We start from the raw sequence: 72,089 nt of genomic DNA, 5'->3' as shown, positions 1-72,089 counted from the left end.
TGTAACATATCTTCCGCATTTAACTTACTTTTTTACAACCAAGTGATTAATTAATTACATTTTATGCAAGTTCATGCGGCTAAATGAACATTTTATACAAGTTTAGGGGCTATCATAATACTTTGAAAATTTAGGGGGTCAATTAAGCTTTTTAGACAAGTTCAAATTGTTTAATGACATCTATACTTAACATTAACATGTGCATCATTTTTATCACTTATTAGGAATGTGTGACTTATTAATTCTATTACTAAATCATTAAGAAATTGGATAAATTACACCCATGTCCACTGAACTTTACCTATTTTCATATTATGACTACTGAACTTCATTTCTGCCTAGTATGGCCACTAAACTTCATTTCTTTTTAACACCGGTGACCACTCAATTTTAACTAACTTCTCAAAATGACCGTTAAAGATCGTTAACGACCTCAAAATGAAAATATTCAAGAATTAAAGTTGTTCAAAACGACATTTACCATGAAACCACATTTTTTATTTTTGAAAATCACATTTTGGAGCTTTCGCTCTCTAAAAATTCACTTTCTCTCTCCTAACCAAACAACACCTAAATGACCTCAAAATGAAAATTTTCAAGAATTAAACTTTCTTAGAAAATTATTGACGCTTTGGATTTTTTATTTTTAGCCGTCAACGGTCGTTTTGAGGCATTGAGTAGCCACCGATGTTAAAAAAGTGTAAAGTTCAGTGGCTATACCAAAAAGAAATGAAGTTCAGTGGCTATAATATGAAAATGGGTAAAGTTCAGTGGCTATGGGTGTAATAACGTGTTCCTGTTGAGTGATGGTCCGGAAAGGGGTCTCACCACAAAGGTGTATTGGGGGCGAGCCTTTTCCTGCCAATTTATTTGGCAAGAGGCTGCTCCTAAGACTTGAACCCGTGACCTCTTAATAACACGATAACAACGTTTACCATCAATGTTAAAGTAAAATTGCATTATTTTAGATATTAAGAATAAAATTGATCTTTACTATCATGTTGAGGGCATTTGTGTACTTTATTTAACATTTTAAATTGGAAAAATCTTTAAGATGATGTGATTTAAGGATAACATTTTCTTTCTATTCAATCACAGGCTTAGTTTCCTAAAAGACAACCAAATTTATTTATTTGAAATATTTGATTCAATGTACCTACCAAATTTCTGTTATGTCATCTCTTACTTATTTCATGAGTTCTTGTTTCTTTCTATATCCGGATACTCGTTCGGCCTGTCTGGAGTTGTGTTTAATGAATCGGATTTGGATAGAGCAAAATTATATTAGGTTCGATCTAGAATATATGACGAAATGATAGAAGACTTGAGAAATGAGCGACTTAAGGTATATCGACAGGGGTAGAAATGAACTATATCCACGTCAGAGATAAAGAGAGAGTGACTGAAACTTATTAGCAAGGCGTGAATTCAATACATGCAAACATGTTTTAAAGCTATAAGCTCAAGATATTGGATTTGGGGTAAAGCATACAATATCTACGTAATGTTGGACCAAGTTGTTATATAAACTCGTATGAGTTCATCTATTTCTGGACTAGACTCGGTACACAATAAAAATAAGCTCGAACTTGTTTTATCTGGTACAGTTTAACATTAAAAATATTGTACTCTATATACGTTTATATAATTTAAAAATAAAAATATGTTTTTTTTTTGTGAAGGTTAGAATTTTTGTTATTTATTTTTAAGTAGGGTTGTAAAAGGGTTAAGTGCTAGTCAAGTGGATAAAGCTATCGTTGGAATTAATTAACCAAATATGATAATGAGCCTCCATTGTAATGGTGATTCCATTACAATAAAAATGATATGATTAACCAAATATGATAATGAGCCTTCATTGTAATAGTCATTCCATTACAACGTACAAAACGAGGCCTTAAAGTTTACAGTTGGTGTTTCTTTCGTTAAAAGATTTGAATTAAATAACAAACTATTAAAATATGTACATTTAAGTGCAAATTTGAGCTCAATATCATTCTCAAACCCCATTTTTAAACTAAACCATTTTAGAGCCGAGCCCGTGTTTGGTTCTCTCAAGCTCGAGTTGAACCCAAATTTTCGAACTCGACAAACATAGACTTCACTCATTTTCAAGCCGAACTAAACATATCCAGCTCAGTTCGACTCGTTAACTCTTTTTTTTTTTTGTCTAACTATCTGGTATCCTAGACCGATAGCTCATGCTAATTCAGATTCAAGTCAGGTAGGTTTCTCTTAGGAGACAAAGCTCTCTCACTGAGTATTTTAATCACATCTATATTTCCATCTCCAGTATTCGATCCTTGATTTGATAGTTAAACTGATCCAGTACCTTAACCATCTGGACTGGTGGAACTCGTTAATACTTCTAATGGTGGGTAAATCCAGTAGTCTTTCCAGAGGATAAAGTTGACTTTTTCCCCTTTTATATGTATAAGAAAAGAATTGACTAAACAACAAAATGATGTTGGCTAGAAATTGGACGAAAAATCAATTGGACTAATTTTAGATGGATAAAAAAGTCAATGTTTATGATATGTAACATATTACAAATATATGTATACGCATGGAAAAAAAGGATATATTATGTTATGTATGAACTTGATAAAAAATTCAAATATTTTATCGAATTTAAAATAGAGTAAATACAAAAAAAAAAAAAAAACTCATGTGGTTTCATGTAGTTTCAAAAAAAACCCTTGTGGTTTGTTTTTACCAAAAAAAAATCATGTGGTTTACGCCGTTACCCGAAAAACGGAAAATGGCTTAACAGTGTTAAAAGTGCTGACGTGGTAAGGGGTAAAGTTGGAAAATCGAACTTTTTTTTTATTTTTGTTCCCTCTCTCTCTCTCTCTCTCCTCCTTCCTCTTCTTCTTCTTCCTCCTTCTTCTTCTTCTTCTTCTTCTCTCCTTCTTCTTCTTCTTCTTCCTTTTTTTTTCTTTTTTTTTTAAGTTTCGAAAATCTGAAAAATTTCCAGAAATATGGAAATTTCCAGATTTCTGGAAATTTTCTAGAAATTTCCAGATTTCGGAAATTTTCAGATTTTCGGAGTATGGAAATTATAAAAAATGAAGAAAAAAAAGAAGAAGAGGAGGAAGAAGAATGAGAGAAGAGAGGAAGAAGAAGGAGAAGGAGAGAAGAAGAAGGAGGAGGAGGGGGAGAGGGGAAAAAAATCTATTTTTTAATTTTACTCCTGTGCCACGTCAGCTTTTTAACACCGTTAAGTCATTTTCCGTTTTTCGGGTAACGGCGTAAACCACAGGGTTTTTTTTGGTAAAAACAAACAACAAGAGGTTTTTTGGAACTACATGGAACCACATGAGTTTTTTTTGGAATTTACCTTTTAAAATATTAATCTCAAATTCTATTATCTCTAAATTATATGTTAATTTCCTTTTTAAAGTTAGTGTTTCTTTCATTAAAAAGACTTGAATTAAATAATAAAAAATTGAAAAATGTATAATAAAATATTAAAAATGTACATTTAATTACAAATTTGAGCTTAAAATCACTCTCAAACTTTTTTTCTTTTTAGATTCTCAAGCCATTCTTAAACCAAATAATTCTTGAGCCGAGCCTATATTTAGTTCTTTGAAACTCGAGTTGAACCCAAATTTTCGAACTCGGCGAACTTAGACTTTACTCATTTTCGAGCCGAATTAAGCATATCTAGACTCGTTCTCAGTTCGGCTCGTTAACACTTCTAGTAGAGACTAAATCAGGTCTTCCAAAGGGATAAAGTTTTGGTTTTATATGTATAAGAGAAAGAATTGACTAAACAACCAAATGATTTGGCTAGAAATTGGAAGTAATAGGTAGAATAAAATTGGACGAAAAATCAATTGGACTAATTTTAGATGGATCAAAAGTCAAACTTGTGTGGCATTCCAATGAGCTAAATAATTTTTTTTTTTTTTTTCTGTTCAACCACACGCTTGGTTTTCTATAAAACAACCAAAAAAAACACTGACGATCAGGAGCAATTTTACTTTCAATATTTAAAATAATCAGATTGATAAGTTGAGTTAATTTTAAGAATAATTCATTAAATTGTCTTTTCAGTTATAATTCGTGTCATCAACACTTCATATGTACATGATTTTATCATTTATTAGGAACAGATTACAACTATAAGAATATATACTAGTTTAAAAAAAATAAAAATTATACTGTATTTTGTATGAGTTTGACAAAAAAAATCTAAATATTTTATCGAATTTAAAAATATTAATCTCTAATTCTATTACTACATCACAAAAAAAAAATGATTTTTTAGGACAAACTGATAAGTAACTGATACATAATAAGGAATAAAATATCTATGTTTTATAATGACATCTGAAATTGATCCAACTTGGGGTAAAATTGCTCTTGACTGCCAATATTAGGGATAAAATTGATTTTGACTGCCAATATTAGGGGTAAAATAATATTATTTTAGATATTACTCCCTCCATTCCTTTTTATAAGTCATTCTAGCAATTGAATTTTTTTCCAAAATATAAATCTTTCTAGTTTTTCAAGAACTTTTAGTTTAGTTTTCCGGTCCAAGAATTAATTTTTTAATCTTGGTCCATGTGTTTTTTAATATTCCAATACTTACCCCCAATAGTGACATGAGAGAGAAATTTTGTTTAGTTAAATAATGTAAAATCATTAATTTCACTCTATATTAATTATATTTCTTAATCTGTGTGAAACAACCTAGAATGACTTATAAAAAGAAATGGAGGGAGTAATAGATATATCCACAAGCCAGGGTACCCTTCCGGTTCGTCCAGGCCCGTGTCCTTTGGACTGGGGATGGATAATGAAAATTGATCTTAAGTCTAACCCAACCCATGTCCGCTAAAACCCACCTATTTTTTTGGGTGAGCTTGGGATTTATAAAAATAGCACTGGCCGACCCAATTCGGAACGCCTTATTAATTAGGAAATTTATATATTTATATTTAAATATTTATTTTTAAGTAGATCTCTTTATTATATAATTAAAAATTATATATATATTTTAGATTGGTTTATATGGGCTAGACTTGTAGTTTGATTTTTAAGTCCGACCCAACCCGATCCAAACCCGTCTAAATTAGGGCTAAATTGAACTTGGAATGAATATTTTTTACATAAAAGCCCGTCAGATCGAGGCTAACGTGACATATGAAAAGATCTAGATATTAAAGATAAAATTGAGTATATTTAAGTAACCTTATCCCTAAATTTAAATTGGAAAAATCTTAATATGATGTGATTTAAGGATAACAATTTAGGAAAAATCTTAAAATGATGTGATTTAAGGATAACATTTTTTTTTTCTGTTCCAATCAAAGGCTTAGTTCCTACCAAATTTCTGTTATGTCATCTTTTACTTATTTCATGATTTCTTGTTTCTTTGTACGTATTAGGCAAAATATCTTTTGGATCCGGGTACTCGTTCGGTCTGTCCTGTCTAAAGTTATTTTCAATGAATCGAGCACAATTATATTAGGTTCGATCTAGTTTAAATAATGATCTGATCCGAAAGAGTAGAAAAACTGAGCAAGAAGCAATCCTAAGACATGACAATGGAGCAGGAATAAATTGAATCTTACATTAAAAATGGAGAAAAAGTGATTAAGACTTATTAGTAAAGTGAGAATTTAATACATGCAAACGTGTTTTAAAACCATACAGAATAAGATATTAAACTAGATTCTGAATGAATAAAAATAGGAAAAATTACAAAATTAGATCAAATAAGAAACTCATTTATATATTTAGACTAATTACCTATCTAGACTAAATATTTATAACTTTTCCAAAATATCCTTTATATATAGGGTAATTAATTTATTAGTCTCTATATTTTGACAAAACACAATGTTTAGTCCCTGTATTTTCAAAAACACACGGTAAGATCCCTAACCTTTTTCTGAGTGAACTGTTTAGTCATTCCATGGATTTGTTAGATTTTTTACCGTTTATAAATTTAGAAATGACTAAATTACCCTTTACTATTTATCAGTCAAAAGTAATTCACACCTCTAGGTCTCTCTCTCAAAACTCACGCTCACAAAAAAAATGGAGAAAGGATTGAATCCCTAACCCATAATCAAATCACTCATGATCACTCTTCCGGTTTGAATTGAAGGTAGAAATCGAATCAAATCTCTCTCGCTTACTCTTCCTGTTAGAATTGAAGGTGGAAACCCTCTTACTCTCAATGGTGAGTTTAATTTCCTCCATATTCTCAACTCATGTTTACTGTCAGCTGTTTCAGTGATGACGAAAGATGTTTCTGCTAATCCAAATTGACTAACAGAATTTTCATAAGAGTCTAACGACAGGAACTAAACAGTTCACCGAGAAAAACATTAGGAACTAAACAGTTCATTGAGAAAAAGGTTAGAAACCTTACCATGTATTTTTTAAAATACAAGGACTAAACAGTGTGTTTTGTCAAAATATAGGGACAAATAAATTAATTACCCTTATATATATATATATATATATATATAACCACTTAGAAATTTCTTACTTTTTCTTCTTTCTCTCTTCGTTTCTCTCTTTGATTCTAGGCTTATTAAAACACATGGACCTTATCATTCTAGGTTTTAATGTGATGATTCAAAGCATTCTATGACTTAGATTTAATAAGTCAGATCTAACGGTCATTTGATCATTCAGATCATCTGAACACTACTGCATTAGAACATAAGCATAATGAAAATCACATAGATTATTGATACCAACTGAATTCAAAAATCTCTACAATATTGAAAAGCCATTAAACAGATACTATAAACACTAATTAAACAATGAAGAATTCTATTACATGGAAGAATAAAGATAACATGAGATATTGAATGATTTATTGCCTATTCTATTTTTGTCCATAAACTAGATTCAATTCAAGTTTGTAATACAACTTGTAACAATGGCAGAGTAATTTACTAGTTTACGGTATTTGGATGAACAAATTACATGTTTAGGGTGTTGGAGTAAACATTTTACTGGGTTCCGTCCGTCAAAGTAGCAGAAAAGATCGTTTGCTGATGACAAAAGCAGGTGAGAAAAAAGGGGAATGAGTGAAATTGAGTAGTGTTTTTAAAGATCGTCAGTTAATGACAAAAGCGGACGGGAAAGGGGAATAAGTGAAATTGAGTAGTGAAAGGTCGTCTGCTAATGACAAAAGCGGATGGGAAAGGGAATAAGTGAAATTGAGTAGTTAAAGATCGTCTGCTAATGACAGAAGAGCGGACGGGAAAGGGGAATAAGTGAAAGTGAGTTTGGAAGATTGTCCACTAATGAAAAAAGTGGACCGGAAGGGGAATAAGTGAAATTGAGTAGTGAAAGATCGTCCGCTAATGACAGAAGAGCGGACGGGAAAGGGGAATAAGTGAAATTGAGTAGTGTCTTTGAAAGATTGTCAGCTAATAACAAAAGCAGACGAGAAAGGGGAATAAGTGAAATTGAGTAGTGTCTTTGAAAGATAGTACGCTACTGACAAAAGCGGACGGGAAAGGGGAATAAGTGAAATTGAGTAGTGTCTTTGAAAGATAGTACGCTAATGACAAAAGCGGACGGGAAAGGGGAATAAGTGAAATTGAGTAGTGTCCTTGAAAGAACGTCCGCTAATGACAAAAGAGCGGGCGGAAAAGGGGAATAAGAGAAATTGAGTAGTGTTTTGAAAGATCGTCCGCTAATGACAAAAGAGCGGATGGGAAAGGGGAATAAGTGAAATTGAGTAGTGAAAGCTCGTCCGCTAATGACAAAAGCTGACGGGAAAGGGGAATAAGAGAAATTGAGTAGTGTCTGCTCTGACCGATCTCTTTCGGCTACTTTGACTCTCGGAAGCCAACTAAAACTACCTGAGACCTGTAAAATGTTTCTCACACCTCCTAAACATGTAATCATAGTTCATCCAATTACCGTAAACCGGTACTTTACTCAATAACGGCATGATATCTGTACAAACTAATTACATATTTAGGGTGTGTAGCAACCATTTTACAGTTTTGGGGTAGTCAAAGTAGCGGAAGAACGGATGGGAAAAGGGAATAAGTGAAATTGAGAAGTGTCCGCGGATTATATCCGCAGACAGCATTAACTAATCTATTTCCGCTACTTTGACTTGCGGGAGCCCGCTATGACTACCCGAAACCTGTAAAATGTTTACTACGCACCCTAAACATGTAATTAGTTCATACAAATACCATAAACTGATAATTTTACTCAACATGGCATAGGACAAAGGACAAGGACCCCGGACTTTTCGATCATTTCGGATGTCTGATCAATGAATAATTTCATTCCAGGCAGATCAATCTAAGCATACAAGGTCTTTACAACAACAATATCTGATCAATAAGTAAGAATGAAAGTAATTGATTATGTATACCTCCCAGTATTATCTACGATTTTCTCGGATAAGGCCCATGTCTAAAGCCGTCTTCTAGACATTAGAGATAGCTTCTGTTGCATCAAAGCAGCTTTGAACTCGAGCTCAGGCTCAGACCTCCAATTTAGCAGAGTGAAGAGTAAGTTCCTCTGCAAAAGGAAGTTCCATAAATATGTACAGGGGATAGCGATTTTCGAATGCAGTTTCATTCCGGGTTTAGCTAATGGTAAGAACCAGAGAGTCACACAACTGCAGAAGCTGTCCGACGAAGATCAGGTACCGAATTGTTCAATTTATCACTAGACGGCCTTACTTTGAAACTTCCATATCTTCCTGGCCTTGGTTGAAAGAGTGAAGCAAGCATTTGCTCCAATGTCTGCACAGAGTATTTCGCGTATTTACTTGAACTTCCATCCTGCTCAACCAAGGGTCCGTAATTCTGCATATAGCTTCGATAAATGGGCACGACTGTCTGCACTATCAACTGGCATGTCTTCTCCCTGAGATCTCTCTCCGGAACAACCCAGTTTGATTGCTTCGTGTGCATCTCATCAAACGCTTCGTTAAAAGTTTTCAGCCTTTTTTTGACAAGATCACGAGCAGTGGCACGCCCACCTGAGAAAAGAATGAGACCTTCCCGGCTTAAATGGCCTGGAAGCTTCCCCCAACTGTCCCTTAAGAAGAATGTGGCATAATAATCCTTGTATTGTTCATGTTCTCTTAACCAAGGATCGCCTAAGAGATCCCCGAGTTTCGTTCCTCTCAAGTGTTTGTAGAGATGATAATGATTGTTCATAGCAAAAACGTTAGATAAGATCGCATCTTCATAAGCCTTTGTCCATGTCTCCAAATTGAGCTCAATGGCTTTAACTACATTCAACACCTCTGTAATCAGGAGCCTCTCCTGAAACTTCTCGTGTTTCCAACTTCGATGAATGATTAGAACCTGAGTCAGAATCGGTTTATAATCATCCCCAACCAGTTTATTACAGTAGTCGGTGATGAAGCTCACTAGCCTCGGAACACCCCCATCTGGAGGAGGGGGAATTTGTCTCTGCAACTCCACCTGAACCAGAAGTTCCCAGAAAATCTCAGCCGCCCCATCGATCACCCTCTTGATGAGATCCCTAGTAAGGTTTTGAATTTCCATACAGGCAGTGCCACCGAAAAGGCGGTTAAAATCTAGCCTTAACTTGCTAAGAGATGCAAATATATCCAACAACTTCAAAAGCTTAATTGGGTCCTTTTTACTCTCTGTAACCGTCTTCCCAAACTGAAGGAATGCAAGAATACCCGCTTGAGCAGCTATTTTGGCAAAGCATCCCATCCACACATCCAACCCGATCCTCTCGAAAACATCATTGCAAAGCTTGTATTCCGCCTCGAACAAATGCTTTACCGCAAACTCCAAATGCTTGCCCCATTGAGCTATATACCCCTCAATGCTCTGCACATCATTGAATTCAGCTATTGATATTTCAAGGTAATCCAAATCAAGAGCCTGCAAACTAGCTCTAACATTAGAACCGCGAACTTCGACATAAATGGATATGCACTTTTCGAGTCTGTTATTCACAATCAACCTCCCAAGAATAGCCTGCAACTTCTGAATAACCGAAACAGGTAATGGCGATGGCGCAATTACTGCCTGTTGCCCCAATGCCGAAGGTGAAGACATAGGAAGAGGCACACTATGTTCTGTCAAGAGTCGCCGAAACTCACCTTCCAATTTATCTAAAGCAGCATCTAAAAGTCCACCATCAAGGTGAGCTTTCTTATCACCATTCTGCAATTCTCTAAGACCCTTTAACGACTTCTTCAAATTCGAAAGATATCGATCATCAGCTACCTTATTGTCCTCCAAATACTCAACTATATCCTGCAACCATTGAATTGCCAATTCACAATTATCTCCTAAAAACCTCAATGCTTCTTCAAGCCTCTTTAGTACAGACAAATAACCAGAAAGATCGTTTTTAGGATCTGATAAAAGTGATTTTTCCAGCCCGTGAACAGCATCAAACACCTTGAGCACAGCAGCAGCAGGACCAACAGCACGGTTAATATGGCCAGAGACAGTAGCAAGTGCGTCCTTATCCGCACGAATTGGGCGCACAGAAGCTTCGAGAACAGGTAATCTCTGGTTAATTTCATCAAATCTAGGTCCTGCTTTAGCAAGAGCAGAACCCAATGCTTTCGATTTCTCCAAACTAAGCTTCAATGATTTCCTCGCATCTAACAATTTTTGAATCCTATCTTTCTCTTTAACATTCTCGCTACCAGATTCCCCCATTCCAATCCCCAAAATCTACCCCCAAAACTCACAGATTAATGTTTGAATCTCACTCAATTAAAATTAGATCAGAACTTACAGTATGAATCGCGATTTGATTTTTGATTTTTGATTTCTCCAATCAGCGAATGCTCTCACATGAGTTAAATTAAACCCTTGGATGCATATGAATCAATCAACCTGGTTTCTACGCCATTTTACCAAACAATCAACCAAAACACAAACTGATACTAAAATTCCCAACCAAACCTCACTCCCAGATAGGAAAAATTGCAGGAGAAGTTGGAGAAAACTCACTTAAAAACTGCGGTCAAACTTCGTAGCGTGAAAGAGCAAATCGACCCCGTCAACAACCAGATTTGATGATGATGATGATGATGATGGAGAAGAAGAGTAGAGTGAGAATCTGAATCGGAGAGATGTGGATTCAGTAAGAGAGAGAGAGAGAAAAACCCTAAATCTTAAGAGAGAGAGAAACAAAAAGGAGAGAATTTTACAGGTCTACTTTTGGGATTTATCAAAGTGGTTGACAGTAAGGCAAAAAGCTTCTCTCTTTCTCTTTCTTTCCACTGTGCTTTTTTTTTCCCAACTAAAGACCAGTTCAGTACAAGCAACTGAATATTTACTTTTTTTTTTTTTTTTTAAGTAAGTTTTAATTTGTTTTTTTATTATTTAATGAGATTACTTTATCAAAATTTATAACCATCCAATAATAAAAAATAAAGTAATATTTACTTTATTAAAAACAAAGTAAAAAATAAACATAACCTAACCCGAATATTTAAAAATTTAGAATATGTTATGTTTTAGTAAAAATGAATATAAAAAATAAATAAATAAAGTTAAAATATAAAAATATAGACTTAATACATCATTTGCTTCCTGAACTTGTCCAAAATAGTTGATTGCCCCCCTGAACTTTCAAAGTGTCTCGATAGTCCCTTGAACTTGCATAAAATATTCAGTTAGCCCCCTGAACTTGCATAAAATGTAATCAATTAATCACTCAGTTGTAAAAAAATAAGTTAAATGAGGAAGATATATTGCACGCGTCTTAAAAAAGTAAAACGACTAAGATCGGGGTTTGCGATTATAACATTAAAGGGGAAAATATTTTATAGTTGAATAAGTAAGAAATTCGTTTTTAACATGTTTTAATCTATTTTGTGAAGTATGTAATAACATTATAAGACATGTGTAATATATCTTCCGCATTTGACTTACTTTTTTTACAACCGAATGATTAATTGGTTACATTTTACGCAAGTTAGGGGGGCTAACTGAACATTTTATGCAAGTTCAGGGAGCTATCGAGACACTTTGAAAGTTCAGGGGGGCAATCAATCATTTTGGACAAGTTCAGGGGGCAACTGATGTATTAAGCCAAATATATATCTAACGTTTTGTTCATGAGTAATTTTACTCCTAACATTTATAGTTAAGAGCAAATTTACCCTTAACGTTGATGATTTGGATCAATTTCAGACACTATTATAAAATACAGATATTTTTATTTCTTATTTTGTACCAATTGCATATTAATTCGTTCTAAAAATATGATTGGAGATTAATATTTATATTTATAAATTCGATGAATTTTTTTAATTTTTTTTTGTCTAATTCGTACAAAAGACATTATATTTTATTATTATTATTTATATTTCTTTTCGCATCCCAACATATGTTTGTGATTTGTTACTGATAAAATGATACATGTATAAAGTGTAGATGACAAGATTCATGGCCGAGAAAACAGTTTGATGAATTATTTCTCAAATTGACCCAATTTATCAACGTTAGGAGTAAAATTGCATCATTTTAGATATTAGGTGTAAAATTGCTCCTGATCCAAAATGTTAGAGATATTTTTGCACCTTAACACACAAAAAAAACCCTATCACATCACCACCCTGAACATGATAATAAATTGGTTCTTTAAACTTTGAAAGTGTCTCGACAGCTTATTTCGTATCACCAACTCCCTGAACTTGTCCCACCAACTTCCTAAACTTTCTTATTCCGTAACAACTAAATACAAAAACTATTAAACTTAAATTGTAAAAATACATTTTCATCTATTCGAGAGGTAATTTTTTCTATTCTCTTACCTTTCAACCTATTATAAGAGTTAGTATTGCAGATTTGAGAGATCGAATGGATGATGATTGAGAGTTAGTACTATGATTTTTGTATTTTGTTGTTACCGAATAAGCAAGTTTAGGAAGTTGGTGAGACACTTATAAAGTTTAAGGAGCTAATCTACTTTTATGGACAAGTTCAGGGAGTTAGTGATACGGAATAATCAAGTTCAAGGAGATAGTGAAACACTTACAAAGTTTAGAGAATCAATCTACTATTATAAACAAGTTTAGGGAGGTGGCGTTATATTAGGCAAAAAAAAAAGTTTTTAGGAAAGTAGATTTGACTATATCCTACAAAACTATACAAATATAACGGTAATATTTTAAAACAAGATTAATTTTAATTATACGTTACTGAAATTTTAAAAACTTATTTCGCTCTTATTTAATTATCAGATCAAACATTTCAACAAATCTATCAATAAATTGAAGTAATTTCATATATTTTTTATTGGTTATTTATAACTATATTAGTAAATCATTAACTATTTTAGACATTTACAAAAATGTGATTAATTTATATGTGATAAATATAGTTATTGATATTTTAACATGTTTTTTTTTATAATTGTGTTAGTAACACAATAAATATTTTAGATATAATTGATATTTGAAAAATCTAATGTGACAGTTAGGTGATGTTTGATAAAACTGAAAAATAAGTACTGAAAAAATAAATATTGATTATATTATCAGTGCTGAAAATATTAAATGATGTAACTGTTGTAAAAGTATTAATTGATAATGTTTAACTTAAAATATTAAGTTAAATTTTGTGAATTACTAAACCCAGCCATGAATTCCCACCCCTAGCCCCGTGAAAAGACCAAACTACCCTTTACCTAAAATTTGAAAAAACACAAAACCTCTCAAACACCATACACACTCTTTGATCAAATCCGGACTAATTTGTGAACCAAAACATGGAGCGTAACAACAACCGTAAAGGGAAAGCGAAAATGATAAGATTTACCGTTTTTGTTTTTTGATTTAAGCTTAAAAATGGAATCTGTGTGAGATTTTTCAAAAATGCCAGAATCGCAGTCGGGCGTATGAACATCACGCCCGACCTACGGTTCCGGCGTATGAATATCACGCCCGACCTGTGGTCCGGGCGTGATAGCCTCATGCCCGCACCATAGGTCCGGCGTGATATTCATACGCCAGAATCGTAGGTAGGGCGTGATGTTCATACGCCCGACTTATGGTTCGGGCGTGATGTTCATACGCCCGAGGGATTTTTGAATTTTTTTTTTTAAAAAAAATTATATTTACGGGCATTAATTCAATAGCGGACTAATTTACGTGTTTTTTTGTTAATTAAGGTATTTACGGATTTAATTCAATAGCGGACTAATTTTTTTACGGGTTTAATTCAACAGTGGACTAATTTTTTTTACGTAACAGGTATTTACGGGTTTAATTCAATAGCGGACTAATGTTTTTGCCCTCCCGACACGCGGACGTGTGGTTATCACGCCCAACCGTGAGGTCGGGCGTGTGGCTATCACGCCTCACCATGTGGTCGGGCGTGATAGCCCCACGCCTCACCTTGTGGTCGGGCGTGTAGCTATCACGGGGCTAGGGGTGGGAATTTGAGGCTGGGTATAACAACACCCTAAATTTTTTGACTTATCAAAATATAGCTTAATTGACTAATTTAAAGGGTGGAGAAATAATTGTTATCAAACACACTGAAATTAAATAAATACTTAACACTTTAATTTAAGTGATTAAACAAGTTATCAAAGAATACCTTAAATAGTAGTTAAACTAGCTTTTTCAGATTTTTAGTAACGTATGAATAAAATTAATATTGCTTAAAATGTTAGGGTTAAATGCGTACTATTTCGTACGTTAATGCTAAATCTATATTTTTCCTAAAATGTTATGATCAAATTTAGATTTTATTGAAAAGAAAAAGTTATAAATTCTTATGGTTATGGTTGGAGATCATATTTAGATTTCATCTACAAAATAATGGAATCTTGAGCTTAAAGTTTACTAAATTTTCCAATTTCAAGCTTCAGTAATGAAAAATGAGTTTTTTTTTTTTCATTCTGACCATCTTTAACCTCCAGTTTTTTAAGCACCCAATAAAACTTAAAATTTCGAAAAAAAACTCATATTCCATTGGTAGGACTTAAACATGCATGGTCGGTTAAATGTTAAACTTAAAAATGCATTGATTTGTACATGTTACATCCACTATCCCCGATAAATGTTTGAGGTATAAATTTATGGAAGAAAATATGTTGTTTCTATTTTAGTATCTCTTTTTACGTCCCTCTCACAAAAAGTGATCCCATTTAATTAAGACTGATCCTAAAATTCTAGAGGTCTAAGGACGAAGTACCGAATGAGGACCCTAATAAATAAGTGCAAGTGAAAAATAATGTAAAAAAATCAATAATTTAAAACAAAAATTACTTTAAAATAACACATTTTTATTACATGTAACAATGAATCTAATAAAAACATCAAATTTCAACTAAATAAGTTATTTTTATTTCGAATTAAATATCAGTCGCTCATACAAAATATTATTTACGAGCATTTTAGATGAAAAATCACAAAAAATAGTGTTGCATCAATATTCTCTCAACATTTTATCTTTCTTAAAAGGCTTAATACACAAAAAAAAAACCCTGAACTTGTTCAAATGTTGCAACTGCCCCCTCCAACTTTCAATTGTAACAACTTACCCATCGAACTTGTCTAATTGTAACAATTTACCCCTTAAACTTGTCCAATTGTAAAATATAACCCCAAATTGCTGATATGGACTATAATTGAAGAAACACGTGAAATGCAAAATCTGCAACGCTCGTGGAGTGTGATAATCAGATCTTTGGCGTGATACGAATCTGGCGAAACGTTTTTACGATTGCTTCAAGTACATGGTAAAAAAATTCCCAATTTGGGGTTATGTTTTACAATTGAACAAGTTTAAGGGGTAAGTTGTTACAATTGAAAGTTGAGGGGGGCAGTTGCAATATTTGGACAAGTTCAGGGGTTATTTGTGTATTAGGCCTTCTTAAAATATTGATGGTCTTAAATAAATTTTCAATAATTTTAACTCCGAAAATATTTTTTCAGCAGATACAACAGTCATTGACATAGTTAAGAAAATTCGAAACGCAATTGAAATATTTGGATAATAATATGTTGTTTTGACAAATTAAAAAATTTCAAATGCTAACATCAATAATTTTGGCCAAAGAATTTGCAAACACTTTCATTTCTAAATAACCATCATGTGCATCAACATGCGAAAAATTATTATAAGAAAAATTAATCATAAATTTGTATGTTGTGACTGTTTAGGCCTATGGATTATGTTTATTGGGATTTCATCTTTTGAGATTTTAATTTCTGTATTTTTTTATGTAAAAAAAATTATTTTCGGACCATTTCCTCTCTTATGCTTAAATGTACACTTCTAATTGTTTAGGTCTAAGAGTATTTTTGCAACAGTTACATCTTTTAAGATTTAACTTTAACATTTTCTTTATTTTTTTAGAAAAATTTTTATTTTTGGGCCCTGGGTAGGCGCCTCTTCTGCCCATGCCCAGGGACGGCCCTGCATTTAATTAAAATAATATATTTTCTGAACTAGGAGGACTCACACAGTAAAAGGGGACTACTTTTTGTGGGATGGACATGAAAGGGAACACTAAAATAGGGACAACAAATTTTCTTCCCAAATTTAATGTGTAATTGTTATGATAAGAGAATGTGTAATTATTGTGATTGTTGTGATTAGGTAGGGTGGAATTATTGTGATTAAGTTTTCTCTCAATTTTATCACATGGATCTTAATGATCATGTAGTATTTGATCATTCGCTGTTAGATCTATGTTTATTAGAATTTTAGGATGGAGATTCAAAGCATCCTAATGTTTGGATTTAATAAACCTAGATCTAACAGTAAATGATCAAAATCATTTGGTCATTAAGGTTCATGTGAACACTGCCGTAAGTTTCCTTATTTTCTAGTTTAAAATATATATAGACCATGTTTGGCAATTAACTGTTAGGTGATATCTGATTACATTAGCCGTTAGCTGATTTGATTAGCAGATTGTGTAAACTTTTTTGGTAAAATTTAGCTGATTGTTAATAGCTGTTTATGTAAAATGACAAATAAGAACATGGTAAAACATTTATTTGGGATTAAAAGATATTAATTAGGGGGTAAAAATGTCCATAAAAAAGATAGAGCAATAAGCTAATTGAAAAAGCTCATAAAATGAGTTTTTTCAAAATTAACTTTTTGGATCTAATAAACCCTTTCAAACTGTTTTTCACCAAACAGCACTATTAGAAGGTTGACTAGTCAAAACCTCTAATGTGGCTCAAACATCTAATTTTTACTCCAAAAAAACTCTTTACCAAATAGGGTCATAGTCTATGATGGAGTCTCGCCTTGTTTATCATATCAAAGCTATCATCATTCAAACCCTAACGCTAACTTCATTTTGATCATGTTACGGAACAACTCTTCCTCCACTCATCAACCACATTTTCGTTCCACCTTATCGTTTCCGAATTTGACCGACCAGTTAAATGTGAAATCATAATAAATGCCGCTTCTATTGTTGTCTAGCTCACCATGTTGATCCATCTCAGTTGCCACCTGATAGGGATGTCAAATCTCTATAATTTAGTACGGTTTTTAGAGTCTTTTAGCTTAATTTAAGCCTTTTTTTTGCTTTGTTTTTAATTTTAGTGTTTGTGTTATTTTTCTTAGTTTTGTTAATTTTTTTTCCTTTAATTTCAATCTTTTTCTAGCAGTTTTAATTTTTAGATGTTAATTAAGTGGTTCTTACTTTTTAATTTTAACTTAGTTAATTTATTTTACCATTTTCTATTTTTATGTAGATTTTAGGATTTATTTTTTTTTATTTCTATTAGATAAGTTTTTATTTCAAATGTAAAACATTAGTTTCCTTTTTCTTTATCTTTATTCTAATTATTAGATAGGATAGAAATAAATGGATATTTGATTAGATAGGATAGAAATAAATGGATGTTTGATTGAACTAAAAGGAAAATAAGAAAAATATTTGGTAAGTTGATGAACCAGTCATGTTCACATACACCTTAATGACCAAATGAATTTGATCATGCACCGTGTTTGAATTTATGTTGTTGAATTTCGATAGAGGAAGTAATTAATTTTGATTTGGAGCAATCAAGGAAGATTTGACCAATCAAAAGATATTCAAGTGGGACATTGCAACTCGGCTTGTTGGTCTTGTAACACGCAGAGTTGGAATAGTGAAGATGCAAGGGTTTGAGTGCTTCAATGCAACTCGATGTGTTGGTCTTATAACATCCCAGTTAAAGTTTAGGTTTTCCAAAGTTCCGTTTTTCATTGATCAACTCATCGAGTTCATTTGTCAACACGCCGAGTTGAAGACCAAAAGTTCTAAGATTTCGCGCACCAATCTCCAACATGCTGAGTTGGTCCTCTAACTCGACAAGTTGTCCTGTTTTCTAATAAATATTATTAAAGTTATTTGTCTTCGTAATTACAGCGTTATCATAGATGCTAAGTTTTTTCATTTAAACCCTCTTAGAATTTATTTCTAAATATTTGGTTTTAGTATTTGCATCACTTTGTTATCACACCCTAGCTAGTCATTACATCCTCTGTAGCCATCTCGACACCTCAAGCTTTCTTTTATATATCATCTTCTATTAGGTGACGGTCTTTCTCGCGGATTTATTTGGTGAAACACTAGTCCGAGTTAAATAAAGCAACACTATTGCATTTAAAAGAAACGACGTTGTTTCATTTTAATGAAATAAAAAAATGAAAAATAATACCAAAATACCCAATATGACATCAAAGATTCTCTATCCCTCTTTCTCTCATTTTCTTAAAGAAAATAAATCTTTTAACATTATCTTAAATTATCTTAGTCTGTTTGGTTCATGAAATAGAATAGTTATTCCTAGAAAATTTATATTCCACCATTTGGTTATTTTTTTTTTCTTCAATAAAATAAGTATTCTACAATTGGTGAAATAGGAGTTCATTAATTTAAGCTAGAAATAACTATTTCATAAATAATATTTTCTTTGATTTCAAAATTATCCTTCTCATATCTATTTCATATCTATTGATCATTTTTTTCACATTTCACCAGAAAAAACGGTAAAATGCGAAAAATAAAAAAAAATGTGAAACACACAAAAAAAAATGGGAAAAAACGATAAAAGCAGAAAAGTGCTTAAAACGTGAAAATGCGAAAAAAGTAAAAAAAAAATGAAAACACAAAATGTGAAAAATATGAAAAAACGTGAAAAAATGATGGTAATAATTAAAATTCACATTTCACGTTTTCGCGTTTTTTCTATTTTTTTTTTGTATTTTTTGTGTTTTTACCGTTTTCATATTTTTTGTTTTCTTTTCGAGTTTGAATCATTTTCGTGTTTTTTTACATTTTCACATTTTTTCGTTTTTACCATTTTTCATATTTTTTTAAATAATATATATTAAATATTTGAATAATTGATGGTAATAATTAAAATTTTAAAACTAGATATTTCATCTCATTCCATTCCACCAACCAAATATAATAATAGTTATTTCTAAATGGCTTAATACATACACAGCTCCCTGAACTTGTTCCTTTTTTTCATTTTACCCCCTAAACTTAAGGGACAGCCTATTGACCCCCTAAACTTCCAAAAAGCCACCCAATTTACCCTTCCACGTCGGAGAGGAGAGGTAAATTGGGTGGCTTTTTAGAAGTTTAGGAGGTCAATAGATTGTCCATTAAGTTTAGGGGGTAAAATGAAAAAAAGGGACAAGTTCAGGGGGCTGCGTATGTATTAAGCCTTTCTAAAGAATACATATTCTATTGTCTCTTATTCTATTTCATTCCATTAACCAAATGGCACCTAAGATTGATGATAAGATGATGCAAGAATAAGCTAATTTGTTTATGTTAATTTAGTTTAGAACCCGAAGCTTTTAAATGTATGATTATTGAATTGGAATTTGAATATATGATTACTGAATTTGCTTGTTGTTAACTTTGTTATGAAAAATTGTTATTAAATGTTTGAGCTCCGAGTCATTTAGGATCTTAATTCCCCTATTGAACGATGGTACTATGACATCTTTGTATCCGTTGTTTCTATATTTAATAATGACTGATTATAAATACAATGAGGATCAATGATGTATTTAGGAGGTTTGAGCATATGATGTAAATGGAATGGGGATTGTCCGTTCTCGACGGAACAGATAATCCTCGAATAACTTCCCCACCAGACAGTGATAGAGATTGGTTTGTCCCTCATAAGTAGGAATAAGGCCGGGAGGGAGATAGGTATCCCGCCCCGTGGAGAATCTACATAAAAAAATATATATATTATTCTAAGATAAATGTAGATTTAGTTTTTCTAATAATATTATTTTATTAAATGTTTAATGGATTTCTTCTTGGACAATTTATAGTCTATATAAATTTCTTGATGCTTGTTTTTTTTTTTTTTTATATAGGACTTGATGCTTGTTCTTATATTTGGATAATTGTTATTTATTTTAGGCTTAATAGGCACCCAATTCCTTAAACTTGTAATTTTTTTTTTCACCTGGCCCCCTTAACTTAGGGGACAACCTCTCAACCCCCTCAACTCTCCAAAAACATCACATACATCCCCTTACACTCTTATGTTCGGTCAAAATATTGACCCGTGTAGAAAACGCGCTTGACTGTTGACCACACCAATACCACGTGTCATTTTTTATTAAATTTTTCCATTCAGACCCCTGCTCGGCGAGCAACTACCAGAGATGGATTTCGATCATAATTCTTATGCCAGAATGGAAAATTTTAATAAAAAAGTGACACATGACATTGGTGTGGTCAACAGTCAAGCACGTTTTCTACACGGGTAAATATTTTGACCGAACATAGGGGTGTAAGGGGCTATATGTGATGTTTTTGGAAAGTTGGGGGGTTGAGAGGTTGTCCCCTAAATTGAGGGGGTCATGTTAAAAAAAGTTACAAGTTTAGGGGGTTGGGTGCCTATTAAGCTTTTATTTTAATTTATAATTGATGGATTAATATGTTACTTATGATTAACAATTTCATTTATATCAATTGATTAGACTAATGTTTTAAATATTATATTTGTATCACTGTAGTATATCATAAAAAAATTAATTTAGAAAGAAAATAATTATAATTATAATACTAATATTTAATATTTGGATTTGGGCCTTGTGTACTGAACTTCTGTTCTACTTTTTCAGCCCAAAATCCATCTAAGAAAAACTTAAATTGGGTTTAATGGATTGATCTACTTTTTAAAAGGTTTAATTCCATGGATTTATTGGTTATTGTGAGTTGACCGATTTTTCGGTGACGCTCGTTAGGTACCGTTTAGTTGTAAACTCTCCCTATGCGTATGTTAGAACTCGAACGCTTAAACTAATTTAAGCAATTTGAGATCCTTAACCACTCCAACCAATCTTAATTGGTTTGTATATTTTTTCATTGTTACAAAAACTAAATCCATATTTATTTTCGCTTTAAAAGTTTAACTAAAGTTTATTTATTTATTTATTAGAATAGAGTAGGAATGAGTATTAGTTTCATTCAGTTACTAATTGAATTGAACGGTCGTTTAATTAGGCCAAAATTTATGTAATTACGGAAACCTGACCAAACTGAATGATTCGGTTACTAACTGAATAATCGAACTTTCAGATTTCCCAATTTAAATATGGAAAAGTGATCATCTTTTCTTTTCAGAGATTTGTCATAAATCTGAGCTTGATACTTACTTGAATTTACTGAACTTTATTTATATGTAATTTTAGTTTGGTTTCGGTTTTAAATATTTTAAAATTGAACCGAATTAAAATATAATTTTGATTCGGTTTTCGATGAATTTTGTTCACTCTTGATAAAGCGCATAAAATAATTATAGGATATCATTGTTTTTATTTTATATTTATATTGTTTTCTCTGTAATTTTATTGTGATGTGGATAAAAAAAAAAAAAAAAGTAAAAAACTGATTTTTACTTTAATGTTCCAATAAAATAAAATCTAAAGCTTTTATATTAAGAAATAAAGTTATAAAATATAATATCATAGCACTATAATTCAAGGACCCATTATATTATCTACTTAAATAATTTTTCGCAATGAGAAAAGTTGTCAATTTCATTAGCGGTTCTGCAAATAGTGTAGCTCATAAGTTTCTTCGGACTGCCTACTCTATATCAGAATTGATGGGATGGTCCTCAAGACCTCTTAATTTTATTTGTTCTATATTATATTCTAACTTCAATTAATGAAATTTTCTTTTTTTTTCAAAAAAAGTATCAATTCGACCTATAATTTAGAAAAAACCTAAAAAAATAATTATGTGATTTCATCGATTTGCAAAATATTTTTTTGTTGTTTCAAAGTTTGTAAATAAGGGTCTTATGTTTTGTGAAATTTGCGGTTAAAAGATCTATGAATCAATTTTCGGTCAAACATACTTGTGGTTTAAATAATTTACAAAGTCAGACCTTGTATTTTGAGTAATTTGCAAAGTCACTTTTTTCTTTTAATGGCAAAGTCAGGCTTTTTAAGAGTCTGTTTGTTTTATCTACTGTTTGCTGTTACAGTACTGTTTGATGTTGCAAAACTTGTTTTTCCAAAAAGCAGGGATTCTCTGCTTTTGTAAAATGCTACTTTTCAAGTGTAAAAGACAAACAATAGCTCATTAACCAAACACATAAATCTCTCTATTTTGAAGTGAAAAGGCAAACAGAGACATGAAAATGAGCAACCACCCTAATTCATCCAAATCGCTTCTTTTGAGGGGTAAATAGTTATGAACTTACAACAATCTTTTTTTAAGGAATGACTGAGTTTGTAAACTTCACAAAGCGCGTGATCTATATATGCAAACTATTAAGTCATGGAAACTATCTTTATAAACTGGCCAAACTAGAAGATTTAATTTCGTACTTTTCTCTATATTTATTAGAGTAAAATCTAAAAACCCTCTTGTGCTTTCACTTTTTTTTATCAAACTGGTATCTGTATTTTTTTATCCAAACAGAGTCCAGGGTTTTCGTTTTGCTAAAAACGAGGATCGTTTAGTTTAACACTATAAAAATAACCGTTAACGACCTCAAAATGGAAAATTCCAAGAATCAAATTGTTTAGTACCACATTTACTATATAACCAAATTTTTTATTCTCCAAAATCATCATTTTCGGGAACTTTCTCTCTAAGCATCCACTTTCTCCATGCTCACCAAACAACACTTAAATGACCTCAAACTTAAAAGGTTGAAGAATTAAAATTTGTTAGAATATCACAAAGTCTTTAAAAATTTCAATTTTAAGATCGTCAACGTTCATTTTAACATTGATGTCATTGTTTTTAGTAAAGCGAAAAACCACAATCATTTTTTTTCTAATCACAAACGAAAACCCCTTTCTTTGTTAGGACAAAAAAAATTACAAACTCCAGTTTGACAAAACGTGAAAGCACGGTTTTTTTGTAACTTTACTCTATTTATTATGTAATTTGGTTCTCAATTCATGTAAATTTTTTCTATTAAGGGTGAATTTGACAAGTCAATAGATCAAATTAATGGGTTTCTTAGTTCATTAACAAATCAATCTTTGTCCCCTAAATTCATGAACTAAACTAATTTTAATCTAAACAAAGTCCAACTTCCCATATAGTTGGGAAACAAAAAAAAAAAAAAAAAACGTGTTTGACGGGGGATTTAGTCTGCTTCAGCAGTCAGTGGAAGATTCTAATTCAAAATTCAATGGTCATTTTTTCAGAAATAATTGATTGATGAGAGATTATTTAGATTTTGTTGATCTTTTAGATAGGTCTTGTTTGGTAAAGAGCGTTTTGGAATAAAAAGAGCGGTTTTGACAAACTTTAGCGGGTTGACCACTGAAACCGCTGATTGAAGTGTTTGGTGGAGAGAGTTTTGGGATGAAAACGCTAATTTAGAAAAAGCTACTTTTAGGAGCTTTTTCAATTAGAGTTTTGCAATATTAAAATTAATGGACTTTTTTAACCCTAATTATTTTATGTATTAAAAAAGTAAATGCTCTTATTCGTCTTTTTGCATAAACCGCTATTATCAATCAGCTAATTTTTACCAAACAGGTCTACACAAACAGCTAGTCAAATCAGCTAACAGCTAACAGCTAACAGCTAATTCCCAAATAGGATCATAGTTTTATTTCAAATGATGGATATATACTAGGAGTGAGATAGGTTGGGTCCAATTCGGGGATTTGAACAAAAATTAACGAGAGTCAATGATATAATTCAATTTGGTTTTAAAAAAATAAGGGTTGAATACGATTGGGATCTTTTTATTTGAGTATTGGATAATTTCCAATATAGAATTTAAAAATCTCCAATATCATACTTAATATAAATCAATGGTACAATTTGTTTTTTTTAAATCAATAGCTCAATTCAATTTTGAATTTTTTTAATTTGGATATTCAATTCAGTTTAAGAATCTATAACATTTTTGCTGAGCTTAATATTCTCAAGAATTAATGGTCATCGGCTAAAGCTTCGTGTGCTACGACAGAAGCATTAGCCTAATGGAGTACGAAGAGTGAGAAGAGAACAAGACCAGGAAATAGCGTGACAAAGAAGAGAAAGAGAAAGAGAAATAGTTTGCCAACAAAAAGGAATCATGCAATCGGAGGGACGAGGGGCTCGTTCCCTACCGTCTCCGAAGGGAAGAGCCCAAAAGAGATACACGGGAAGAAAGAGGGGTACACCACAACTCGTGCAGAGAAGTCCACTATTCGGACGACTCTCGTTTTCTACCAAGACAAGATACCAAAGCGGAACCATCGGGATCCTATCGACCCTCAGCCAGTGGCGGAGCCAGGATTTGAGACTTTGGGGGTTAATTTTAGTTATGTACTTTGTGGTCATTTTTTAAAGGAATTTTTTTTTTAGCCTCCAACATAATAAAACTACTTCGTTTTGGTGTGGTGATTAAATTTGACGAAAGAGAAAGTAATCGTATCCAAGCACGCAACCTTCTTAGAGAAAGAGTTTCTCGAAGAAACACAAAAGGGAAGCATGATTGAACTTGACGAAGTTCAAGAAGAAGAAACACCGACTGAAACAACAGAGGCGGTTGAGGTACCCGAAGGAGTCCCATTAGATGTGACTCTAGTGCCACCTATTCGTAGATCACAAAGAGTTCGTGAACTCCCAGTTAGATATGGTTTTTTAGTGGAAGATGGTAATGAGGTTCCCATGTTAGACGACGAACCCGAAAACTACGAAGAGGCTCTTACTAGTCCAGATACTAAAGCATGGCTTGAGGCCATGGATTCTAAAATGGATTCCATGTATACTAACCAAGTGTGGACTTTGGTTGATCCACCCCAAGGGATAATACCCATTGGGTGCAGGTGGATCTTCAAAAAGAAGACAGACATGGATGGAAAGGTTAGCACCTACAAAGCTAGGTTAGTAGCGAAAGGATATCGTCAGAAGCAAGGAATTGATTATGACGAAACTTTCTCTCCTGTGGCTATGTCCAAATCAATCAGAATCATGCTTGCAATTTTCGCTCACTACGATTATGAGATTTGGCAAATGGATGTGAAAACAGCTTTCCTAAACGGAAACCTGCTTGAGGATGTATATATGATGCAGCCTGAAGGTTTCATATCAAAGGATGCAAATAAAGTTTGCAAACTTCAGAGATCCATTTATGGACTCAAGCAAGCATCTAGAAGCTGGAATAAGCGTTTTGACGAAACCATAAAACAATTTGGTTTTGAACAAAATTGCGAAGAAGCTTGCATTTACAAGAAAGCAAGTGGGAGCTCTATAGCATTTCTCATACTATATGTGGACGATATATTATTAATGGGAAATGACGTTGCTCTCTTACAGTCAGTGAAAGTATGGTTATCTGGTAACTTCTCAATGAAAGACCTTGGTGAAGCAGCTTATATACTTGGTATAAAGATCTATAGAGATAGATCGAGAAGACTGCTTGGCCTTTCACAGGCTACATACATTGAAAAGGTGCTAAATCGGCTTAGCATGCTTAAATCGAAACGAGGTAACTTACCCATGCTACATGGAGTAAAGTTAAATAAGCATCAATGTCCTAAAACCGATGATGATAAACGACGTATGGCTGTAATCCCGTACGCCAGCGCAATCGGTTCGATTATGTATGCTATGCTATGCACTAGACCTGGCGTAGCGTTCGCGTTATCTGTAACGAGTCGTTACCAAGGGAATCCGGGAGACGAGCATTGGATTGCCGTCAAGAACATTCTTAAGTACTTGAGAAGAACTAAAGATATGTTCCTAGTGTACGGAGAAGGTGATCTAAAAATAGAAGGATTTTCAGACGCAAGTCATCTCACAGATGAGAATGATTATGAATCCCAATCAGGATACCTGTTTATCTTGAATGAGGGCACGGTCAGTTGGAAGAGTTCCAAGCAGGGAAGCGTAGCTTTCTCTATGACCGAGTCAGAGTATATCGCAGCTGCGGAAGCAGCAAAGGAAGCGGTTTGGATTAGAAAGTTCATTACAGAACTAGGTGTGGTGCCTGACATTGTCAATCCCATTACACTGTACTGTGATAACAATGGAGCCATTGCGCAAGCAAAGAAACCACGGTCTCATAATGCATCCAAGCATTACCTTAAGCGATACCACATCATTAGAGAGATTGTGGCTAGAGGAGATGTGAGAATAGAAAGAGTACCTACAGAGGACAACGTTGCAGATCCATTGACAAAGCCTTTAGCCCAGAGAATACATGATCGTCATTTAACTTCTACTGGGATAAGTTTTAGAAACAATTGGCTTTAGTCCAAGTGGGAGTATGTTGGGGTTTAGTGTCCTATAGACAATTGTTCTAGGATACAAACTTAATGTAAATGAATTGTTCTTTATATCATTTGTTTAATGAGATATATGCTTTATAACTATATAAAGGCAATCCCATTTTAAGTACTAAATAAAGTCTAATAAAAGGAAATCCGTAAGTTTATTTAAAGTGATTATAAAGTGTTCATACAAGCATGAAGTGAGATAAAACTTTATAGTAAACTGATAAACTTAAAACCACCCCAAGTCAAGTGATATGTTTGGGATTGACATATCACTGTTGAGACTTGTATGTAACAATGTCTTCTGTCCGACAGAAAGCTGATCTCACAAGCTTCATATATACAGATATCTGGACAGTTACATGGATCCGATGAAACGTTGTTTATTAGGATTGGGGATCCGATTTGAGATAATAGGATGGGTAGATTCATCCTTGTCACCTATTCATCTCATTGGTATTAATAGGTATAACTAATCATCAGACTCAAAGGAATATTAATTGGTATTTTGGATTACGGAATGTGATGCTTTGACTCTGGTGTAACATGATCCTTAACAGAGATGACTCTGGGGTGTGAACAGTAGACATTGGGTATCACAGGAAGTAATTGCGGAGTCGTTATATATTGGATTGAGCATTTATCACTCCCGATAAATGGGAGATACATCCATGGATCGCTTGTGGAAGACTCGACTCTAAATCCTTGCAAGGTGATAGCTTAAGAGTAAGAAATACAGATTTCACTTAACCTATCTTTTTGAGTTGACTCGGCCTGTACAAGTAAAACGAACGTCTCGCTATATGTGACTTGACATCACCCATAGTCATAAGATTCAGTTCAAGGATGTAGTTGATAAAGGATCGAATTATACTGTAACTAATACGGAAAGGTTAACGACAGAATCAACCTGTCTTCTTATAGCTCTGGGGGAATGATTACGGACTTGCTAATCACATACTCTGTACATCATTCCGTTATGCAAAGATTAAATATAATTCTTTGAAAATTAATTTAATAACGTTGCATACGGCTAGAAGCAATAAGAACCTAATGGATCACACATAAGACTTGGAACCTAAAAGAGAGATAGATGTTAATTAATTGATAGAAGCCCAATTGAGCCCAATAAGGCCCATGGACATAAGGGGGTCGAAATTCATGTAGTGATATACATGAATAATTAATTTGATTTTGTTAATCCTAATTAGATTAGGAATATGAATTAAATTAATTAAGAGATAATTAAGTTAGGAGTTTTAATTAGATTAATATACTCCTATTATTATTATCCAATAAGGTTATTATTATTATCCTTAATATATTAGATATATAGTGAGATAATAATTAGGAATTCTATTCCGAATGGAATTCCTATTCAGTAACCTAATTCTATCTAACTAGGGATTAGATACAAGAGATTATAAATACCCCTTCCCTTGAGATTTTCGAAATCCAAGCAAGCCATACCCTACTTGTGATTTTCGAAATTCACCTAGTCCAAGAGAGAGAAAATTCGACACCCCTAGTTCGAGGACGAGATTTCTCTACGGCTTCGTTTGATCAATTGATTTTCATCTATTTCCGTGTTTTATTTCGTGTTTGGGAACTCGAAGAAGAAATACAAACAAAAGGGAGAAATTCGTTTTACTAATCCTACATCAGGTCAGTTCACGATTTCGCGGATTCCCGGAGATTGAACCATCGGATCGTCGCGATTTTTGGACAGGAGCTTCTAGACATATTCTTCCACGTTTCCACCGAAGGGATTGTCGTTCGGAGGTCTGGAAGGTCTGTTTCGGATAGGGGCAGATTGGTAGACAGTTTCTATCTCTTTTGAAGTTGTGGGCACTTCGTTTGCAACGGTAGATAGAACTTCTAAAAAGTATTTCTTCTTATCCTTCTTTATATGAAATAACGGTTAACGGATCTTGTGGTTAAATGGAAATAGGTTAAAATTTTTATATTTCCGCTGCTATACCTTAGCCTAATTTCCAACAGTGGTATCAGAGCCATCGTTAAATCCGTTATTTCATATATGAAAATTTAGAAGTTTTCAATAGGATTGAATAAATATTTATAGTTAGGATTAATTAACAATTTTTTTTGATTAATTAATTCTAAGGATAAATAAGTTTTAATTAATTGTTAATTAAAATAGATTATGCATATGTTCCTAATTATTTTGGTTGATAATCATGATAACGAAATCTATTAGTTTTATAGTTAGATTGATAAAATCAGTTTTATTAATTCTAAAGATAAAACGGAAATCTATAGTAGTTTTTCCTATTTCCTGAAAATCGTTTTAAAACCGTTTTAGAACTGATATATATATATTTAAAATCGTTTTTATATTTAAATATATATGTTTCAGAAATTGATAGTTTTCTGTTTTGATTATCGAATGAAAATTTGTTTAAAAGTTTGTTTTACCAATTTGTAAATCAAAATGTTAAATGAATTAAAATCAAAATAATTGGGACGTGCATAATTAAAGTTTTGTATAGTTATATTAATCTAAAGATTAATATAAAAGATACGAAACTATTAGAAGTAAAATTGGATGAAAGTTAATTTAATAAGTTAATATGATTAACCTAAATATTACATAAAATAGTTATGTAATCAACCAATTAAATTTATTTAATTGAGTCTATACATGTTTGGAGTTATGGACATATTTGGACCTTCTTTAGTCTTTTGGTATTTTTGAAATAGGGCCTGCGAGTCCTACCTTTCTACTATCTACTGTAATTTCTCCTCTCATCTGTGAACTAGGCTCGGCGTGCGAGGGGAGACGAAAAGGCCACGAAGAAGCAGAATCACACCCACACACCGTGTGGGATAGGTGACTCGTCATGTGGGTCATTTGTGTTACTTTCTTCACCAAGCTGGAATTAGAGTGGACAATGGCTGACATCTCATTATTTACTATTTTGCCACTACACTATTTAATGTTTTGCTATTAGGCTTATTTCCCTTATTGCCATTTACACTGCTTACCTTATTCTATCCCTATTCTCTTCTACTTAATTTGTAACCCTAGTGGGGGTATTTTAGTATCTTTACTTAACCTGAGGGGAGGTATATAACCCTTTTTATTTGTAATGAATGACAATTTTTATGAAATTAAAATCTTTAGCCTCCTTTGAGAGCTTTGGTTCATCTTATTTAGGATTAACTCCTTCAAGCATAGGCTTGAGAAGAAATATCTTTATAGATTTAAGATTAAAATCCTCATTTCGATTTTGATCTGTATCAAGATATGCAGGGGCGGATGTGGGGGGGGGGGGGGGGGTCGTCAAAGAGGGCATTTGCCCCCCCCCCCCCCCTTCATCCCATTAAAAAAAAAATTAAGTCCAAAAATAAGGGTTAAAGTGCAAAAATACCCCTAATAGTTTGGGTCAGGAGCAATTTTATCCCTAACGTCTAAAATTGTACAATTTTATCCCTAATGTTGGAAGCCAATAGCAATTTTATCCCTAACGTTGATAAATTGGGTCAATTTGAGAAATAATTCATCAATCTGTCTTCTCGATCATGAATAATAGTGTCTGAAATTGATCTAATTTATCAACGTTAGGGGTAAAATTGGTGCAAAATAAAGAAAAAAATGACTGTATTTTATAATAGTGTCTGAAATTGATCCAATTTATCAACGTTAGGGATAAAATTGCTCTTGTCTACAAACATTAGGGGTAAAATTGCACCATTTTAGACGTTAGGGGTAAAATTGCACCTTGAGAATCCCGGAAATAGATGATTACGAGTCGGAAACATTATAATTTACGTTTTTTATCAAAAAAATCATGAAAATAATGCATGACAATTGAACAATTTTGCATTTTTTGTCATAAAAAATTGAACAATTTTACATTTTTTGTCTAAATTTTTTTTACGTAGAATTTTGCCTCCCCTCCCTCAAATTCTGGATTCGCCACTGAAGATATGGAGAATCGAATCTCAAACTTGACGAACAGAGATTCAACACATTACCACTCGAACCAACCCTCATTGGTTACCGAATTTAATTTGAATATATGTGAGATTTATTTTCTTTTATTCTCTTATTGTATTTTTTTTAACACACAAACATATATATTTTTGCAAAAATAAATAAAAAAAAATGTTCAATTATTAAAAGAGTTGAAAACTTGACTGTTTACTATAAATTGAATAAGACCCATCATTTCATTATTGTACATAAAAAATTCAATTATATAGTAATTACATTTTTCTTCATTCAAAAATATAAAAAGTCCACACAGCCACATCTTTAAATAATAATTCATTATTGCCTTTGACTACTATTTTTTTTTTTTTGTCCCTACTTCTACTTTTTCTTTTTAGCTATTTTCCAAGATTAATTAACATTAAGAGATTATATTAATTATTGTTCAATTCATTTTTTTTAATAAAAAACATATAATATTTATTTACTAAATTCCAAAATTATTGTCAAGTTAATCTTGCTTATACTTTAATTTTAACTTCATATAAAAAGTTATTCAATAAAATGTTGGGTAATTCGATCTTGGACAGTGTGTTTAAAAGATCACAAAAGTTTAATTTGTCTCAATAAAATCACTTAAGTTTGTTTTTGCCCTAATAAAGTCAATTTGAACGTTTTCCGATTTTTCATCGGAATTGATTACATGACATCTAATCACATATCTTAATGCCATGTGGCATAATAAAAAAATTAACCATAAATTAATCCAAGTAAATAAGGATTGTCAATTAAAATTTTAACCATAAATTAACCTATATGACATATTGAGTATTAATTAAAATGTGTAGTTACATTTTTTAATGTGACGCTGACGTGACATTGAGATACCACGTCAACAATTTCGGTGAAAAAATGACTGAAAAATATTTAAAGTGACTTTATTAAGACAAAAGCAAATTTAAGTGATTTTATTGAAACAAATTGAACTTTTATAACGTTTTAAGGACATTATCTAAACTTTTGTGACCGTCAATACTAATTACTAAAATGTTATTTCTTAAAATACCTTATTATTATTATTATTGTTGTTGTTGTTATCCATTCCTAATGTGATAACATAGTTGTCAGAACTGGACTGATCGATTCAACCCGGTTAATCGATCACAATTTTAGATCGGGGATGGATAGAATTTTTTTATCTTTGAAAACTGATCAAAACCGTTCGAATCGGCCAAGTTAATCGTGAACTGTTTGACACGGTTCTAGTTGAGTGATTTGATCCTATTAAATTTTACGTCGTTTACTTAAAAAAATGAATTTTAACAAAACTGGAATTCGAACCGCTCGGGTTAATCGTGATTAACTTAATTTAATAACAAAGTCGATGTTTTTTCTTTTAATTTTAATTTACATTTAAACATGGGTTTGGCGGCAGATTGAGAATCAAATATAACCTTTAAATCATATGGACTAATAATAATAACAAAAGAGTTCTGAATCACAACAATGTCAGTCCTTAATTCCATGCCTGGAATCATAAGACGATAGTCTGGCCAACACAAGCTATTACGAGCTACAAACAAACATTGTCCATTCAAAGGCCGATACATTTCTCTGAGCTCCATTAGGATGCATAGTCCACCAAACTACCGAATTTATCCTTTAACACCCTAAAAATAAAACAAATTGCTATGCAACAAAAGCTATTCACACTCCCCAAACACTAAAACCCTTATTCAATACTATGTCTCAGTATCTACTTTTTCCAACTCTACTAACTTCAGCATCAAAGTATTGTCGTTGGTTCTCGACCCCTCTTTTGATCTCCTAATTACGACCGGAAGACTCTTTGTAGAATTATTCATATCAGTTTGTTTATGCCATTAATTGGTGTTAAAACTATAATCAGGTTAAAATTAATATATGCTCGTACCTATCATGAGTTGGATAAAATTCTAATATATAAAAAAATAAAACTTCATGAAAATGCTCGTAGATTTAGATAAGATTAACTCATCTAAAATAGGATGTTCTTCTATTCAGATAAAAGATGATTGGTCATTAAATCAAACAATGTCTTATGATCACCTCACAAAATAAATTTGGCACTGTCATAAATTTGGCGTACACGTGAACTTGGCGTAATCGTACTCTGGCATGTGGTTTGTTATCTTTCTCTACATATTTCGTGGAGATCTACGCTATAAACGACAACCCTATATACCTTGTAAGTTGGTATCTTTATTTGTATACTTCGTGGAAATTTACGCTATAAAAGAGAACCCGATTTATCTCAGATCTATTTAAAGGTTTAAATAAACAGAAATATTCACATGGAACTAAAACACGTTGATTTTTTTTTTTTTTTTTTGAGAAAAAACACATTGAATATTTAATACTTCAAATTTTAATTTCTTCTACTTCAATAACCAATAGAATTAAATTCTACAAATTTTGTAATTAATGTAAAGGTAAGTCAATTTTAAAGAAAAAAACTAAAAAGCAAATTAATCCAGCAAATAAAAAATCAATAAATAAATACAAAATATGAATATAAATAACAAAGTTGTGAACATGGGTTATATAACATCTAAATCACGTAAATCAGAGTTGTGAATCACACCAACATCAATTCCTGATTCTACGTCTGAAATCACGGGACGATAGTTTGATCAACACAAACTATTATGAGCTACGACCAGATATTCTTCATTCAAAGGCCCACACGTTTCACTGAGCTCTACTAGGATATACAATCCGTTAAGCTACCGAATTTACCCTTAACACTCTTTAAATAGAACAGATTGCTAGACATATTCCCCAAGCATTAAAACCTTTATTCTATACTATGTCTCGGTAAGTACTTTTTCTAACTCTGCTAACTTTAGCATGAGAGTTGTGCCGTTGGTTATCGGCTCCTCCTTTGATCTCCCAATTACAACCAGAAGACTCTTCATAAAATTATTCACATCAGTTTGTTAATGCCATCAATTGGTGTTAAAACTATAATCAGGTTAAAATTAATATCTACTCGTAACTATCATGAATTAGATAAAATTCTAATATAATAAAAATAAAGCTTCATCAAAGTGCTCGTAGATTTAGATAAAAATTAACTCATCTAAAATACAAGTTCTCCTATTCAGACAAAAGGACAAAAGATGATGGATTATTAAATCAAACAATTTGTTTTAGCATCGTCTCACAAAATAAATTTGGTGTTGTCATAAATTTAATGTACTCGTGGTGATTTGGCGCACTCGTGGTTTGTCATCTTTCTCTACATATTTCGTGAAGATCTATGCTATAAACAACAACCCTATTTATCTAGTGTGTTGTTATCTTTCTCCGCATACTATATGGATATTTACGCTATAAAAAAACAACCCAATTTATCTATTTGGTAATTATCTTTCTCTGTATACTACGTGGATATTTACGATATAAAAAAACAACCCGATTTATCTATTTGGATCTATTTATTTGATGGTTTAAATAAATCTTTCAGTTGGAACAAGAAGATATTGAATATTTAGTACTTTAAATTTTAATTTTTTCACTTCAATAACCAATAGAATTAAATTCTACAAATTTTGTAATTAATGTAAACGCAAGTCAATTTCAAAGAAAAGACTAAAAAGCCAATTAATTGTCAAATAAAAAAATCAATAAATAGCAAAAAATATATGAATATAAATAACAAAGTCAATGTTTTTTTTTTCTTTTAATTTAATTTACTTTTAGACATGGATTTGGTATCAGATCGATGACAAAAGACTCCTGAATTACACCAACATTGGTCCTTGATTCCACGCCTGAAACTAAGAGACGAGAATATGGCCAACGCAAACTATTACGACACTCTCCATTCAAAGGTTGACACACTTTACTAAGCTCCATTAGAATAATCCGTCAAGCTACCGAATTTACTTTTAACACCCTATAAATTGAACAAATTGTTATGCAGCTATACACATTCTCAAGTACTAAAACTCTTATTTTATACTACTTTTGAGTATTTATTTTTTCCAACTCTACTAACTTTAGCATCAAAGTATTGTCGTTCGTACTCGGCCCCTCCTTTACTCTTCTGATTGCGACCAGAAGATTCTTCGTAGAATTATTCACATCAGTTTGTTATGCCATTAATTTGTGTTAAAACTATAATTAGGTTAAAATTAATATATACTTGTAACTATCATGAATTGGATAAAAATTTAATATAACAAAGATACAGTAGTCCATGTGAATATTACTAAAGATTCATGCGAGTGCTCATAGATTTAGATAAAGATTAACTCCTCTAAAATATGATGTTCTCCTATTTAGACAATAGATTACTGATCATTAAATCAAACAATTTGTCTTAACATCGCCTCACAAAATAAATTTGGTGGTCATAAATTTGGCTTATTCATGAATTTTGCGTAATCGTACTCTGACATACTCATGATTTATTATCTTTCTCTACCTATTTCGTAGAGATCTACGCTATAAAAGACGACCCCATTTATCTAGTAGGTTGTTATCTTTCTATGTGAACTTCGTAGAGATTTATATTATAAGACAACCCAATCTGCATACTACGTGGTATTTACGCTATAAAAAACAACTCGATTTAACTAGTGATTTGTTATCTTTCTCTGCATACTTCGAGGTACTTACGCTATAAAAAAACAACCTGATCTATCTATTAGGATCTATTTGGTGGATTAAATAAATCCTTAAATTGGAACCAAAACATACTTTAAATTTTAATTTCTTCTAAATAAAGATAAAGCTTCATGAGAGTGCTCATCGATTTAGATAAAGATTGACTCCTCTAAAATAGGATGTTCTATTATTCACACAAAAGATGACCGATCATTAAATCAAACATTTTGTCTTAACATCACCTCACAAAATAAATTTGGTGGTCATAAATTTGGCTTATTCATGAATTTGGCGTAATCATATTCTAACATACTCGTGATTTGTTATCTTTCTCTACATATTTCGTAGAGATCTAAACTATAAAAGACACAGTAGGTTGTTATTTTTCTATGCGAATTTCGTGGAGATTTATATTATAAACGACAACCCAATATATCTAATGATTTGTTATCTTTTTCTACATACTTTGTGGTATTTACACTATAAAAAAACAATTCGATTTAACCAGTGATTTGTTATCTTTACATACTTCATGGTATTTACACTATAAAAAAACAATCCGATTTATCTATTAGGATCTATTTGGTGGATTAAATAAATCCTTAAATTTGAACCAAAACATTATTCAAATTTTAATTTCTTCTACTTCAATAACCAATAGAATTAAATTCTACAACTCTTATAATTAATGTAAACGCAAGTCAATTTCAAAGAAAACTTAAAAGCCAATTAATCCGGCAAATAAAAAGTCAAAAAATAAATACAAAATATGAATATAAATAACAAAGTCAATGTTTTCTTCTTTTAATTTAATTTACTTTTGAACATGGGGTTTGGCAGCAGATAGAGAATCTACCACGATCTAACTTCGCTTTTCCAATCAAGAAAAATTTAATTTACAATCAAAATTCAACTCCAGAAGTCTCCACCTAATTCCTAACTTCTTCCTTTTTTCAGTTCTTTTCTTTTCCTAACCTATTTATTCTATTGTTCATGTTGAGTCGAATACTAACCCTAGCCCGCTGGTTAGATTCTCTTGCATCGCCGGTTGAACATGGCAGTGCTCGCCTTCGTATGTCACTATTAGCATTGCTGGATCGTCGGTGGCTCGTTCAACGTGTTTCCTTGCCGGACAGCCTCGAACTGTACTACACTTGTAATATCCCCTGAAAAAACAAGTGATTGAATGGATTAGGCTTTCAATTTCTAACACACAAATAAGGCATTCCATTTGTGCCTGTATTAAAGCTCTATTCGGTTCTTATGGTATTCAAAATCTTATCATTTGCATTTGCCGCTTGTAACTTGTGTTATCTTGTCATTATTAATCTTTAACACATGACACAATTTTTAACACGTGACAATTGTTACGCGTCAAAAGTTAACAAATCAGTTAACTTTCATCTAAAATTGGTTAAAATTGGTTAAAAATCAATTAGGAGAATACTTATCAAATGACAAAATTTTGGATACCACAACCGTTAAATAGACCTTTATTCTTTTATGATTCTTACCCACGATAAAGATAAACATTTAACTTGATATTTGAGATCAAATTAATCTAAAATAACACGTATCAAATACAATTGGTAGTTATTTTAACACATGTTGTTTTCTCATGTTGACACGGGTCACTTTTAGACTCATTCGATCTCAATTGTCAAGTTTAAGGTTCACGCTAAATATTCAACTCGATGACTAAATTGATTCTACTAGCTAACTTTAGAGATCAACCGGATATTAAGATCAAACGGATATTTGTAGTTACCGTGGGTAGGGAGATCCTTTGATCGGCTTTTGACCGTACTTCCTCCATGAGAACTCATCCGGTGGGATATCAGCGATTTTTGAACTGATCGCCGGGACTCTGATTGTTCTCTTCACCCGATTTTTCCTGAAACAAGTAAACGATGATTAAATGATTAATTAAGTAATTAATACTACTATGCTGCTATTGTGCGCATATTTTTGCTATCGTGAGCCTACAAAGGGTCAAAGGTGTGACCAGGTCTACCTACTAGGAACAGATTAAAGAACAAGATAACTAAGCAATTAATATCATTAATTAAACACTAATCCCTTAATTAAACTCTGGTTGAAACTCTAAAAAGTCTTCTTCTACAGTTCTCTGGTCACTGTCAAGCGTGCTGTGCCCATTTAATGTTAAACTAATCACCTTTCAACGACAACCTAACTCGTTGACTCTGTAACCAATTAATGCGAGTTAACTCAGAAAATCGCATCAAACTCAGCTTACTCGGTTCATCTATCGATCTACCAGAAAATTAATAGATTCAACTGACACACAGCCGGCCAAAACCTAAAATACGCTATAAGCGAAGAACGGAGCATACCTTCTTTTTGTGCAATGGCACTTGCCGCTGCCAGATCCGGAGAATTTTCCTGAAGCGTCATCGGAGTGATCGTGTTCGTGGCACCTTTTCTTGTTGTACGGAGCCGACGAGAGAGGCGGTTTTCCACTGGAAACCGCAGTCCCTAAGAAGATCGACGATCCTTGTTTCCCGTTCGAAACGCTGCCGTCTCCAGTTATCGCCGACGACATAAAAGACGAACTAGACGAGACACTAAAGCTTTCCTTAGCGAACTCAAGCTCCGTAGTTCTCCCGGTAGAACCAAATATGCTAGGTTTAGTGAAATCGAGAGTCAAACTCTTCGGCTGCGACTGGACAAAACTCACCGGAGCAGAGATCGGAATCTGCGCAGGCGTCACAGTTTGAACCACCGCCGCTTGATTTACAACAGGCTTTAAGTTTAGAGACACAGAACCAGATGGCATCGGAGGCGACGCCGACGGAGACGGAGACGGCGATGAGAACGAAGGTGAAGGATATTGAACCGGACCGCGTCTAAACCGAGCATGACCGGTTCGATTAAGGAGAGAGATTACCTTTTTGAACTTCGAAACAGTGAGGTCAGTTAAATCTGAGCAATCGGCGTTCTTAGATTGATGATTCATAAGACGGATTAGATGCTCCATACTCTTCAAACCTTGGGATGCAGCTTCCTGTATAGCTAACTGATCTTCGATCTTTGAAAAACTCATAAGCTCCACTGCCATTTTCGCACAATTTTGAAGAATCGGAGATCGACTTCGAGAGATGAATATGAAGATGAAGTTCTATAGATAGAAGATGATTAACAGGCCACTAAAGGACCTTGAAGTTTTTTTTGTGTTGCAGAGAGGAGGAGAAGAGTAAGGGAGAGAAAAGGAAGAAGAAGGGGGTAATATAGGGGGGAAAAGTGACCGGATAACCGGAAGAAGATGTGAGAGATGTTTTTAAAAGTCAAACAGCGGTTATAATCGAACGGCTGAGATGAGTTTGAAAATTTCAATGGAAATGATGGGGTAATAAAGGAAACTGAAGAGAAGACCAAAGAATAAATAAATTATTCGTCGTGTGGGGTCCATTTTGGAGAATATGGTAAGTAATTAATTAAGAATATGGTAATGTTTTAATATTAGTTAACTTATTTATTGAAAAATTTACATATATTTAAGTTTCCATTTATTTAATTTTTATTTTTTTTAACCAATCTATTTATTGATTTTTTTTTTTTTTTTTTTTTTGAGAGTGTTATTGAATCTTTAAAATAAGGGAGGTTGGTTTTGGGAGTTTGACGAAAATATAAGGGAAATTGGAGGTTTTAATACTGATATTTATTTTAGGGGAAAGTTCAAATAAAACTCTTGTAATTTCACTAATTTTCAGATAAAGGACTGTGGTTTACTTTTTGTCAAAACGAGTACTGAGGTTTCGCACTTTTAATAATGTTATTAAAACTATCTTTAACGACCTGAAAATGAAAATTTTCAAGAATTAAAGTTGTTCAATGTCATATTTTCTATAGAACTACATTTTCGATTTTAGAAAATCATCCTTTTTGGAACTTTCTTTCTCTAAACATTAACTTTCTCTCTCTTTACCAAACATCATCTAAATAATCTCGAAATAAAAAAGTTGAAGAATTAAAGTTGCTTAGAATATTAGTAGTTCTTAAAATATGTCATTTTTGAAGTTGTTAATGGTGATTTTAATAGTATCAATCAAAAAAATCATTGTTTTGCTAAAGTTGAAAACCTCAGTCCTCGTTTTGACAAAAAGTAAACCACAGTCCTTTATCTGAAAATTAGTGAAACCACAGGGGTTTTATTTGAACTATAACCTTTATTTTATTAATTCAATTTCTTTATTTTTTAAGTTTTGGATTTATCTCTAAATTTTCTAATCTTATTCTCCAACCCTCTTCGGTAATGTACTATTGGTCACTGATAGTTGTCTAAAAATGATCATTCAACTTCAATTTGTTTCAATAAAATCACTTAACTTTAAGTTTTGTCTCAATTAGATCACTCCGTCAATTTCAGTGGTGAAAACGCATCAGAATGATCACATGGTTGGCCCGTTAGTATGAGTAAACACAAATCTCTGATCGAAACGACACGTGATATCCACATATCAGTTGTTTTTATGGAAAAAAAACTTTTTTTGTAAAAATAACTAATGTGTGGCAGCTAGGTGGCTCATACGTGGATGCCTGTGCCATTTCGGTCAAATATTTCAGTTGATTTATGCTGACATATCACCTATGTCATCATTTTGATTCATTTTAATCACTAAATTTGTCTGAGTGGCCTAATTAAGATAAAACTCAAAGTTGAGTGATTTTATTGAGACAAATTAAAATTGAATTGTCATTTTAAGACAACTATATAAATGCAGTGACCAATGATACATTTAACCCGTTTCATCCATTTTTCTTTTTTATTAATTTGAACTTCTAATCTCTTTATAAAGATTATACTTTAGTCTCTATTTTTGTTAATAATTTTTATTTTTATCCATATATTTATTTTTATTTTTTCTCCTTGAATTAATTTCTCTTTTAGTTTTTCTACTTATATATTTTTTATTTTTTTCACAAAAAATATTTTTGACCAAACTTTACTTTTTGATTTTCCTTTTCATCTTTATATTTATTTATTTATAATTTTTTATCTCCAAATTAATTTCACTTTTAATTCTTATATTTATTTACTTTTATTTTTATTACTCTAAAAATAATTTTGACAAAAAAAATTTCTTTTACGTATTATTCGATTTTAGTATTTATTTTTAATTATTTTTATTTTAAAATATAATGTTTATGCATTTTTCTTAATTAATTTTATTCGAGTTTCTTCTGTTTTACTGTCTTTTGATTTTTAATGATTGAAGTAATTGATTTTAATTTTTATATTTAAATGTGATTGATTTATTAATATATATATATATATAAATTGTTGTTAAAAACAATCTACAACTCTGGTTTATTACCTCATTTGAACCAAACAATCACAAATTGAATCAAAGGTATATGATTCCCTTTCTGGAATCGAAACAAACAGATAAGGAAATTTACAGTCATTCTAGTCCTTTTCCTTTGTTTCCATTTTTTGATTCCATTTAGTTACCCATGCATGAACCAAACGCCCCATATGTGCTTTAAGGGTCCATTTTGTTTACCTACTGTTTGTTATTGTTGTTTATGGTTTATTGTTAGAGTTTGATGTTTATTGTTGGAAAAAAAATATTTTTCTAAAAAACAAGGAATCCATGCTTTTGTAAAAAATTACTCATTCCATTTCTTTATATAAGTCATTCTAGCAAATTAGTTTTCCCCCAAATATAAGTAATTCTAGTTTTTCAAGAATTTTTAGTTTAGTTTTTTGGTTCAATCCTTAAATTTTTGTCTTGGTCTATGTGTTTTTTAACATTCCAATGCTTATTCCCCAATCATGAAATGAGAGAAAAAAAATAGTTAACCAATGTAAATTCATTAATTTGACTCTATATTTATGTGAAATACCTTAAAATGACTTATATAAGGAAACATGTGGAGTACTTTTCCTGTATAACAAGCAAACATGAAATCCCTAATTAAACATCTAAAATTCTTCATTTTAAAGTGGAAAGACAATCAGAAGAAAAAAATGGAGTAAACAAACACCCCCTAAGTCTTTAATTTTTTAAATGGAGCAGTAGTGCTCATCTGGATTCTGAAGTTAAATTTAGGGATAAGGTGCAAAAATACCATAAAGTTTATAATTATGAGCAATTTTACCTCTAACATTTAAAATTGTGCAATTTTGCCCCTAACGTTGGCAGCCAAGAGCAATTTTATCCCTAACGTTGTAAAGTTGGGTCAATTTGAGAAATAATTAAACAAATTGTCTTCTCAGTTGTGAATTTTGTCATCTACACTTCACATATGAGTCATTTTATCACTCATTAGTAATAGATCATAAACAACGTGAATTTTTTTTTAAAAAAATTAAAAAATATATTGTCTATTGTACAAGTTGGACAAAAATTTTTTTTAAATATTTCACTGAATGTATAAATATGAAAATCAAATTCTATTATTAAATCACAGAAAATATGAAATATTTTTTAAAACAAACTGATATGTAATTGTTGCAAAAATAATAAACAAAATATATACAAACTTACATCCTCACAAACTAAAAACTTGAGGTACGGAAGATATTCTTTGACAATGTGACTTTTCCTCATCTTCTCTTTTATTTATCAACATTATTCAATGCATGAACATGGGAGAAAACAGAGGAATGCCCAATAGAGAAGAAAATTAGTTAAACAATGTTAATTAAAAGGGAAATTTGGAGTGCTTTCATCTCCGCTGCTGTTCAACGAATATGGGTATTGTCATCTAACTAGTTTGGTTTTGTCTTGTCCTTTGACAAGTTTCTTTTTTTTTTTTTTCAATTCTTGCATCAAAAGTTTTTTTTTCATCTATGACATCATCAAGTAATCACGTTGGAGAATGCATTCTATTTAAGATAAAAGGTTTTCAAGAAAATCTCAGTCTTCGACTAGCAGAGGCCGTGACTATTAAAAAAGCTTTCAGTCAGATTGTCTCGTCATAGTCAAGGCAATTCAAATGGGTTTAGAAGGTCCTTCGTATTTAGTTGACATTATTTCTAATTGTATTCATTTATTACGAGATTTAGAGTTGTGCTCTATCTCCTTTATTAAGCGTTCAGCGAATTCGGCTGCCCATGCTCTAGCAAAAGCGGCCAATCCTGTGTATGTTCGGGGTGAGTGGGAATGTCCACTACCATTTCTTAGCAATATTCTTTCATCTGATTTAACGGTGTATGTAATGGAGTATTAAGAAATTGGGTAATTGTGCTAATATGTATATGTATCTTGATTATGTGATTTCTAGGCGTATTTATATGATATTGATGTCCTTAGATTCATCGGAAGACGGCTAGACATAATTTAGGCAACTCGTATCCTACTCGTTTTGGACAAGCTTGATTTTAGACGAATCTGATGATTGATGGGATATAGTTCGAGTCGGACTTGGAGACTTTATTATTGGTCCAAGTGTCAGAGGAAGAGCAGTATTCTTGTTTAGTTAGATTTGACGGCTCCCAATGCTCTGAATGCTCCTGGTTACCTAGGATGGAGACACGTGTACTGATACTAATTCACATGTTATCAACGTTTTTACTAACACGATGACCTATTTTAATGTTGATCAAGTCAAAATGACTAATAATGATCTCAAAATGGAAAAAAAAAATCAAGAATTAAAGTTATTTAGAACCATATTTCCCATGAAACCATCATTTTTAATTTTTCAAATCACAATTTCTGGATATTTTTTCTTCTAAACATTCAATTTATATCTCCCAACAAAATAAGACCTATAGGTTAACTGACCTCAAAATCAAAAAATTCTAGAATTAAATTGCTAAGACTCTTTTTTATCAGTTATATAGTGGAGGGTTAACTGCTAATGGCGTGATCATATTGATCAACTTTAAAATGAACTATTATGTTAGTAAAATATAAAGTTCAGAAGTCATAGTGTTTGATTTTAAAATTCAGGGTAATAATAAAAGTAAGTGAAAAGTTAGCTACTAGTGTAATTGCAGGAAATTATTTAGAAACACGCAGTTCTTCTTGTCAAGTGGTGGACCTCTCATACATATTTTGTCATGTGTAATATTGACCTATACATATTATAAGAAGTCCTATTTTATTTTATTTTATTAAGTGAAGTCATAATATACATGTGAGTGTTTTAAGTAATACTAAAAATCAAGTACTTAATATAAGATCCGCGTGATTTACTCAAAATAATCAATAACCGAAGTGTTTTTAATTGAATAAAGGTTCAAATTGGTCCTCAAAGTTGGTATGAATTGTCACTTTAGTCCAAATTAATTTTTGGGTATCAAGTCAGCATTTAAAGTTGGTCGGAGAGGTCAAATTAACTCAGGATCAAATCAGTTCTGAAAATATAATATGTTTTTTGATACCTAAACTATATCATGTTTACATTTTGATACTTGAAATCCATTTTTATATTTAAAAACTATTATATTATGCACAGTCGCAGAACGCATTGGTGTCGGCACTTTAATTTATGCGACATACAGAATATCAATGCACTAATACTATTTTGAGGGTTCATTAAAGTTTTTTCCGTCTCTGTTTCAGAGAGCTTCTCTCATAGTTAATTATTCGTAGCCCACATTGCTACTTCGAGAGATTTCTTTTGTCAGTGCGATTTTTTCCTCTATTTATTTTTCTCACATTTTATCACTTAATATAATTATTTCATTAACAAAAAAAATTTAAAATAAAATATATATAATTAAAATTCTAAGTGAACTAATTCTTATCTAAAATTAGATATTTTGTACCGGCGCATAAAGTAATGCGTCGAAACCAAAACGTTATGCGGTTACGTAGAATATAATAATTCTTACATATAAAAATGGATTTTAGATATCAAACATATAAATATGAAAAAGTTCAGGTATAAAAAATATATTATATTTTCAGAACTAATTTGATCATTAGTTAATTTGACGTTTGCGACCAACTTTAAAGCCGAGTTGATACCAATTTGAACTAAATTCATATTCATGCCAACTTTAAGTGGGGAATTTGAACCTTTATTTGCTTTAGTGGGGGGACTTTTCACAGTGCTGAATGAAGTACTGAAACTCATAAAAGCTGAAAAAAGCTATGTAATTATTTTTTTTTTATATTATAATATTATTGTAGATTGCTAAAAAAAATTAATATTCGAATTACAAATAAAAAAAATAAAAAAAATAAACTACATTTCTCCATAAAATATTAATATATATATATATATATATATTTCTTTAAAGTTGTGCGCAATGCACTTACATTAAAACATAGTGATTCGAACTCATAACCTTTAGAGTTATAGGTGAACTCTCAACCAACAGGCTAAGAGCTTCACAACTTTTATCACTTAAAACATAGTGATAGTAGCATGATTAAAACCAGAGGCAAATGCGGGATAAAATTTTAAAGATGATTACTGATTGGATCGAGATATATTGTCGGTCCACTCCGAATTAGAACTAAACAATTGTGTTTCATAAAAAAAAACTAAACACTTATGGTCTGTTTAGTTCAGTTGTTAGCTAATAGTTGTTACTGTTTGTTAGCTGTTTTCAGTTACAGTAAGTTGTTTGCTATTGTTATTAGCTATACGTTATTAGATGTTTAATTATTAGTGTTTAGTAAAATTATATTAAACTGTTGTTGTTAACATTTAAAATGTCTAATATTGTCATGTGTTAAATTAATCAACAAATAAATTATAAAATAAAAAATATATTACACAAATTAATAAAAAAAATGGATGCTGATCCCAGGTTAGGTGGCTTTGTTTTTTTTTTCTTTCCTTTCCTATCAAAATAAATAAAAAAATAAAAAAATGGATAAATTTCGAATAAAACCCCTGTGGTTTCACTAATTTTCAGATAAAGGACTGTGGTTTACTTTTTGTCAAAACGATGATTCAGGTTTTCAACTTTAGCAAAATAATGACTTTTTCGATTGATACTATTAAAATCACCCTTGACGACTTCAAAAATGACATATTTTAAGAACTAATAATATTCTAAACAACTTTAATTCTTCAACTTTTTTATTTTGAGATTATTTAGATGATATTTGGTAAAGAGAGAGAAACTTAATGTTTAGAGAGAGAAAGTTTTAAAAAAGATGATTTTCAAAAATAAAAAATGTAGTTCCATAAAAAATATGACATTGAACAACTTTAATTCTTGAAAATTTTCATTTTCAGGTCGTTAAAGATGGTTTTAATAGCATTAATCCAAGTGAGAAACCTCAATCCTCGTTTTGACAAAAAGTAAACCACAATCCTTTATCTAAAAATTAGTGAAACTACATGGGCTTTATTTGAAATTTATCCTAAAAAAATTAAATAAAAAAAATTATTGAACACAACAAACCTTTATTTTTTTTCGTAATGTTGTTATAGAAATAGAATAATGTTAAAAAAGAAATATATTTGTAATTTATAAAAATAAGAAAGATAATTTTGTCAATAATAAATAACTACAAACAGATGTTTATGAAAAACTCCAAAAATGAAAAGCTCCAAAACACTGCAGTTTCCTAGAAAATGATAAACGCTGTTGTTATATAAATCTAATCAAACACTATATTTCCTGTGGTTTGGAGTGAACCGCTAAATGCTATTCCGAAAAGGTGAACCAAGCACTCTTATATGTTATATTCATATTAAGTCCTTTTAGAAATTAAAATTTGGAATTGATTAATTTAATTATTAAGGGCTGTTTGGTTCGGCTGTTAACTGATAGTTGTTGTTAGTAGTTAGCCGTTGTAGTTAGTCTTTTGTTGTTAGCTGTTTGTCATTAGTTGATTATTATTAGTGTTTAGTAAAATTGTGATGAACTATTCATATCATATTAGTATGTAAAATGTCTAATATGGACATTTGTAATTCTTAGGATTTTCTAATTTTAGATTATCAATAGTCGACTCGACGGTATCAATCCAAAAGTTCTTAGTTTTGCTACTCTTTAGGAGCAACAAAAACACACACGTAAACATCCATTTGTAAATCAGCGAAATCACATGGTTATATTTAGAATTTTTCCAATAAAAAATAGGGTTAATTACAAAAAAGTACCCTATGGTTTGGCAGATTTGCGATGTGGTACATGTGGTATTTTTTTTACAAACGCAACCTTATGGTTTGCAAAATTTTGCATTTGAGTTCACTTTGTCAGAATTTGATCGATAACGACTTCGAAATACAAAATTTCAAGAGTTAAATGATATTTTAAACAACTTTAATTCTTCAACTTTTTAGGCTTGAGGTCATTTAGGTGTTGTTTTTTATGAGAGAGAAAGATAATGTTTAGAGAGAGAAAATCCAAAAATGATAATTTTGAAAAATTAAGAATATGGTTCCATAGTAAATATGATATCAAACAAGTTTAATTCTTGAAAATTTTCATTTTGAGGTCGTTATCGGCCAAATTTGGCAAAGTAAAAAAAAATATGTAAAATTTTACAACCATAGGATTGTATTTGCAAAAAAAAAAATACCACAGGTACCACATCGCAAATCGGCCAAACCGCAATGTACTTTTTTGTAATTAACCCTAAAAAATATAATTCAAATTAATAAAAATAATCTAAATAAAAACTAAAAATAAAATTTTATTAAATGGGGCAAAAGTTATTATCAAGAAATGTGTTTAAAAATTAGAAGTATAATTCTATCAACTTCAAATAAGTACAAACAACTTTTCACAAAAAAGCTCATTTTCGTAAAATGCTCTAAAAACGTTGTTTTTTCATAAAAAAAAATGCTAAATAATGTTGTTGTGTAAATCTAACCGTACGCTATATTTTCTGTGGTGGAGTGAAACACTAAAGGCTCATTAAAAAAAGTGAAACAAACACCCTTTGCATGTTTATAACTAGTTAAATTTGTCATTTGATTCATTTAAAATAAATATTTCAGTAAAACCTCTATATAAGAATACACTTGGAACCAGGCTATTTGTATAACAATTGAGAGATTATTACTAAATAGGGTTTGGTAATAAAAGTTATTATCAAGTTGGGACCGAGTTTTTTTATACCAAAATAGAGGTTATTACTATATAGAGTATTCCTATATAGAGGTCTTACTGTAGTTATTGTTGTTTACTGATTTGGTATCACTAGATATTAACTCATTTAAAAAGAATAACTATTAATTCTTTTTCCATTATAATCAAATTCTTTAAATTGAATATTTGAAGTAAAATAATAATAATAATAAAACTAAACCAACGCTATTACTTGATTTTTTTTTAAGTGAGACTATAATAAATAGGGAGTAAGAAGTAATTTTATCTTTAATATTGGCAGCTAAGAGTAATTTTATCCATAACATTGACAAGTTATGTCAACTTCAGATATTATTATAAAACATATATATTTTGTTCTTTATATTGCATCGATTGCATACCAGCTTTTTTTGGTAATAAGAGGAGGGTTAAGAACCCGACAACACAACAGGAAAAACAGAAAAACAAGAAAAAACAACAAACGCAAACAAAGTACTAAAAAAGAGAACTACACAGCCACATTTCTGCTGAGAACTGTGTCACTCCAATCTTTGAAAAGAATGTCTTGAATGCATGCAGGAGGCTTATCACATTTGTGACGACCCAGCGGTAAATTCCCTGCGAAGTTTGCCATCCAGTCAGCGGCTCTATTCCTCTCGATAGCAATGTACAAAACGAGTCTCCCAACTCCTGTTCTTCATTTCCAGACACTGCCGAATGACCCAAATATGGGGGTGGCGTATCTCCACCGGATGAGTCATATAGCGAATGAATCAATCGTGGGTGACCTTTCTCCCATGTCAGGTTCATGCCATAAAGGAGACCCTAGAGTTCAGCCACAGTTACTAACTCCATACCGATATTAGCGGTAAAACCTCCGACCCACGCGCCTCTCGAATCGCGAAACACTCCCCCTACCACAATTTTTCCCAGATTACATTGCCATGCGCCATCAATATTTAATATGTCCATCCCTGGTCCGGTGGGTGCCACTTGATCCAAATTTTCGTCTTCACTTGTCCTGTCTCAGGATGCAAAAGAGAGGTTGCAAAAATATATTCTTTAGCTTTGGGGGTAATGAACTTCGCCTTGTAATGTCGGACCTGCTCACCCTTGAAAACAACCTCGTTCCGCCATTTCCATAACCACCAAACGGTATAAGCAAATAAAATAGATCAGGACACATTACCTATCCGTATTGCAGAAGACAATTGGACATGAGCAGTGGCGGAACCAAGACCCCGGATGACCCGGGGCTTAAACATACCAGTAAAAAAAAATTCAAAACGTCAAAAAAAAAAAATCAAAATTAAGAGGTTGAAGGGAGTCGAACATATGACCTCTCAAATAAAAGTAAGCATCCTTAACCATCTCATCTATCTTTAAACATTAAAATAATGCTACATAGAGTCAATATAATTCTCTCCAAAATTCCTTGACTACATCATTAGCCAAAGAGGAGTTAGAGCAAATCCAGATAAAGTAAAAGCCCTACGAGGTAAATGGCGAAAAGAGCGCCTAAATAAAAGCCCTACGAGGAGAAAGGTGAAAAAAGCGCCTAAATGAAGGCCCCACAATGGGTGAGAAAAATCCAGAGGTTGAACGGGCGGATCACCGTACTAGAAAGATTGTCAACAAGCATATCAAGGTATAAAACAATTCCTAGCAGAACCACCCTTGATGAGCAGACCAATCTGAAGGGCAGACCTGTATTTGTATCTATCTGTCACGGATAAAGCTATGTGCACCGTGGTTATTCAAGAAGAAGAAGGTCAACAGTTCGCCATCTATTATGTTAACAAAATGTTGAAGCATGCGGAGACAAGATATTCGAAGCTAGATAAAATGGCTTTGGCGGTTGTGACAACATCCATCCGCGTTAAACCATAGTTCCAAGCATAACCTCAACATGATCAAAATCAAGATCAAGAGCCAGCTTCACCACCACGATTCAACATTGAACACACAGATGATGAGATTGAAAGGCGAGTGTATGCCGCTCTAGATAGATAAGAGAACAATGCAGAAAGATACGCCATCCAGTTAACAGGAATTCGCCATTCACAGCGCGGATCCTGGGGTACGAGGCAGACAAAATGTTTAAAGCTTCCAACTTGCCACAATATAAAAAGAAAAGAGTCAATATAAGCGGGACATTACATATCCCGAACCCAAAGGAGGGGAGCATGTAACCGTTGGAAGAAACGCCAAAGCGTACTACAGGTTCCATAGAAGAAATGGCCACCACACTGAAGCTTGCTGGGAGCTGGCAAACTAGATAGATTTGTCCAGAATAACAAATAACAAGACGACAAGCAGAAGAAAGAGCCAGAAAGAAATTCAAAAGTGTCATTAATGGTCATAGCAGATGGACCAGTGTATCAGCCACTCGTGAAAAAAGCAAAAATATCCGCCCTGGATAAAACATCCCTCAATTGCCCCTTTTGCAGAAATAGGTCCAGTAATCCCTCCACATGCAGATGCTCTAGTTATTACTGTGATGGTGGAAGATGAAGCGAGTAATGGTAGATACGGGCAGTTCTTGCAATGTCATCACTAGAGGTGCATTCGCCAAACTAAAGGTTGATCTGATCCAAATAGAAACAACCATTGTTGACATCATGGGAGTGACAGGTCACACTATCCAGACCAAGGGCCAGGTAACTTTAGAATGCAAGCTGGCGGATGATGATCAAATGTGGATTGGTGATCTGGAGTTCTCTATTATGAATGGACAATTAGCTTATAATATCATTCTTTGGCGGTTGTTCATCTCAGAGGTTGCAGCCCTAATTTCCATCTGCCGTCTGGCAATGTACATTCCCACCAGCAAAGGAGGAGTAATAATTAGCGGGAACCAAAAGGTGGCTCAAGAGACCTACTCGGCGTCACTATCGATGAGGAGTACATTCAAAGATGATGAAGGTGAGGAAGATGAACTTGTCACTACAGCTTTGGGCGACACGGAAATGTTCCTTATTGCTGATGGAAAGCGGGTGCGGATCGCCAAAGGATTAAAACCTGAGATCAATGAGGATGTTACGAAAGTTCTCATTGAGTCTGAAAGCATGTTTGCATGGAAGAATGAGATCCTCACAGGAGTAAGCCCAGATGTGATTACTCATAAGTTAAACATCATTGAGGATGCGGTTCCAGTTGCTCAGAAAAGACGGAACCATGGGCCTAAAAATCAGTATTTTTACGTATTCTTATATGTGCATTAAACTGTTATAGTATCCTATATTTTATAATTTATTCTTTCTCGCCATATTTCTTATATTCATTTGCCTAGTTTTGTTCTATATCTTTCCAAATTCTATAGAAGAAGAAATAGCAAAGCTGAACAGGTGGATGTAATCAAAGAGGTGATATACGCCCAATGGCTGGCGAATGAAAAGTTCCACAGGCGGATCAATTACCTCAAAGATAGGACAATTGATCCCCACCAAGGGCGGGTCCCCTTTCCACAAAGATAAGAAACACAGACCCTCAAGAGCTTTCAAATGAGCTCAACTCTCTCCTCAAAGACAGGAAAAATATTGGTCACCATCAAAAGCGAGTTAAAATTATCTCAAACATGAGAAAATTACACCCTAAACCTTCTCCTCAAAGATAGGAGAACAATAATCTTAGCGGCGGATTGATCTACCTCAAAGATAGGAAACGATTGATCGCCGTCAAGGACGGGTTAAAAATTTCTCAGATGTGAGATCTTTACACCCTCAAGTATTCTTCTCAAAAGGAGAGTATTAAGACCCGCTGGCGGATCGATTTACCTCAAAGATAGGAAACAATCGATCACATGGGGCAGCTTAACTTCCTCACCAGGAATAAAAGCTTCTAGCCTTAAAAAAGGCTCATACTCCGAGGTATGGCTGGCCACCTACCTTGAACAAACCAAAAAAATCCTAAACCAGATTCTAGAAAATTACTTGCTAAAAGATATAATGCATAAGTAAAAATAGTTCTGGAAAGAAAAGGGTTCATCCAAATAATTAAGCCTCGTCTTCATCAAAACAATGAAGCCTCGTCTTCATCCAAACAATGAAGCCTCGTCTTCATCCAATTAATGAAGCCTCGTCTTCATCAAAGCAATGAAGTCTCGTCTTCATCAAAACAATGAAGCCTCGTCTTTATCCAATTAATGAAGCCTCATCTTCATCAAAACAATGAAGCCTCGTCTTCATCCAAATTAATAAAGTCTCGTCTTCATCCAAACAATGAAGCCTCATCTTCATCCAATTAATGAAGCCTCGTCTTCATCAAAGCAATGAAGCCTCGTCTTCATCCAATTAATGAAGCCTCGTCTTCATCAAAGCAATGAAGCCTCGTCTTCATCAAAACAATGAAGCCTCGTCTTCATCCAATTAATGAAGCCTCATCTTCATCAAAACAATGAAGCCTCATCTTTATCCAAATCAATGAAGCCTCGTCTTCATCCAAGCAATGAAGCCTCGTCTTCATCCAATTAATGAAGCCTCATCTTCATCAAAAGCAATGAAGTCTCACCTTCAAAAATGCAAAGTAAAAACACTTTGGAAAATGAGTAAAGGCTAAAAAGGCAAGTGCCTAGAGTGTCAAAAACCCCCATAAAATGCGCAAAAGTCCCTAAATGGCTGATCATTCTTACTGATCCCTAAGGGCGGGTCATTCTCGTCAATATGGCAGAACTGAAGAAAAGTAGTCCCTAAAGGCGAATCATAATCCTATGCGGTAGGAACAAATGGTCCCATAAAGGGCGGGTTATTCCTTTCTAAAGGAAATATAACTCTCAAGAAGCCCCTAGAGACTAACAATGGATACACCTGACCACCTATCCACGAAGAAGAAAAAAGCCATAAAAGTGCATCATATCCATATATGATCCCATCTAGGGCGGGTCCATTTTCCTCCAAGATAGAAAAATAAAACACCCTTTAGACAGCCCTGAAGAGCTTTTTATACCTTTAGGGGGGTGTAGACACCGAGTCGGAGGACCTGTGACGAAAACCCATAACGAGACAGTTGAAGCGGTCGGTTCCGATAATTTAAAGCAAAAATAATAATAATAATCACGAGAGGATCTGTAGGGGTTGCGGTCGTCGAGTGGACGGCTCGCGGGTGCTCAGCGGCGCTGGGCGAGCGCCTAGCGGCAGCCGGCGCGCGTCCGACGGCAGTTGGACGCGCGCCCGGCAACGCGGGACGCACGCCCAGCGGCAGCGGGGCGCGCGCGCCCAACGGCGTTGGGCGAACGCCCAACCAATGTTGGGCGAACGCCCAACGTCTGTTGGGCGAGCGCCCAACATCTGTTGGGCGCGCGCCCAACAGAAGTTGGGTGTTCGCCCAACTAATGTTGGGCGTAGCCCGACGCCCTTCGGGCCACGCCCAAATTTTTTTTGGGATCCGTGCCTATAAAAGGCACGGATCCCCATGCATTGAAGAAGAGGGATTTTGAGAGCTTCTCACTCTAAAATAGTTTTTAGAGAGAGAAAGTGATTTTTTTGGGAAAAAACATTTTTTTTCCTAAAAGTTAAATATTTTACCAAAACACGAAAAAACACCGAAAAATCACGGTTCGTGGAATCAACCGACTTCGACTGTCAATACCGATCTTGAGGTATTATCCGAGGACTAGACTCGTTTTATTTTATTTAATTTATTTTCTTTATTTATTTATTTTTATGTTATAATTTTATTTACTTAGTTCATTATTTATTTATCACGTTTTATTTAATCTTCCGTATTTATTTAATTCTCGTCTTGTATTAAATAAAGACGTTGGGCGAAGGCCCAAAATTTTTGGGCGTAGCCCGACGCCCTTCGGGCTACGCCCAAAATTTTTTTGGGATCCGTGCCTATAAAAGGCACAGATCCCCATGCATTGAAGAAGAGGGATTTTGAGAGCTTCTCACTCTAAAATAGTTTTTAGAGAGAGAAAGTGATTTTTTTGGGAAAAAACATTTTTTTTCCTAAAAATTTGGAAATTCCTAAAAGTTAAATATTTTACCAAAACACGAAAAAACACCGGAAAATCACGGTTCGTGGAATCAACCGACTTCGACTGTCAATACCGATCTTGAGGTATTATCCGAGGACTAGACTCGTTTTATTTTATTTATTTTATTTATTTATTTATTTTTATGTTATAATTTTATTTACTTAGTTCATTATTTATTTATCACGTTTTATTTAATCTTCCGTATTTATTTAATTCTCGTCTTGTATTAAATAAACATTTGGTTTTGTTTTGAAATAAAAAACCTCGTTTTGACATCCCAATACGAACCGTGATCCGATTCAAAGGTAGTTCGGGATTAAAAAACGTTGTAATTATAAGCTTTCGAAAATATTTCTAATTAACGTTTTAAAAATAAAACATCGTTTTAAGAGTCTCTGTTATAGACTATGATCCTATTTGGGTAGTTCGGAGGTCCAAAACGATAGAATAGATCTAATTTAAAGTGTTTGAACAAATCTGGAATGTTAGGTACTGTTTCTGTAATTTTCCATTTTCTGTCACAAAAGGCAGTTTACGACGGAATTTCCGTTGGAAAAGCTGCTGAAATGTAAACAAATGCTGTTTTGGTCCTTTTTTCTCAACTTTTAGACTTTTGGTCCTTGATATATATATGTATAATTATGTAATATATGTATTCAAATTATTTTTAATTTTTTGGTATATATTTATTTAACATGTTTAGATATTATTTTTCATCAATTTGATTTGATAAGATTACATGTATATTTATAGATTTTCCATTTAATTCATTTAAACTATACATATTTGTTATTTTGGGGTTATTAGGGGTTATTTTCTATACCTACTTATCATAAGCCATTTTGGGGGTTAAATACTATTTTCTTATTTATGAATCTTATTCATTTTTTACATGTTTTTAATTAGAATAAAAACATATTATACCTAGTCATATTTTCATCACTATTTTTACTTATTAATGTGTATTATTTTCTCTATTTTGTTTTAGTGGGTATTATTACTCATTTTTTGTACATATGTATATCTATGCATATTTACTCTATTTTCATGCTTATATATATACTCTTTCAAATGTATTTGGTTGGGGTGAATTTGGGTTTAATTCATTAATTGTTGTAATTATGCTCAAATAAAGGTTAATTGAGTGAAAAGGGGAAAATAAAAGACAAAAAGAGATTTCAAGTTGTTTGTTTAAATTAAAAGTTTTTCTAGATATTTCTAAGGTGTAAATAACGTTTTTTGTCACTTTTAAACCGTTTCTAAAACATCACGTGTTGAAACCTTAATCCGTTCCAACGACGGATTAAGCGAACATTGTAAATTGTTTCGTTGTAAATAATGAAGTTTTGAATTGTTTTCCTAACTAAATGGTTTTGTACAAAATAAATTGACTTGTATGCTTAATCACGTTTTTAGATTAAAACTGTTTGCCCAACGTTTTCAAACACTCGAGTCGTTCCAACGGCGATTCGAGTGAACATCATTAACAGGGCTTTGAAACGTACCTAAATCGTTCCAACGATGATTAAGGTACGAACCATGTAAATAAACTCGTTTTTGGGAGTGAGATTAGCGTAGATGTAATATACGACATAAAGCCTAAATCACACTATGAATAAACCAATTCTTCCTTCTCCCCCTCTCTCTCCTATGTATTTTAAATTTATGCAAAATGGGTGATTCTTTACTAACGTGGCTTTTAACAACATGCTCAAAACGGTTTTCAAAGCGAGAAAGAAAAGGTTTCAAATGAATTTTAAACTTAAAGAAATATGCGATTAGTCCGTTATCGCCTAACACGCTGAGTAGGAGGCCGGTGGTTCATAACCGGGCGATGTCGGGGTGCCTAGTAGCCTTTCTCCGGAAAGGAGCTAGCCTTCTCGGCTCGTACCTAAGTTTCCCGAACCCTCACCGGTCTCCCGTAAGGGATCAGTGTTCATTTTCCCATTCGTGGATGGCGGCTCTTCCATACTCCAGGCTCCGGTCCTGCTGAGCAGCTTGATTCCACGATTGGTTGCTTTCGGCGCCAATCACCGCTTACGTCGCCATGAGGTGTCCGCCCGGGCGAGGTCGTTCGGCACCTTGTCTAACAAGTGGCGACTCTGCTGGGGAAGCGAGAAATTTGATTCCGGAAGGCGTGTATTAAGCCCTTAACGGGGACGGATCGTATTATTTCTTTTCGTATGCATTCATACGCATTATTGCAAAACTTTTGGGTAATTTCCGCGAAACCTCTAGCGAGAGTCCATTCATCGCTCGAAAGAGGCTAGTGTAAGTTCGCCCTTATAGTAAGGCGCCAAAGGGTCCCCATCCATTCGTTAGGGGCGAATTTGTGCGGTCCTGTGAGGTCCCACGGTCAGCCGTGTCAGCATATAGTAGCCTTAGAAGTTGCCATAGGATTACCCGTTACCATTTTTGATGTGATGAATGAATCAGTTCGTGTTTTCAAATTGCCATGATACGTGTCTAATCCTAAAGTATGTAAAGGAAATGAAACAATGCGTTAACATATACTCTTAAACCGATATATAAACTACCCCAAAGCATCGAAATGATTCGAACTAAAGACGACTTAGTCATCTCGTGTGAGTGAACTTGTGCGACCCGCCTGGTCCCTTTCCGTGTCCCGAAGAAGGCACATGTTTAGGAAACACGTTGTGACGTAAGCACGTATTAGTACAAATCGATTTGATATTAAGGATAGTCGTATCTCGATTCAAAAGACTATATTAACGATAGCCGTTATTCACATTCTTTAAATACATTGGGATAAAACGAGATTATGACAAAACGAAAACGAAGAACATTTCTGTTTTGAACAACTCCGTTGTAACGTAAAGGGTTTCATGAACTTGGCCCGTCTCTTCCGAATAAAAAATGAGCTCTTACGTTATACCTTGCGTTGTTCTAAGGAGAAATGGACGTATTCACGAAAGTGACTAAGAAAATAAAAGAAAAGCAAAAATAAACAAACGACCAAAATCATTCTGTATCTACGATATATGTCAATCCTGAGAGTAGTTAAAGAAAATGAACCAATGTCGTTAAATACGTGCCTCGAACTGGTATATACGCTGTTTAAAATCACGAAGCCGAATTAAGCTAAACCACGTGATTGCACCATATGGACGAGACTGTGGGTTTGACTAATGGCTCGATCATTTCGACCGTTACCAAAACTGCAAGAAATATGGCCCGACATGCGTTCTTGCTTAACTCGTGCCTGAATGAAAAAGAACGGTAATATCCCTGCTTCGAATAAGCATGCGATTCAACGAAACGTTGATTTTCTATAACCACGCTAGGATGATATATCCTGTAAATTGGGAAGTAAAAATTTGTTGCTAGCCGAGAGATTATCGTGCGCTCGAATAAGACTCGCCGTCTTTTCACGTAGCTAAAACGAGCAAGCGAATCTTAACGCTAGGAACAAACACGTTACGCGATAATTCCGTTCCCTAAGAATAAAATCCAAAAGTGATACTCTCACTAAACAAACACGTGGTTATGTCTCTCGATAGATCCAAAAGATCCCGTTGTAATCCAAAAAATCGAGACACGAACCCACGCGAATAAAAGGGAACAAATCGTTGTCGGTAACGAACGATTGAACTCAAAGAAATAACTCGTACCGCGTCTAAATCCGAGATACGCTTGAAAGGGAGTCAAAACCCGAACTAATGCGTCTCGTGAAATAACAAAAGACGAGTTATTCCAAAAGGACAATCCAATTTGGTCGATATCTTAGTCACTGAACGCTGATACGTTAAAACGAATTGTATTGTCTGATGGATGATTTACTTTTCTGCAATAATCGACGGCATCACGCGTCCCCTGGACCGCAATGTGAGCCCCAAACCTAAATCCTAGGAAAGAGACTTGGACCATCGAGTGTGTGGAGGAATAAGGGTGGAAGAGAGATGTTGTGATACATGTAATTAGACTAACGTTTGTTCTTCTTATCTTATATATTCGTAAATAATAAACGCACACACCACGAATCATGCATATAAAATCATGCATACATACTAATGGATATCGCTCGCGCAGACGTCATCATTAACGGTTGTGGTTCCGTGAGAGTAGTCGGCTAGTCAGACAGTTCGACCAGTTGCAAATTGTTAGTTCCGAGCCATCGAGTCAGCAGTTGTGGCTTCCGAATCATCTTCGTCCGAGTATACTCAGTCTTCGGTCAGTATGTCTGCGACCAACGAAAAGGTGGCCGAGTTGGAGAATTCCGTGAACAACATTAACGATCAGTTGGCCGCAATTCTGGCCCAGCTAGCTGAGCTGGCCCTGAAGGATAACAAGAGCGGTAGCAAGCGTGCTGAGAACGAAGTGAACACTGGTCCCCGCTTTGGGAATGAGGATGACTATCAGGATTATATCCATAAACAGCTTGAGAAAGAGAAAGCTAAGGAAGAGGAGTGGAAGCAGCACATCACTCAAGAGGTGCAGGATCTGCGTGGGGGAAGCTCCGGGAGTCATGACTTTTATAATTTGAAAAACTACTTATCGGCGACTGCTTTGCCTTTGAAATTCCGGCTCCCGGACATGAAGAATTTTGATGGAACTGGGGATCCCACGGCTCACATGAATCAGTATGTTGCGGTAATGAAGCACACGATCCTGACTGAAGAACAAGTTCTTGGACTGTTCAATACTTACCTGGAGGGGGCTGCCCTCGTGTGGTTTCATGCGTTGCCGTTGGTGACGAAGAGGGATTGGAAGGAGTTGGCGAAGTCATTCATTGCTCAATATAGTTTTAACACTATGCTTGAGGTCACGTTGAAAGAGCTAGAGAGCACTAAGCAGCAAGCTGGTGAGTCTTTGTCCAATTTTGTAAGAAGGTGGAGAGCCAAGGCGGCAGTTATGAAGCAGAAGCCGCTTGAGCAGGATCAGATCCGAATGGTAATTGGCAACACTTTGCCGTATATTAAGAATGAGCTGCGGTATATGCCCTTTACCGATTTCAACCAGATGTATAGTTGCGCCTTGACAGTCGAGGGGGATGGAGAGCCGAAGAAAGCTTATACCAAGTGGACGAAGTCTGGATATAGTGTCGGAGGGCCAAGCGCGAATACAGAATCTGCTGCGGTGAAAGTGCTTGAACTTAATGCTATCGAGAAAAGGCAGTTTGCCAAGTTTGATCAGACCTACGCAAAAGTTTTCGAACGATTGCAGAAAAAGGGATTGTTGAAAGCCCTCATTCCTTATAACAAAGCACCACCTACTCCGCAGATACAAGCTAGGGGGTACTACGAGTTCCACAGTAATTATGGGCACAATATTCAGAACTGTGAGAGGTTGAAGCACGAGATCTAAGATTTGATTGAGGAGAAGAAAATAGCCGATCCTTCGTTAGCAAACCCTTCCACCAGGCGTAATCCATTGCCTAATCATAGGGTGAGCATGATCGGGTCTGGGCTCGAAGAGAGTTTGGTTATGGAATCCTTCGGGGAAAACGAAGAGGAGTTGTTGGACTCCGATGAGAAGAGGAATGTGGGAAATGGTTTGTACGTGTCTGTTTTAGAGGAAGAGCCAACAGAAGAAGTGATGGACGATATAACTAAAACTGACGAAACCGAGGGGGTATCATCTCGGAGGATCATGCCTGTGTTGAAATTGTTCAGTGGGGTAGAAGACCCCGAAGCTCATTTGTATGAATATGCGTGTGCTATGTTTAGGGAGCCATACAAAGTAGAAGAAGTCGCTCCCTGGTTCTATCTTTCGCTGGTGAGCGAACCTTTGAAGTGGTTTCAATCGCTGCCTGACTCGACTAAGCATGATTGGTCACTGATGTCAAGCTTGTTTTTGATGAAGTATCGAAAAGCCAAAAAACAGGCAGGGGAACATAGCGCGATGCAAATTGGGCCTATCAAACGCCCGTTTCTGACTGTCAACAAATATAATGAAGGCAAGGACCCCATGGAGCACTTGCATCTTTACCTGTCCGCCATGTGTCCTCTGGGCTTCAAAGAGGACGAAATCACGAGTTTATTTTGCAACTCGTTGGCAGGAGAGTCTCTAGTGTGGTATATGTCTCTTCCGATGAATGTTAAAGTGAATTGGGCTGAAGTGACTAAGAGATTCATCAAGAAATACACCGCATGGGAATGTCCAGAGGAAGTGCATGCGTTACTCGAAAAGGAGACACCTGAGGCGGTAGTAACCATGTCCAAGTACAAGGGAGATGAGAACCCCATCGATCACATAAACCGTTTCCGTGCCTACATGTTTGACGCGGGACTCTACCGAAGTGAGTTGGTCCAGCATTTTCCAAAGACACTCATAGGGGAAGCTTTGATGTGGCACCAAAGGCTCTCGGTAAAGACAAAAGGGGACTGGGGATCCCTCATGGAGGCCTTTGTGCAAAGGTATGAGATGTACATTCTGTGGACAGGGTCATTGGAGGATTTAGAAAGAATCAAACAATTTCCTGAGGAAGCATTCGTGGATTATGCTAGAAGATGGAGGTTCAAGTATGCCTCATGTCGGGTCACCTTGAGCGATCAGGAGCAACTCATGTGCATTCGAAAGGGTGCTATTCCACTCGTGGCTAGAAGAATGAATGGGGTGTTCCTCAGGGACTACGACGAGCTGATAAGCTGGGCCTTGTATGGATCATCGGACCCCTCCTATGTGAATCCGAATGTCCCTCATGTGATGGACCTAATGGTCGTGGATATTTGGGGAAGTTCCTCGGACGAGGAAGGTATCAATCAGAGGGCTCCGATCAATATCTGGGATGAGTCTGATGATGAGCTGGAAATGGCTGTGGGCACCGAAGGAAAGATTCTGTCAGGCTTTGAGATCTTCAACGATGTCACCAGCTGGGGCAAAGGAGAAGCAAGCTGCTTCGTCGAGGAGATCATGATATTAGATCTGAATGCTGAGGAACAGGTCATCACAAGGGAAGCCACTGTGGGAGCGGTGGATGAGCCCGACACCTCCAAGGCCTATGAGAAACTCGAGAACCTCGATGATGAAAATTGTATTACTGCTTTATTTGAATCCGATGATGTACTCACCAATACTATCAATGAAATGAATTCTGATTTTGCTTACTTGCTTGATGTTGATTCTGATCATTCCATGCATTCTCATTCATATAACATGCCTACATTTGAAATCAATACAATAGAAATGTCAACTTTCAATCTTGGCACGGATGAAAATCCTAAACTTATACAAATTGCTCAAGAATTAACTACTGAAGAGAGGAAAGAATTTGAGAGAATAATTAAAAAATACGAAATAGTGTTTGCTTGGATGTACGAAGACATGCCAGGAATCGATCAATCAATCGTAACTCACCGTATTCCAACATACCCCGATGCTAAGCCCGTTGTTAGACGAGGTGCCGCGGCCTAATCTCCCGGGCGGACCGGTGGGTGGACAACCTCATGGCGACGTAAGCGGTGATTGGCGCCGAAAGCAACCAATCGTGGAATCAAGCTGCTCGGTAGGACCGGAGCTCGGAGATATGGAAGAGTCGCCACCCACGAATGGGAAAATGAACACCGATCCCTTGCGGGAGACCGGTGTGGGTTCGGGAAACTTAGGTACGAGCCGAGAAGGCTAGCTCCTTTTCGGAGAAAGGCTACTAGGCACCCCGACATCGCTCGGTTATGAACCACCAGCCTCCTACTCAGCATGTTAGGCGATAACGGACTAATCGTACACTTCTTTAAGTTTAAAATTCATTTGAAACCTTTTCTTTCTCATTTTGGAAACCGTTTTAAGCATATATTATTGAAAAGCCACATTAGTAAAGAATCACCCATTTACATCAATTTAATATACATACAAAGAGAGGGGGGAAGAGAGAAGTGGTTTAGTTACAACATGATTTACATGTCGTGTTGCGAGTTAATTCTACGCTAACTCATTTCCCCAAAACGAATTTATTTACATGGTTCGCACCTTAATCGCCGTTGGAACGATTTAGGTGCGTTTTAAAACCCCGTTTGATGAAGTTCACCCGAATCGCCGTTAGAACGACTCGAGTGCTTGAAAACGTTGAGATGAAAACCTTTAATAAGAAAACGTGGTTAAACATACAAGTCAATTTTATTTTTATACAAATCCTTTAAGAAAACGATTCAAAACCTCATTATTTACAATGAAAACGATTTTTAATTACAAGGTTCGCTTAATCCGCCGTTGGAACGGACTAAGGTTTTAAAACGCGGTGTTTTGAGAAACGATTTGAAATGTGAAGAAAACACTATTTATTTACATTAGGAACCTCTAAAAAACTTTTAGTTTAAATAATTAAATTGAAAACTCTTTTTGTGATTTATTTTCCCCTTTTTCCTTAATGGATTCTCTACTAGTCATATTTACAATAATAAACATATTTGAACCAAAATTGACTCCCAAGTAAAGTCCATTCGAAACATGGACTCCTAAATGGTCCAAAAGTATAAAGAAAATAATATAAGCATATATATATACATTTAAATAAAAAAGAGAACATGAAAATAAAAGTTAATGAAAAGAGACTATATAATACATATATGAAAATACTAAATATAATACATTTGTACTTTTAAACATGTGAAATAGTAAATAAAATTCATAAATAAGCAAATAACATTTAGTACTCAAAATAGCTTTATTTAATAATAACTAACATAGCCCAAACATCCCCAAAACTATATGTATACATAACTAATATAATTTTAAATGTCAAAAATACTATATATTTATCCACTAATATCTACTAATTATCTCCCAAAATGCCCAAGTAAATAACATTTAAAATAAAATCTAATATAACTCAAATGAATGAAAAAGAGAATATATATATACATATACTTATGTTTAAAAATAAAATAAAAAGTGATATACAAACATCTTAAATAAGCATATATACCAAATGGCAAAAAAAAAAAATTGAAAATATATATTACATAACTATACATATATGTATAAAGGATTAAAAACTTAAAAAGTTAAGAAACAGGGACCAAAACAGCATTTTTTACATTCTGGCAGATTTGCCGACGGAAAATCCGTCGGTAAACAGCAATTAGTGACAGAAACGGAAAATTACAGCAGCACTACAATTGTTTCCAGATTTATTCAAAGGCTTTAAATTAAGTCTAATTCAATCGTTTTGGATTTCCGAACTACCAAAAATGGATCATAGTCAATAACGGGAATTCCTAAAACGACGTTTTTATTTTAAAACATTATTTGGAAATTCCCTTTTAAATCAAAAGCTTGTAATTACAACGTTTTCAACATCCGAACTACCTTTTTATCGGATCATAGTTCGTATTGGGATATTAAAACGAGGTTTTTTTATCTTAAAACAAAACCGAATTTTATTCAACACGAAACGAAAATTAAATAAATACGCTAATTAAATAAAACGTGATAAAATAAATAACTAATAAAAACTATAGCATAAAAATAAATAGAAGAAGAGAATAAATAAAAGAGTCTAGTCCTCGGATAATACCTTAAATACGGTATCTCACAGTCGAAGCCGATTGATTCCACGAGTCGTGATTTTCCGTTTTTTGTATTTTTTTAGTAAAAATTCAACTTTGGGAAATTCGGAATTTTTGAGAAAAAAAAATATTTTTCTCAAAAAAAAATTACTTTCTCTCTCTAAAAATGTCTAGAGTGAGAAAGGCTCCAAAAAGCCTCCTCATTTTTCATTGGGATCCGTGCCCCTTTTTTATAGGGAAACGGGTCCCGGAGCAATGGGCGACGCCCGAGTAAAATCGGGCGTCGCCCAAAGCCGTTGGGCGGCCGCCCAACACTACGTTGGGCTACCACCCAACGATAGTTGGGCGATCGCCCAACATTGTTGGGCGGCCGCCCAACAATTGTTGGGCGGTCGCCCAACAATTGTTGGGCGGTCGCCCAACTATCGTTGGGCGAGCGCCCAACGCGAGGTTGGGCGCGCGTGCCCAACTGCCGTTGGGCGTTCGCCCGACGCGGTTGGGTGCTCGCGCCCGCCTATCGTTGGGCTTTCGCCCGACGCGGTAGGGCACTCGCTCAACGGCCGTCGGGGCGCGTCTCATGTCGTCGGGCGTGCATGCCCCGCGGCCGTCGAGCTCGCGCTCCGCATCGTCGGGCGTTCACGCGTCGTGACCGCCGAACGCGTGTTCCGCGTTGCCGTGCGTACACGCCTCGTGGCTGACGAGCGCACGTCCCGTGCCGCCTAGCTCGTGTCTTGCTCGGACATCGAGCGCGTACCATTCATGGTTGGATGCGTGTGTCCGACAGACGTCGAGCGCGCGCTTTGCATCATCGAGCGGGCGTCCGACTGTCGTCGAACGCGCGCCGGCCGCCGCTAAGCGCTCGCACTGTGCCGTTAAGCATTCGTGAGCTATTCGATCGACAACAGCGACCGAGCGTAACTTATTTATTTTATTTTTTGAAACTTTCGGAATCAATCGCTTCAACCGTCTTGTTTCCAGGTTTTCATCACAGGTCCTTCGACTCGGTGTCTACAGTTGCCCCTACTTTTCTATTTTGACAGTGATGTGTGTGTTTTGAAAACGTTTTTTGCTAACATAACAAATGCAATGTAAAACATATAAAAGTAAAAGACACGTAAAGAGTAGGAGGAAGCATACCTGACCTTCGCGCTACGCGCTCTGGTGTCATTCTCTGATTCCTTTCGCCGTCGCCTCTGGAGCGGCCGTCGACGAATGTTCTTTTCTCAGAATCTAGCGTACGTCGGTTATTGGTAAGAATGGCTCAAAAGCAATTTCGGTCTATGATCGTAAGTGAAATGGCTCAAAAGCAGCTCCGGCCTGCAACCGTGAGTAAGATGGCTCAAAAGCGACCCTGGTCCACGACCGCGGGTAAAATGGCTCAAAAGCAACTCCGGTCTGCGACCGCGAGTTAGATGGCTCAAAAGCGACCCTGGTCCACGACCGTGGGTAAAATGGCTCAAAAGCAACTCCGATCTGCGACCGCGAGTTAGATGGCTCAAAAGCGACCCTGGTCCACGACCGCGGGTAAAATGGCTCAAAAGCAACTCAGGTCTGCGACCGTGAGTAAGATGGCTCAAAAGCAACTCAGGTCTGCGACCTTGAGTAAGATGGTTCAAAAGCAACTCCAGTCTGCGACCATGAGTCAGATGGCTCAAAAGCAACTCCGGTCTGCGACCGTGAGTCAGATGGCTCAAAAGCAACTCCGGTCTGCGACCGTGAGTCAGATGGGACAAAAGCGAGGATTGTCTCTGGATTCTCTTACCACACTGTTGTCTGTATTTTCCCACTGGAGCTAGCATCTCGGAGGTTTAACGGGAACGTGTTTTAGTCTGGAAAGATATAGACTAACGATAATTTTTCTGTTGACTGTTGTCTGTACTTTGACTGGTGTCACTGTTCTGTAAAAATTGGCTGTTGTCTAGAGTTCATATCTTGACAATATTGGTTGCTGTTTGGGAGAAATACAGGCTGAAACAGACTGCAAATCGGAGGTCTATGCACACGGTAATTAATTATTTACTTTTTACCTTTATGTGAAATCGTACCTTTTTCACTATTTACGGGAATGTCATTCCCTCTTCCTATATAAGGTGGTGGGGTTTCATTTCAACCCCACACCTTCTCTCTCTTCTTTCTCTCTCTAGACTTTGATTTGGATTATTCTCGGGATGGATTTAGATGAATGGGATGGCACGAGAGGCATGGACGAGGTTTACGTGAACCTAGATAGAGTGGACCCTTTCCACGACCCTACGACGCATCTGAGCCGGACTCGCTGCAACGAGGTAAGTAATTTCTCACTTTTGTTTGATTTAAATTCTAGGCTTTAGTATCCCTATCCGAACACGACTTGCATGCTAACCTTTAGATTGCCTTAGAGGACTTTAGCTAGAAAACATGAATTTCTTCACTTACAAGTGACACTTGTGAGAATGCACGCTATATGCATGTGAATAGTGACACTATGAATTTATGCATGCTAACAGTAAAAATAACATGAATAGTAAAAACGTGAATAGTAAAAACTTAACTAATGCACGTGAATAGTGAAAACTTAATTAATGAAAACTTAACTAATGCATGTGAATAGTATAACTTAACTAATGCGCGTGAATAGTGAAAACGTGAATAATGAAAACTTAACTAGTGCACGTGAATAGTAAAAACGTGAATAGTGAAAACGTGAAAAGTGAAAACTTAACTAATGCACGTGAATAGTATAACTTAACCTATGCTCCTTGCCAATGCGGACGAGAGTGGATTAAAGAATTAACTAAACCCTACATGAACGACCTTAAAGGAGAGATTTTTTACAGGAAGTTGGTCCTAACTGACCAAATGTCTCTAGGTTAGATCATGAAAAAAACTTAGTCTTAACGCGTTCCCATTAATTGCATGCTTTAGGAACTGTATTCAAATTTTCTTGTCTTGTTCTTTTTAGTTTATCGAGATCTCCGGGACCACCGCCGAGGTTCACTCGTGGTATGCTGGGCTGGGTGCCGCGGCGAGAGCCCACATGCGTGAGTTGGGCTTCGAGCCTTTTAGTGCAGCGTTGCCCCGCACCAACGGGGTATGTGACCATTTTAGCCTACGCGCCCTATGTGAGCGGTGGGTTGACTCGACCCACACATTCCACCTTTCTTTCGGGGAGATGACCATCTCGCCCAGAGATTTTTCATTGCTGACAAGGTTGCGAGGGAGCAGCACTCCCGTTCCCTTTTATTTCGATATGATGCGACCACGGGTCGACCTTGCTAGGCTTGCCGCCTTGATTGGACCGGGGGTTCGCCCATGCGCCAAGTCTACTCCGATGAAGTTTATTTCCACCGCGAGCCTTTTGAGTCGGCGAGATTTCTGCGAGACCGACGACACCGACTTGGCGGTTCGTAGTTTCTTGGTATATGCTCTGAGTGAGACGATTTTCCGCAGGAAGGGCGGGAAGGTACACGCGGGTCTCATTCAGGCACTCAGCGATTTGGATGCGGCGGCCTCCTATGATTGGGCGGGGGCAAGCTTAGCCTTTCTCTACAAGTTTTTGGATCTGACTTGTCGGAAGCGCAAGGATTTCGGTGGTTATACCTTTGTCCTGCTGGTACGTGACGCCCCCTTGACTTGCCCATCTTATCTTCTTCGCGCTTTTCACACTTATAATCCTTGTTTTTACCGCAGGTTTCGGCGTATGAGAGACGGATTCTTCCCAGCCAGTCTTGGCCACGAGTATCGAGGCCCCCTCTCATGACCCGATGGAGAGATTTTGACCTAGGCGCCGAGAGGAGACGGACTGTGGCGTGGCTCCTAGATTGGATTGACTCGTGGACCCTGGGACAGGTAGATGTCGTCTAGTCGTGCTAGATTCTTGTTTGAACCGTTCTGACTTTCTTTGTGTTTTTTTAGATCAAGTTTAGGTGGGACGACCTTGACTTTGGTCCCGACTACATGTACGTGACCTCGATCCAAGAGCAGCAGTGCGTGCTCACCGGCCCCTGCGTGCGGGCTTGGTATTTGGGCGACCGGGGCATCACCGGGATTAGGGACTCACACTGGTCACCGGGCGAGATTCCCGTTTCCATGTTCGCGGTGCGGACCATGCCCCTGTCGGTCATCCATCGGGACTTGACCCGTGGGTTCGTTGGTAGAGAGGTGTGGGTTCATGCCGGGGGCCGTGCTCCTTACTTATCTACTCTGCTGAGCGTGAGGGATGCCCCGGCGGCAGCGATGGAGGTTGATCCGGTAGCAGACGTATTTTCGAGGGAGGCTGTCGAGGCAGTCTTTGGTCAGGAGGAGGTTCCGGTAAGTGATTCCGCCCTTTTTTACCTTTTATTCATGAGATGATTAGAGGTATTTATCGTGTTTTTATTTGCAGGAGGGGTCCTGGAGGAGTGCCCATCTATCCGATTTCTTTGACGGCACTCGGGCTCAGACACATGTGTGCGAGCCACCCTACTACGTCGGCGAGTCCTCCAGCGCCGCCCGATCGGAGAGGTTTTCCCTAGGTGTGCCTGTACCGGACTACGAGAGAGACTTCGCCACGGTTTGTTATGATGAGTCCGGGGCAGCTTATGCGGGATTCGAGACGGCTCCTTCTATCTTTACCTCGAGGGTCCCATTTGATCCTTCAGATGCTTCTCTGACTACGAGGGAGACCTATTCGGATTATGTGGGACTGTCTGGTTATCTCCGAGACCGCCTCAGCTTGCGCTGCGCCGATCACCTGGTATGTATCGTTACTTTACTTTAGTGTAGTGGAATGTATGCATGTATGTATGATTTATGTTCTTGCCTATACTGTTTCTTATTTTTATCTGTTTTTCCCTTCTTCTTCTTTAGAGCGATCTGCATGCCCATGAGCGGAGACAGAGCGAGTTGATGCGGGAGGCCAATGCCCGGGTTGGTCAGGTGTACCAAGAGCGGAACGACCACTGGTCGGGGGTGATGCGACGGGAGACTGAGGGTTGCCTTGCCGTCGAGGAGAGAGCGCGTGATGAGTCGATTGGACGCCTCGCTGCCGAGGAGAGAGCACGAGTTGCTGATGAGAGAGCGCGAGCTGCCGAGGAGACATTATCTGCGGAGCGGGCATCGCATTTGAGGGAGTTTGAGGCCTATTGGGACTTCCCTCCATATTAGGCTTATTATGTATTGCTTTGTAGTTTTTTATTAGAGTTACCCCGATGTATAGCTGATGTATAGGGAGTGGGGTGGATAGCAGGTAGGCTTTTTTTGTGAAAAGTAAGATAGGAAATGTATAACTCACGATTCATATTACCATGCATTCAGTAGATTATGATGATTCCAATCATTCTCTTCAAATATATTCATGCCTTTATTTATTTACAAATAACAGAAATACTTAGCCTCTTATACATTGTTTTTGTAATTGCTCAAGTTATAACTATTGTTACCAGGACCCGCCTTTCAGTTTTAGGATCCTGGCGATTTTTCTCCTCTCCTTTTACTATCCCGGAATTTTCAAATGAGTGCCCTTTCGGGTTTTCACCCATTGGGATGTCCCTGACTGTTGCATAGGTCGCCCTTTGCGGGTTTTCAACCTATCGGGAATTTTTCTTTCTTTTTTTTTACGAAAAGTATTTCTTAAGCCTATCCAGGTTGGTAGGTTCGGAGAATTCCATGCCATCCATAGTAGTTAACTTCACCGCTCCTTTGCTTAGTATCTTCTTCACGATGAATGGCCCTTCCCAATTAGGCTTGAACTTGCCCCTAGGGTCGGTATGCGTCACACGGATCTGCTTTAGCACCATATCCCCTTCTTTGATAGGGCTGGCCTTGACCTTTTTGTTGAAGGCTCGAGCCATCCTCCTCTGATATAGCTGCACATGGTAGAGGGCTTCCATCCTTTTCTCGTTTACTAGTGCCAACTGTTCATATCGCTTCTTCACCCATTCCGTCTCGGGAATCTCTGCTTCCACTGCGATTCTCAACGATCGCTTTTCAATCTCAATCGGGAGAACGACTTCTGCACCATATACCAAGGAGAACGGTGTTGCCCCAGTCGAGGTTCTAACTGTCGTGCGATAAGCCCATAATGCGAGTGGGAGCTGCTCGTGCCAATTCCGATGTGATTCCACCGTTTTTACGAGAATTCTCTTAAGGTTCTTATTAGCTGCTTCTACTGCCCCATTAGCTTGTGGATGGTACGGAGAAGACCTGTGATGTTCAATGCCATATTTTCGGAAGAGACTTCTTACTTCCCCCTGAAACTGGACCCCATTATCCGTAATTATGTGATGAGGCACTCCGAACCTGGTGATCAAGTGTTTCTCAATGAACTTTCTCATCTACTTGGATCCCAATTTGCTAAACGACTCTGCCTCTACCCACTTGGTGAAATAATCGATGGCGACTGCGATAAACTTGTGCCCATTCGAAGCATTAGGCCTTACCTCACCATTGATGTCAATGCCCCAAGCAGCGAATGGCCAAATAGGTGCTAACACCTGTAATTCCATGGCTGGCAGATGACTACAATCGCCGTGGATTTGACAATCGTGGCATTTCTTCGCATACTCATTACAATCTCTTTCCATAGTGAGCCAATAGAAGCCTTGTCTGATGATTTTCTTAGCTAACACTGCTCCTCCCATATGGGCCCCACAAATTCCCGAGTGTACAGATTCCATCGCTTCGCGGGCTTCTCCCGCATCCAAACACCTTAGTTGTAACCCATCAATGTGCCTTTTGTAAAGCAAATCATTGTGGATGACGAACTGCTGAGCCAATCTTCTAATCACAGCTTGATCCCTAGGTTCTGACTCTGCCGGATATGTTCCACTCTTCATGAAGTTCACGATGTCGAAATACCATGGCTTTTCATCTGCCCCTAACAACATTACGTCTTCGTAGCATGGTTTGTGAGATCTCCTCAATACCAATGGTTTCGAGGCGAGGTTCCGGGGATTGTCCCAAACTGACACCAAAGTGGCCAAAGCATCCGCTGCCTGGTTCTGTACTCGAGGGATATGATGAAAACGACATTCCTTGAATCTCTGTGCCAACCCATCTAGTTGGTCTAGGTATGGACGTGGCCTTTCTTCCCTTACTTCCCAGTTTCCTTGTGCCTGTTCGATGATCAGCTTCGAGCTAAAATTCAGGTAATTAAATTTTGGGAGAAAGGAAGAAAAGTATGTATATATTTGGGGGGCTATATGTATGTAGAAAGAGATCAATCACCCCAAATTTCGACATACGATGCTCCCAGTGCTGCTAATGACTCTAAACCATAAATGCATGCTTCATATTCGGCCATATTATTGGTGAGAGGGAAGGATAACTTCTTCTCCATCGGGATCCTTTCTCCTTCCGGTGAAATAAGTAGTATTCCAACTCCGGCTCCATTTGAATTAACTGCTCCGTCGAAGAACATTTTCCATGGTATAACTTCTATTGCGTTCAAGTGTTCATCGGAGAAATCATAGCTTATCTCTTCCTCTTCTGCATTTAGAGGTTGGTTGGCCAGAAATTCTGCCACGACCCTCCCTTTGACAACCTTCTTCGTTACATATTCAATGTCAAACTCGGATAAAAGTAGTAGCCATCGGGCTAACTTCCCTGTCAACGACGGAGTTTGGTACAGATACTTCACGGGGTCCATCCGAGAAATAATGATCATTTTATACGATTGAAAATAATGCCGAAGTTTCTTCGTTAGCCATACTACTGCCACACATGTCTTTTCGATCATATTGTACTTGAGCTCGTATTCCAGGAATTTCTTACTCAGATAATACACCGCGTGCTCCACACCGGTGTCTCCTTCTTGGGCCAGCATTGCCCCAATAGATCGCTCCTCAATCGCTACGTAGAGGAGAAGCAGTTTTCCTAGTTTAGGTGGTCTTAGCACTGGCGGATTAGACAAATAGTTCCGGACGCTCTCCAAAGCTTGCTGACACTTATCATTCCAGATTGTGGGTTGGTCTTTCCTTAACAACTTAAAGATTGGCTCGCAGATTGCGGTGGGTCTTGCTATGAACCGACTGATATACTGAACCTGCCCCAGAAACCGTCTCACTTCTTTCTCATTCCTTGGTGCCGGCATTTCCTGTATAACCTTCACTTTATCGGGATCTACTTTGATTCCTTTATTCCCGATTACGTAGCCTAAGATTTTCCCCAATGAAACGCCGAAAAAGCACTTCTTTGGGTTTAACCTTAGCTTGAATTCTGCAATTCGGGCCAAAAACTTCTCGAGTGCGACAAAATGCCCCTTTCTTGTCTCCGACTTGACCATCATGTCATCCACATACACTTCTACCTCCTTGTGTATCATATCATGGAACAGTGCTGTAGCCATTCGCTGGTAAGTTGCCCCGGTATTTTTCAAACCAAACGGCATCACTCTGTAACAGTATGTCCCCACTCAGTTGTGAACGAGGTTTTTGCTTTGTGTTTTTCGGCCATCTGAACTTGCATGTAGCCCATGAAACCGTCCACATTCGTGTGTAAGACGCTTGAAGCTGCACTGTCGATCAATACGTCAATATGAGGCAATGCGAACTCATCTTTCGGGCAGGCTTTGTTAAGATCTCTATAATCAACGCACATTCTCACTTTGCCGTCTTTCTTTGCGATGGGCACCACATTCGCGACCCAAGGGGGATAGTCGATTACTTCGATGAACCCTGCTTCTAACTGCTTCTTCACTTCCTCTCTGATCTTATCTGCCCATTCTGGTCTCATGCGTCGGAGCTTCTGTTTTACGGGCTTTGCCTCGGGATATGTTGGAATGCGGTGAGTTACAATTGATTGATCAATTCCTGGCATGTCTTCGTATGTCCAAGCGAACACTATTTCGTATTTTTTAATTATTCTCTCGAATTCTTTCCTTTCTTCAATAGTTAAATCTTGAGCAATTTGTATAAGTTTAGGATTTTCATCCGTACCAAGATTGAAAGTTGACATTTCTATTGTATTGATTTCAAATGTAGGCATGTTATATGAATGAGGATGCATGGTATGATCACGATCAACATCAAGCAAGTAAGCAAAATCAGAATTCATTTCATTGATAGTATTGGCGATTACATCATCTGATTCAAACAAAGCAGTAATACAATTTTCATCATCAAGGTTCTCGGGTTTCTCATATGCTTTGGAGGTACTGGGTTCATTCGCCGCTCCTGCAGTTGCTTCAATGGTGATGACTTGCTCCTCGGCATTCAAGTCTAACATCATAATCTCCTCGACAAAGCAACTCGCCTTTCCTTTGCCCCAATCGGTCACATCATTGAAAATTTCAAAACCTGGCAGAACCTTCCCTTCGGTGCTAGTCCACGACTCGGGATTCCCCGAATAAACCTTTCCATGCCCCTCATTCACGAAGTATTTTCTTAGGCCCACTTTT

General features: G+C 35.4%; 2 protein-coding genes across 2 annotated transcripts; both read right to left on the bottom strand.

The window, feature by feature from the left end:
* Nucleotides 1–8,224: 8,224 nt before the first annotated feature.
* LOC136202349 (exocyst complex component EXO70A1) lies at nt 8,225–11,235 on the bottom strand. Its single transcript, XM_065992913.1, has one exon. The coding sequence runs from the start codon at nt 10,668–10,670 to the stop codon at nt 8,619–8,621; it is 2,052 nt and encodes a 683-aa protein (XP_065848985.1). The 5' UTR covers nt 10,671–11,235; the 3' UTR covers nt 8,225–8,618.
* Nucleotides 11,236–36,096: 24,861 nt separating this feature from the next.
* On the bottom strand, nt 36,097–38,536 carry LOC136202762 (probable WRKY transcription factor 17). The gene is made up of 3 exons (XM_065993614.1): nt 37,671–38,536; nt 37,085–37,210; nt 36,097–36,482 (listed from the first exon to the last, which is right to left on the bottom strand). The coding sequence occupies exons 1-3, from the start codon at nt 38,393–38,395 to the stop codon at nt 36,308–36,310; spliced, it is 1,026 nt and encodes a 341-aa protein (XP_065849686.1). The 5' UTR covers nt 38,396–38,536; the 3' UTR covers nt 36,097–36,307.
* Between the last annotated feature and the right edge of the window lie 33,553 nt (nt 38,537–72,089).

Source organism: Euphorbia lathyris, chromosome 8 (assembly GCF_963576675.1).
Source record: "Euphorbia lathyris chromosome 8, ddEupLath1.1, whole genome shotgun sequence".
NCBI classification, from domain to species: Eukaryota; Viridiplantae; Streptophyta; class Magnoliopsida; order Malpighiales; family Euphorbiaceae; genus Euphorbia; species Euphorbia lathyris.
This window is presented reverse-complemented; position numbering and strand designations above follow the sequence as displayed.

Coding starts and splice junctions, on each gene's coding strand:
- LOC136202762 (XM_065993614.1), bottom strand. CDS start 38,395: ATGGCAGTGGAGCTTATGAGTTTTTCAAAGATCGAAGATCAGTTAGCT. Junction 37,211..37,670: donor TGCCATTGCACAAAAAGAAG/GTATGCTCCGTT, acceptor TACTTGTTTCAG/GAAAAATCGGGTGAAGAGAA. Junction 36,483..37,084: donor AAAGGATCTCCCTACCCACG/GTAACTACAAAT, acceptor TTGTTTTTTCAG/GGGATATTACAAGTGTAGTA.
- LOC136202349 (XM_065992913.1), bottom strand. CDS start 10,670: ATGGGGGAATCTGGTAGCGAGAATGTTAAAGAGAAAGATAGGATTCAA.